Source organism: Oncorhynchus tshawytscha, linkage group LG04, assembly GCF_018296145.1.
Source record: "Oncorhynchus tshawytscha isolate Ot180627B linkage group LG04, Otsh_v2.0, whole genome shotgun sequence".
NCBI classification, from domain to species: Eukaryota; Metazoa; Chordata; class Actinopteri; order Salmoniformes; family Salmonidae; genus Oncorhynchus; species Oncorhynchus tshawytscha.
In genome coordinates, this window is record NC_056432.1 from 34,614,983 (window position 1) to 34,675,930 (window position 60,948).

The following is a 60,948-nucleotide window of genomic DNA, read 5'->3' on the forward strand; positions in this document are numbered from 1 at the left end:
TTGATCCATCGCCGATCCGATCCGATGAAGGACGGTGGTGTGGTGGAGAACCTGTTCCTCCATCGATGGGAGAGGGTTGGCTGCTGCTCCTGTTGACTCCATTTAATACGGGTGCGGGATTCTGTAACGCTCCGGGTGTCATGGGTGAGGAGTCAGACGCAGGAAACAGAGAGTGCAATGCTGTGGTCTTTAATGCACAAACGCAACACAGGGTGCTCACAACCAAACTGTCCCAAACACGGGGAACGAAAATAGTACAACCGAAATACACGACCAGGAACAAACACGTTCCTCTACTACAGAACCGAAGGTCACAATAATTAATCCTGCACAAAGAATACATCTAATAAAGCCCAACTAATCATTCACGAACAGGTGCTAACAATAAACATACAAGGAGGGGGAGGAAAGACAATCAGTGGCAGCTAATAGGCCGGTGACGACGACCGCCGAGCGCCACCCGACCGGGAAGGGAAGCCACCCTCGGTCGGACTCGTGACAGCAGTCAAGATATTTTAGGTGGCCTTTAAGTTAGAGAAGTATATCAGGTAGTTGTCTTCATGATGCTCTTAGGCTTGGTCAGAAAGATGTCTTTCTTTTAACATTAGATTACATTGACGGAGGAGACCTGATCCCCCAGAGCACCTGGTGTCACAGGAAGGCCAAGAAGATCATCAAGGACCCTAGCCACCCGAGCGCCGGCCTTTTCACTCCACTACCATCTAGAAGGAGGAGACAGTACAGGTGCATCAAAGTTGAGACTGATAAACCGCTTCTATCGCCAGGCCATCAGACTGTTAAATAGTCATCACTATCCGGCCTCAGCTCAGTACCTTGCCCTGAACCTCAGACACTGTCACTAGCCGGCTACTACCCGGTACTCTACCCTGCACCTTATAGACCGCTGCCCTATGTATAGGACCTTCATAATGTATTCGTACCCCTTGACTTATTCCACATGTTGCTGTGTTACAATCTGTATTCAAAATGGAGGATTTTTTTTCCCCACCCATCAACACACAATTAATGATGAAGTGAAAACATGCTTTTTAACATTTTCGCAAATGTATTAAATATGAAATGGAGAAATATCTCACAAGTATTCACACACCCTGAGTCTTTCTGGGTAAGTCTAAGAGCTCTTCAAACCTGGATTGTGCAACGTTTGCCCATTTTTATTATTTTCAAAAGGCTTCAAGCTCTGTCATTGGTTGTTGACAATTGCTAGACTACCATTTTCAGGTCTAGCCATGGTAACTTGGCCACTCAGGAACATTCCTTGACTTCTTGGTAAGCAACTCCAGTGTAGATCTGACCTTCTGTTTTACAGTATTAGGTTAGTGCCTTGTTGCAAACAGGATGTATGATTTGGAATATTTTGTCTGTACAGGGTTCATTCTTTTCACTGTGATTTTATATTGAACCTTTATTTAACTAGGCCAGTTAATTACAAACAAATTCTTATTTACAATGATGGCCTACCGGGGAATAGTGGGTTAACTGCCTTGTTCAGGGGTAGAACAACAGATTTTACCTTGTCAGCTCAGGGATTTGATCCAACAACCTTTCAATTACTGGCCCAATGCTCTAACCACTGGGCTACCTACCACCCCAGGTTAGTATTGTGGTACTAATTAGTACTAATTAGGTTAGTATTGTGGAGTAACTACACTGTTGTTGATCCATCCTCAGTTTTCTCCTATCACAGCCAATTAAACTCTGTAACTGTTTTAAAGTCACCATTGGCCTCATGGTGAAATCCCTGAGCAGTTTCCTTCCTCTCCCCCAACTGAGTTGTGACTTGTGAAGCACATTTTTACTCCTTAGGCTTTGCCATAACAAAGGCGTTGAATACTTACTGTCTCAAGACATTTCAGCTTTTAATTTTTAATTAAAAAAATATATAAAACATAATTCCACTTTGACATTATGGCATATTGTACTTGTATTTATTAGGGATCCCCACTGTGTGTAGGCCAGTGACTTGAAGGGTGTGAATACTTTCTGAAGACACTGTAGGTATAGATGGCATTTGAATTACTGTTAAGGTGCTATTTGGGTTGTTCATTGGATTTCTTGATTTCTTGTTTTTTAATTTGATCATTTGTGTAGCCTACCTGTTTGACAATAAACTTTAATTTGATTGTCAATCAGCAATGCTAGTCACTCGATGAATAAGTCCCAAGGGTTAAAATCCCCAGTCTGCCATTTCTTGTCCTCATGCCATGCTTAACTTCTCAGATCTCCCCCTCTCTATTTCCTACTTTCTAAATAAATGTCAAAAAGGAACGATGGAATGATTCATCTCCTTAAGAGTTAAGACTGATTTAAGGAAGGACTGGTCCTAGAGTGCCATCCACTGTATATCTAAATATTATGGGAATAACACTAAACCTTGGTGTTCTTCAAAGCTATCACTAGAGGACGCTGTTACATCAAAAATCAGTTATTCACACAGGCAGGCGATCACCGTGCCTGATATGAAGAGAAATTATAGATAAAACATATCAGTGCTCATCGGCCATTGGACATAAACATTACACAATAAGTTGGAAATCGCAAATTCAACATTTTGTGGTTTGGAAGGAATCAGTGGCTAACCTGCTATTCAGTGGAGTGGGTGTGTGGTCCAAGTCTGGGTTTAAGGGTCTATTTTCCAAGCTTAAAAGAATAAACATTCAAACATAAACAAGGGACATAAAAGGTTGAATACATTGGCTATGCTGTTAATCCAGTAAAGGTACGATACATGGATAAGAGAGTAGCAGCAGAGTAAAAATGGGGGTGGGGACAATGCAAATAGTCTGGGTAGCCATTTGATTAGGTGTTCAGGAGTCTTATGGCTTGGGGGTAGAAGCTGTTAAGAAGCCCCTTGAACCTAGACTTGGCGTTCCGGTACTGCTTGCCGTGCGGTAGCAGACAGAACAGTCTATGACTAGGGTGGCTGGAGTCTTTGGCAATTGTATGTGCCTTCCTCTGACACAGCCTGGTATAGAGGTCCTGGATGGCAGGAAGCTTGGTCCCAGTGATGTACTTGGCAGTACGCAATACCCTCTGTAGTGTCTTGCGGTTGGAGGCCAAGCAGTTTCCATACCAGGCAGTGATGCAACCAGTCAAAATGCTCTCGATGGTGTAGCTGTATAACTTTTTGAGGATCTGAGGACCCATGACCAAATATTTTCAGTCTCCTGAGGGGGAAAAGGCATTGTCGTGCCCTCTTCACGACTGTCTTGGTGTGTTCGGATCATAACAGTTTGGAATTTGAAGCTCTTGACCTGCTCCACTACAGCCCTGTCGACGTGAATGGGGGCGTGTTCAGCCCTCCTTTTCCTGTAGTCCACGATCTGCTCCTTTTGTCTTGTTTATGTTGAGGGAGAGGTGGTTGTCCTGGCACCACACTGCCAGGTCTCTGATCTCCTCCGTATAGGCTGTCTCATCTCTGTCTGTGATCAGGCCTACCACTGTTGTGTCGTCAGCAAACGTAATGATGGTGTTGGAGTCGTGCCTGGCCAATCAGTCGTGGGGGAACAGGTAGTACAGGAGGGGACTAAGCAAGCACCCCTTAGGGGCCCCAGTTTTGAGGATCAGCGTGGCAGATGTGTTGTTCCCTACTCTTACCACCTGTTCTTTAAAAGTGCTTTCCTCACCATCTTAAATAAGCATGCCCCTTTCAAAAAATGTAGAACTAAGAACAGATATAGCCCTTGGTTCACTCCAGACTTGACTGCCTTTGACCAGCACAAAAACACCCTGTGGCGTACTGCACAAGCTTCGAATAGTCCCCGCGATAGGCAACTTTTCAGGGAAGTCAGGAACCAATATACACAGTCAGTTAGGAAAGCAAAGGCTAGCTTTTTCATACAGAAAGTTGCATCCTGCAGCACTAATTCCAAAAGGTTTTGAGATACTGTAAAGTCCATGGATAATAAGAGTACCTCCTCCCAGCTGCCCACTGCACTGTGACTAGGAAACCCTGTCACCACTGATAAATCCATGATAATCGAGAATTTCCACAATAATTTCTCTATGGCTGGCCATGCTTTCCACCTGGCTACCCCAACCCTGGTCAACAGCTCTGCACCCCCCGCAGCAAGTGGCCTAAGCCCCCCTGCTTCTCCTTCACTCTAAATCCAGACAGCTGATGTCCTGAAAGAGCCGCAAAATCTGGATACCTACAAATCAGCTGGGCTAGACCATCTGGACCCTCTCTTCCTAAAATTTTACAACGCCATAGGTGCTACATCTATTACTAGTCTGTTCAAACTCTCTTTCGTATCGTCTGAGATTCCTAAAGATTGGAAAGCGGCCGCGGTCATCCCCCTCTTCAAAGGGGGAGACACTCTTGACCCAAACTGTTACAGACCTATAACCATACTGCCCTGCCTTTCTAAAGTCTCTCGAAAGCCAAGTGAACAAACAGATCACCGACCATTTCGAATCCCACCGTACCTTCTCCACTATGCAATCTGGTTTCCGAGCTGGTCACAGGTGCACCTCAGCCACGCTCAAGGTCCTAAACAATATCATAACCGCCATTGATAAAAGACAGTACAGTTCAGCCGTCTTCATAGACCTGGCCAATGCTTTCGACTCTGTCAATCACCGTATTCTTATTGGCAGACTTAACAGCCTTGGTTTCTCTAATGACTGCCTTGCGTGGTTCAATAATTACTTCTCAGATAGAGTTCAGTGTGTCAAATCGGAGGGCCTGTTGTCCCGACTAGTGTCACTATTCTGGACGGTTCTGACTTAGAATATGTGGTCAACTATAAATACCTAGGTGTCTGGCTAGACTATAAACTCTCCTTCCAGACACACATTAAGATTCTCCAATCCAAAGTTAAATCTAGAATTGGCTTCCTATTTCGCAACAAAGCCTCCTTCACTCATGCTGCCAAACATACCCTCGTAAAACTGACTATCTTGCCGATCCTTGACTTCGGCGATGTCATTTACAAAATAGCCTTTAACACTCTACTCAGCAAATTGGATGCAATCTATCACAGTGCCATCCATTTTGTGTTTTGTGCCCCGTATACTACCCACCACTGCGACCTGTATGCTCTCGATGGCTGGTCCTCGCTACATATTCGTAGCAAAACCCACTGGCTCCAGGTCATCTATAAGTCTTTGCTAGGTAAAGCTCCGCCTTATCTCAGCTCAGTGGTCACCATAGCAACAACCACCCATAGCACGCGCTCCAGCAGGTATATTTCACTTGTCATCCCCAAAGCCAACACCTCATTTGGCCGCCTTTCCTTCCAGTTCTCTGCTGCCAATGACTGGAACGAATTGCAAAAATCACTGAAGTTGGAGACTTATATCTCTCTCACTAACTTTAAGAGTCAGCTGTCAGAGCAGCTTACCGATCGCTGCAGCTGTACACAGCCCATCTGTAAATAGCCCATCCAACCAACTACCTAATCTCATCCCCATATCTGTTTTTGTTTTTTGCTCTTTTGCATACCAGTTTTTCTACTTGCACATCCTCATCTGCACATAACACTCCAGTGTAAATTGCTAAATTGTAATTACTTTGCCACTATTTGCCTATTTGTTGCCTTACCTCCTTACTTACTTTGCACAAACTCTATACAGATTTTTCTATTGTGTTATTGACTGTATGTTTTTTTTAACCCTGTGTTGTTTTGTCGCACTGCTTTGCTTTATCTTGGCTAGGTCGCAGTTGTAAATGAGAACTTGCTGTCAAATGGCCTACCTGGTTAAATAAAGGTGAAATAAAAAATATTTAAAAATTGTTTAAATCAAATCAAATCAAATCATATTTATTTATATAGCCCTTCATACATCAGCTGATATCTCAAAGTGCTGTACAGAAACCCAGCCTAAAACCCCAAACAGCAAGCAATGCAGGTGTAGAAGCATGGTGGCTAGGAAAAACTCCCTAGAAAGGCCAAAACCTAGGAAGAAACCTAGAGAGGAACCAGGCTATGTGGGGTGGCCAGTCCTCTTCTGGCTGTGCCGGGTGGAGATTATAACAGAACATGGCCAAGATGTTCAAATGTTCATAAATGATCAGCATGTTCGAATAATAAGAAGGCAGAACAGTTGAAACTGGAGCAGCAGCACGGCCAGGTGGACTGGGGACAGCAAGGAGTCATCATGTCAGGTAATCCTGGGGCATGGTCCTAGGGCTCAGGTCCTCCGAGAGAGAGAAGGAGAGAATTAGAGAACGCACACTTAGATTCACACAGGACACCGAATAGGACAGGAGAAGTACTCCAGATATAGCAAACTGACCCTAGCCCCCCGACACATAAACTACTGCAGCATAAATACTGGAGGCTGAGACAGGAGGGGTCAGGAGACACTGTGGCCCCATCCGAGGACACCCCGGACAGGGCCAAACAGGAAGGATATAACCCCACCCACTTTGCCAAAGCACAGCCCCCACACCACTAGAGGGATATCTTCAACCACCAACTTACCATCCTGAGACAGGGCCGAGTATAGCCCACAAAGATCTCCGCCATGGCACAACCCAAGGGGGCGCCAACCCAGACAGGATGACCACATCAGTGAATCAACCCACTCAGGTGACGCACCCCTTCCAGGGACGGCATGAGAGAGCCCCAGTAGGCCAGTGACTCAGCCCCTGTAATAGGGTTAGAGGCAGAGAATCCCAGTGGAAAGAGGGGAACCGGCCAGGCAGAGACAGCAAGGGCGGTTCGTTGCTCCAGAGCCTTTCCGTTCACCTTCCCACTCCTGGGCCAGACTACACTCATTCATATGACCCACTGAAGAGATGAGTCTTCAGTAAAGACTTAAAGGTTGAGACCGAGTTTGCGTCTCTGACATGGGTAGGCAGACCGTTCCATAAAAATGGAGCTCTATAGGAGAAAGCCCTGCCTCCAGCTGTTTGCTTAGAAATTCTAGGGACAATTAGGAGGCCTGCGTCTTGTGACCGTAGCGTACGTGTAGGTATGTACGGCAGGACCAAATCAGAGAGATAGGTAGGAGCAAGCCCATGTAATGCTTTGTAGGTTAGCAGTAAAACCTTGAAATCAGCCCTTGCTTTGACAGGAAGCCAGTATAGAGAGGCTAGCACTGGAGTAATATGATCAAATTTTTTGGTTCTAGTCAGGATTCTAGGAGCCGTATTTAGCACCAACTGAAGTTTATTTAGTGCTTTATCCGGGTAGCCGGAAAGTAGAGCATTGCAGTAGTCTAACCTAGAAGTGACAAAAGCATGGGTTAATTTTTCTGCATCATTTTTGGACAGAAAGTTTCTGATTTTTGCAATGTTACGTAGATGGAAAAAAGCTGTCCTTGAAATGGTCTTGATATGTTCTTCAAAAGAGAGATCAGGGTCCAGAGTAATGTCGAGGTCCTTCACAGTTTTATTTGAGACGACTGTACAACCATTAAGATTAATTGTCAGATTCAACAGAAGATCTCTTTGTTTCTTGGGACCTAGAACAAGCATCTCTGTTTTGTCCGAGTTTAAAAGTAGAAAGTTTGCAGCCATCCACTTCCTTATGTCTGAAACACATGCTTCTAGCAAGGGCAATTTTGGGGCTTCACCATGTTTCATTGAAATGTACAGCTGTGTGTCATCCGCATAGCAGTGAAAGTTAACATTATGTTTTCGAATAACATCCCCAAGAGGTAAAATATATAGTGAAAACAATAGTGGTCCTAAAACGGAACCTTGAGGAACACCGAAATTTACAGTTGATTTGTCAGAGGACAAACCATTCACAGAGACAAACTGATATCTTTCCGACAGATAAGATCTAAACCAGGCCAGAACTTGTCCGTGTAGACCAATTTGGGTTTCCAATCTCTCCAAAAGAATGTGGTGATCGATGGTATCAAAAGCAGCACTAAGGTCTAGGAGCACGAGGACAGATGCAGAGCCTCGGTCCGATGCCATTAAAATGTCATTTATCACCTTCACAAGTGCCGTCTCAGTGCTATGATGGGGTCTAAAACCAGACTGAAGCATTTCGTATACATTGTTTGTCTTCAGGAAGGCAGTAAATTGCTGCGCAACAGCCTTTTCTAAAATTTTTGAGAGGAATGGAAGATTCGATATAGGCCGATAGTTTTTTATATTTTCTGGATCAAGGTTTGGCTTTTTCAAGAGAGGCTTTATTACTGCCACTTTTAGTGAGTTTGGTACACATCCGGTGGATAGAGAGCCGTTTATTATGTTCAACATAGGAGGGCCAAGCACAGGAAGCAGCTCTTTCAGTAGTTTAGTTGGAATAGGGTCCAGTATGCAGCTTGAAGGTTTAGAGGCCATGATTATTTTCATCATTGTGTCAAGAGATATAGTACTAAAACACTTGAGTGTCTCCCTTGATCCTAGGTCCTGGCAGAGTTGTGCAGACTCAGGACAACTGAGCTTCGAAGGAATACGCAGATTTAAAGAGGAGTCCGTAATTTGCTTTCTAATAATCATAATCTTTTCCTCAAAGAAGTTCATGAATTTATCACTGCTAAAGTGAAAGTCATCCTCTCTTGGGGAATGCTGCTTTTTAGTTAGCTTTGCGACAGTATCAAAAAGGAATTAGTTTAGTTATACAGGTCTTTGGCTTTTATGAATACAAAAACAATTAACATGATTCATACATTTGATAGGTAGCTTTGAGCTATGTGGTGGTCTGGTGTATCACTGTTTTGTTGCTAAACCTGAGAGGGCGTGTGTATCGGACCGGACTGCCTTAGTTTCTATTTAATGTGCCAATTGAAAAGCTTCAGTAACTACCGTTATTATTCCTCATGTATTTGGATGTCGTTATCTAGGTATAATATCGTAACCCAGAACCAATCCGCTACTTTATTAAGGCTGTCATGACAGGTTGATCTAGGTGTGGAGTCTGTAACCTTAGGGGTGTGTCACCCCTCAGATGGGCCTGCAGTGAAACATGGAAAAATGTACCATCACACCTCAAACACCCGTCCACACTCTTTGATTACATGCATTAAAAATAACTGTAGCCCTGTCCTATCCTTACAACACGATTGTTTCTATAAGATAAGCAATGACTCAATCTGTATTGTCATCTCTTAAGGGTAATGTTGACTTTTTTTCTTCAAGATAGCCATCTGTTCTGATTTAATTATTGTATCTTCAATTATACATATGACACTGTGATTCATTTTATACTTTTGTTGATTCATTTCTAAAGGGGATAAAATTGGGTTTCCTTTTTTTTAACAGAAGGATGTGGTTTAATCTTTTTCATGATCTTGATTGGATTCTCCCTCAGTTACCCCATAAGTGACCCTTTCTTCACATTTAACGTTCAAAATCACAAGGACGCAACCGCTCATATCATCATATCAACACGTAAAGAAATTTGAAACAGCAGAAAACCTCATCCGCTATGACAGATGCACAGATTACCCTTGTCAAGACCCTTGGATCTCCAGGGACAGGGACTATGACTCCTTCACTCCCACCTTTTACTTTGAGGACCCTCCATTGCCCCCTCGCCACATCCCCAAACCTGTCCCTCCTTCACTGCTTTGAACCACACCATCACCTCCACAAGAGAAACCAGACAGACACAACAACTCCCCTCTATCCCTCCTATCAAGGGCACTGTTCTACCTATCACTGGAATTGCATACCTTCCCTGTTTCCTTAGCGGAAATTGTGATACCTTATTTGGCACTCTGACTCCCTCCAGCCTGAGCCAACTTCCCCCAACCCTCAGACTCTATACGTGGGGATGGGGACACAGACCAAAGTGGAGGCCTGCCCTGTGTGCCCACACAAGAAAATGGCATCCCTCCGGTCTATGTTTTCACAGCCTCTAAGGAGCAGCCCAGAGTTTTCATTCTGCCCTCTGCCTCCGGTGGCCAACCACACAGTTCAGCCTCCATCCCGCCCTGTATGCCCATTTTTCTACTTCCTCCCGGACAGAACCCAGACTTGGGGGAGGAGGCAGCAGAGGGACTTCCTGGACCCATCTGTGTATTCCCATATAAGGTGGCCACTGGGATGGGCAACAGTGGGTTAAAGGGGAGGTAGATGACACTGATTCAAGTAATACAACTTCAGATGTCAACATGCCATCTCCTCCCCAATGACCTGACTCTGTTTTTCCTCCCATCCTCATTCACCCTGGTGTTTTCATTCACATCCCTGGAGAGAACATCTGAGATGTAAAAATGGCTTCTGAGGTTCCGACTGCACTGATTCAAGGTAGTTTTCCCCAGTTCATCCCACAGATAGTGAAGATGACGTCGGAAGGGATGGCTGCCGTTCTATTGGCTCTTAACCAACGGTGCTATTTTTTATTGCATTGTTCGTAACTTATTTTGTACATAATGTTGCTGCTACCGTCTCTTATGACGAAAAAGAGCTTCTGGACATCAGAACAGCAATTACTCACCTCGAAATGGACAAATAATTTTTCTTTAATGAGTCCAACGGGAAGGATATACTCCAAACACCCGTACAGGCCCTCATCCCCGTCATTCGCTGGAGAAAGAAACAGAGATTTTGCGGAAAGCGATCAGGGTGCCTTGTTAGGATCAGGTGACGAGTGGCTAATCTGCCTTTTGCCATCCATACTGTTAGCTAACGTTCAATCACTGGAAAATAAATGGGATGAACTGTAAGCACGTTTATCCTACCAACAGGACATAAAAACTGTTTAAAAAACTGTAATATCTTATGTTTCATGGCTTTCGTGGCTGAATGATGACATTAATACCGTACAGCTGGTGGGTTATACACTCTATCAGCAGGATAGAACAGCAGCCTCTGGTAAGACACAGAGCGGGGGCCTATGCATATTTGTAAACAACAGCTGGTGCACAATATCTAAGGAAGTATCAAAGTTTTGCTCGCCTAAAATAGAGTATCTCAAGATAATCTGTAGACCACACTGTCTACCTAGAGAGTTTTCATCTGTACTTTTCGTAGCTGTCTACATACCACCACAGACCGATGCTGGCACTAAAACCGCACTCAATGAGCTGTATACAGCCATAAGCAAACAGGAAAACGCTCCTCCAGAGGTGGTGCTCCTAGTGGCCGGGGACTTAAATGCAGGGAAACTTAAATCAGTTTTCATAATTTCTATCTGCATGTTAAATGTGCAACCAAAAGGAAAAAAACTCTAGACCACCTATACTCCGCACACAGAGACGCGTACAAAGCTCTCCCTCACCCTCCATTTGGCAAATCTGACCATAATTCTATCCTCCTGATTCCTGCCTACAAACTCAAATTAAAGCAGGAAGCACCAGTGACTCTGTCAATAAAAAAGTGGTCAGATGAAGCAGATGCTAAACTACAGGACTGTTTTGCTAGCACAGACTGGAATATGTTCCAGGATTCTTCCGATGGCATTGAGGAGTACACCACATCAGTCACTGGCATAATCAATAAATGCATCAATGACGTCATCTCAACAGTGACTGTACGTACATACCCCAATCAGAAGCCATGGATTACAGGAAACATTTGTACTGAGCTAAAGGGTAGAGCTGCCGCTTTCAAGGACTCTAACCTGGAAGCCTATAATAAATTCCGCTATGCCGTCAGACAAACCATCAAACAGGCAAAGTGTCAATACAGGATTAAGAATGAAACATACTACACCGGCTCCAATGCTCGGCAGATTTGGCAGGGCTTGCAAACTATTACAGACTACAAAGGGAAGCACAGCCAAGAGCTGCCTAGTAACATGAGCCTACCAGACAAGCAAAATAACTTCTATGCTCGCTTCACAGCAAATAACACTGAAACATGCATGAGAGCATCAGCTGTTCCGGATGACTGTGTGATCCTGCACGCTGCAGCCGAGGTGAGTAAGACTTTCAAACAGGTCAACATTCACAAGGCCACAGGGCCAGATGGATTACCAGGACGTGTACTCTGAGCATGAACTAACCAACTGGCAAGTATCTTCACTGACATTTTCAACCTCTCCCTGTCCGAGTCTGTAACACCAACATGTTTCAAGCAGACCACCATAGTCCCTGTGCCCAAGAACACTAAGATAACCTGCCTAAATGACTACTGCCCTGTAGCACTCATTACTGTAGCCATGAAATGCTTTGAAAGGCTGGTCATGTCTCACACCAACACCATTATCCCATAAACCGTAGACCCACTCCAATTTGCATATCACCCCAACAGATCCACAAATGATGCAATCTCTATTGCACTCCACACATGGACAAAAGGAACACCTATGTGAGAATGCTATTCATTGACTACAGCTCAGCGTTCAACACCATAGTGTCCTCAAAGCTCATCACTAAGCTAAGGATCCTGGGATTAAACACCTCCCTCTGCAACTAGATCCTGGACTTCATGACGGGCCATCCTCAGGTGGAAAGGGTAGGTAACAACACAGCCGCCACCCTGAGCCTCAACACAGGGGCCCCTCAGGGGTGCGTGCTCAGCCCCCTCCTGTACTCCCTGTTCACTCATGACTGCACGGCCAGGCATGACTCCAACACCATCATTAAGTTTGCCGACGACACAACAGTGGTAGGCCTGATCACCGACAATGAGGAGATAGCCTATAAGGAGGAGGTCCGAGACCTGACTGTGTGGTGGAAGGACAACAACCTCACCCTCAACATGATCAAGACAATGGAGATGATTGTGGACTACAGGAAACGGAGTACCGAGCACTACCCCATTCTCAACAATGGGGCTGTAGTGGAGCAGTTTGAGAGCTTCAAGTTCCTTGGCTTCCACATCACCAACAAACTAACATGGTCCAACCACACCAAGACAGTAGGGAAGAGGGCACGACAAAACCTATTTGACCTCAGGAGACTGAAAAGATTTGGCATGTGTCCTCAAATTATCAAAAGGTTTTATAGCTGCACCATCGAGAGCATCCTGATGGGTTGCATCACTGCCTGGTATGGCAACTGCTCGGCCTCCAACCGCAAGACACTACAGAGGGTAGTGCGTACGGCCCAGTACATCACCGGGTCCAAGCTTCCTGCCATCCAGGACCTCTATACCAGCTGGTGTCAGAGGAAGGCCCTAAAAATTGTCAAAGACTCCAGCCACCCTAGTGATAGACCGTTCTCTCTGCTACTGCATGTCAAGCGGTACTGGATCACCAAGTCTAGGTCCAAGAGGCTTCTAAACAGCTTCTACCCCCAAGCCAAAAGCCCCCTGAACATCTAATCAAATGGCTACCCAGACTATTTGCATTGCCCCCCCTCTTCTACGCTGCTGCTACTCTCTGTTATTATCTATGCAAAGTCACTTTAATAACTCTACCTAGATGTACATATTACCTCAATTGCCTCAACACCGGTGCCCCCGCACATTGACTCTGTACCGGTACCCCCTGTATATAGCCCTGCTATTGTTATTTACTGCTTCTCTTTAATTGTTAGTTTTTCTTATCTCTTACTTTTTTTTAGGTATGTTCTTAAAACTGCATTGTTGGTTAAGGGCTTGTAGGTAAACATTTCACTGTAAGGTCTGTTGTATTTGGCGCATGTGAAAAATTTGATAGCCACAGATCCTCACACAACTCGATCAGACACAACTTGATTGATTATAATGTCAGTTTTTTTTGCTTGTGTTTTGTATTGAACATAGCTGGAGGTTAAACTAAATTACTGTGTCACAGGAGGTTGGTGGCATCTTAATTGGGGAGGATGGGCTTTTGGGAAATGTTTTATGTTATTATGACTATTAAATAAACATCCACATTGTCAATTATTGGGTCTTATTATACTTTCTGCATATTTCTGTTTACTATTGGATGTAGAGCAATTATCTGCAATAGATTAGTCAAACTCATATGAAATTGTGTTTGTGAAATTGTGTGATTTTACAGTGTATCTGTACATACTTTGGGGGAAAATACCACAATTTTATTTATATCATAAAGATTATACATTTTGCCTTCTCTGCTTCAAGCGAAATGTGTATTGGTCTATTTGCTTTTGTGGTCACTCAAATAAATTGAGTCCCGTCCCCCTCAGGAATGAGGGTGCTCCTTTGGTTTGGTGGTTTGCTTTAATAACTAGAATCCTGACAGAATATTGCCCTGCGTCATGAAGGAAGCTTTTCTAAAAGTATACAATTGTTTTTCGTTGTTTACACTGGAATTATGGAACCACAACAACATGTTTACCAGGCTTATACTGTAGCTTTGTCTTCAAATGACATTGGTTCATCTGTCTGTGTGTTATTTCTGCTTCTCTCTAATTTAACACTTTGAAGGATTTAATGTTGAGCTTTCCATTCTTAAAATATAGACAAGACTAAAGGGTATACCAGTATTGCCATGGAAATAAGTCAGCAAAGGAAATAAATTATCATAGTGACACTTGGTTGATCCCACGCACCACATCATGCATATAAGCATGCCCCATTCAAATAACGTCTATTGTTCATTCATACATCCTATCAGCATTGGATGTACTGCAGGAACATTATCTTTAAATTTGTATTCATTGGGACTGTAAAACCCTTCCCTTTTCATGCTGAAGACAAGGGGATACTCAACCTAATCAAGGTAATTCTTAGAATAACATACATGTCTTTGTCATTTAGTGTTGAAATAATGATGTTAAATTATAATGTATTCCATAAACCTTTGTTTCTCACCAATACTTGTGAAGTTTACTATGTAAAATATAGAACAACGTTGACATTTATTTCACTCTTTCAGAAATGATGGAAATTAAAAAGGAGATTCTGAGGACCGCCCTTTGTGTTTTCTTTGTGGTGACAGTATCTTATTCAAAACCAGTAAGAATGCCCATGTTGTTTTTCCATAATATTTCTTCTTATAAATCTGTCACTATTACACTATAATGTGCACAATGACACAAAGTCAGTAAAAACATACTGTGTAAAAAAAAAGTGTGCTATGCTATGTTTCTACACTAAAATATGTATTTATATTTCTGAAAACAGGTCAGTCTGCATGGATTCCAGTTCAGAAACCTGATGGCTGACAGCCTGGAATCTTCTGAGTCTTCTGAGTCCAACGAGTCTTCTGAGAACATTGGCGGAGCACCACAGACAGCCAATGGTCAGCCAATGGTCACTGGCGCTGAGACTGCAATACCAGACACAGAGGAGGAGACCGATCCACAAGAAAGCGATGCTATAGCCTCTGAAACAGCCTCAGAGGTTGATGATGCTTTGATCGCGTCACAAACTGCACTTGGAACTGAAGCCTCATCGGCAGACTCACTAAATGGGACAGAAACTGAGACTACCTCACAACATCCAGCCATAATCACAGTGACTGATTCTCCCAGTCTGACTTCTGATGTCATAACCCATATAAGGTCTATGCTCACGACGGCTCTTCCATCAATCATTGACACAGCTACAATCCAAGAATTCCATGTGGGCACAACTCTTCCCCCGAGCCCATACCCCATACCCATTATGGAGCAGCCAACAACTCCACCCGTCTCCTCAGTACTAGGCCTAACTCCCCAGCAGCCAGTTCCATTGGAAACCACTGATGACATATCTGCTGTGCCAGGTTGTTTTACTGTAGTATACATAACTAGCCCTCAGCCAGTTCCTGCTAGAGGCGATAACATTTAAAGCTGAGAGGAAACTAGAATATCTTTGATTAAAGCTGGAATCCGAAGTAGAGGGAAACAGCGCCACTGGCCACGGTTGTTATTGTTTTTGTTGCCAAGCTTAGGAGCGTCGTCGCGCAGGATGGTAGAAATGTTTGCATGTATTGCCGTGTAATGATGTCCAAGGTGGAATTTTTTTAATTCTTTGTTTGCAGTAACTTCTTTGTTGTTGTAATGTTGCAACGGACATGTCTGGTTCACCATTAAGGATTCTAGCTTTAAAGGTCAAATGCAGCCATTTTTATCTCAATATCAAATCATTTCTGGGTAACAATAAAGTACTTTACTGTCATTGCTATGAATTAAAATGGTCAAAATGGAAAAGTCACTTGCACATCCTTGTTGCAGTTTAATAAGATGAAAAAGCTCTGACGAAGGCCTTGAGGCCGATACGTAAACCTTAATAAAGAGCAGTGATACTAGCAAGAGCAGTGTGCGGGTTTCTTATTTTTTCTCCACTTAAAATGGTCAAAAAGAAACAAAAATAAATTCTTAGTAAAGAGCAATTTCTCAATCAAAAATGTTGCTAGGACTGTCTGGTAGTGGTCTGGGTGGGGAGGTGAAAACTGAACATTTGCTGTTATTGGCAAGAGAGGTTTGGAACTTTCTTTCTTATTGGTCTATTAACTAATTTACTAAAACTCCATCCCATCAAAACAGGCGAAGATTTCAGGCAGTCTTTTCAAACAGCTCTTAAGCTAAAAGGGCATTATCATAATTTTCACAATTTTACACAATTTAAATTTGTCTTAGTGAGCTGCACATTACTGACACCTACATTAGTGCTTTGTGAGCTGGAGGGCCTGCAACTGGCTAGAACACTCATGAAAAGGATTCACTAGTATCTTCTGCACGATATCAGTAATAATGATTCAGATATACTGTACCTCATATTGCTCAGTCTTTCATAAGACAATCTTCAAGATATTTGGTGGTAGGTAGTGGTTAGAGCGTTGGACTAGTAACAGGAAGGTTGCAAGATCAAATCCCCGAGCTGACAAGGTAAAATCTGTTGTTCTGCCCCTGAACAAGGCAGTTAACCCACTGTTCCTAGTTCTTAACTGACTTGCCTAGTTAAATAAAGGTAAAATACACTTTTGTCTGATTTGTTTTGAAACGTGGCACATATTGCTGCCATTAACATTGTCAACAACCTGTTTGTGTACCTGCAAAAGAGGATCCACCATCTGTAAATAAATGCTCTTTAAACATTTAGAAAAAGGACAGAGATCAGAAAGAGTACTTCCTTTTCGTGTGCTGCTGGATGTGTTTGGGATTTTGATTATACTACAAAACTTACTACAGGGGATTTGCAGACTTTTGCCAGCTGTTGTGCAGTCTTCGTGACTCTCATTGTGTCCTCAATTATCATTGAATGATGATACATTCTTAGATTAGTTAGCAGCTTGATCTACACTTGCAATGTAAAGCTTGTGATGCGTACAATCGAATGTCGGACCTAGAATGACACAGAGACCCTGGAGCAGATGGTGTTTAACTTCTGATATGAATGCAATGCAGTGAGTGAGCAAGTGGGTGTTGTTTTTTTTTCCAGTATTTACAGCAGCACTTTTGTTGAGAGATACCACAGCTCATGTCAAATATGTTTTCCACCATGCAACACACATTGATCATTTACTGGTGACACACAGATACAGAATTGTTTTTCTCTCCAATAGCTCCACTACTTTAAAAATAAATGTTTTAATGTTTAAGTTTACTTTTTAATGCTCCTATTTGGAACGTATAGAGAGCATAGACCAATCTGGGCCATTACTGTTCAGTCTACCCTGCGAAAGGAACCAGAAGGTCAATGCATCTACTGCGTTGTGTAGATAAAAACCTGCAAACAGGTTAGCCCCCTTTTGTCCTGAGATGATAACAGTCTGTAATCTGATGCATTGGGATTGTTCAACTCTTAAACCGCTCAAAGCCACTTGTGGGGTAAAATGCATACTCATTGGATGATGTGGATAGAGCAGCATATTAACATTAATAGCCTGCTCAGAAACACCCTCTATTTTGTACATCTTCTTATCTATTGTCCACTTTTTGAATCCCCACAGGAAGCACCTATTAGGCACTGTTTTTCCAAAACGTCCAACTGAAAGAAATAAGTTGTTGTTGTCTGCATTGGGAATTGTATTCATTACAATATATAAAATGTTGATTGAGATTTTAAAGCCTCTTATTCAAGTACCTGTGTGAGGATGTGTAATATTCATCATTTTTAATCTATCCTGCGAAGATTGAACATGCTTGGCAATCCATTTCGAAGTTCTATTTCAGGATTGGTGTCCCATCCACGGGGAGGTTGAGTTAACATAGGCGAATGTGATTAGCATGAGGTTGTAAGAAACAGAAAAAATCCCTGGACAGAGACATATCTGATAGGGCAGAAAGCTTAAATTCTTGTTAGTCTAACTGCACTGTCCAATTTACAGTAGCTATTAGAGTGAAAGAATACCATGCTATTGTTTGAGGAGAGTGCACAATTATGAACATGAAAATGTATGAATAAACCAATTAGCCACATTTGGGCAGTCTTGATACAACATTTTGAATAGATATGCAAGATTTCTCTGGATCACTCTAAAACTTTGCACATACAGGGCTGCCATCTAGTGGCCAACGTCTATATTGCACCTGGGATCAAATAATTCATTATGCCATTTCATTTCAAAGATGACGGTACAAAAATATACAAAAAAAACACTAGATTTTTTCTTTCTATTATCTTTTACCAGATCTAATGTGTTATATTCTCCTACATTCCTTTCACATTTCCACTTCAAAGTGTTTCCTTTCAAATGGTATCAAGAATATGCATATCCATGCTTCAGGGCCTAAGCTACTAGCAGTTAGATTTGGGTATGTCATTTTAGGCAAAAATTGAAAGAAAGTGGCAGATCCGCATAAACATATGGTATGATACTGCTTGTGACTACACCCTAATAAGTCTTGATCTGTTCCTGTCAACTTCACTAATTACTGTAATGACCAGCTCTGGCTAGTCAGTAACTGTTACGGTTCTCTTGAGGTGAAGTAGAGGCGGACCAAAACGCAGCGTGGTGGTTATTCATGGTTTTTTAATGAAGACACTATACATGAATAAACTAACGAAACCAATAAACGTGAGAACTCAAAACAGCCCTATCTGGTGCAAACACAAAGACAGGAACAATCACCCAGTGAAACCCAGGCTACCTAAATATGGTTCCCAATCAGAGACAATGACTAACACCTGCCTCTGATTGAGAACCATATCAGGCCAGACATAGAAATAGACAAGACATCCAACATAGAATGCCCACTCAGATCACACCCTGACCAACCAAAACATAGAAACATACAAAGCAAACTATGGTCAGGGTGTGACAGCAACAAACACCATTTCTGCATTTTCTTCACTTAAATACACAAAGTTGTAGTAAAACTATAATAAACAAATGCATGTTCCTAGGGATGAGGTCAATTATAATTTGTCAGGAAACTTGTAATAAAATGTCAACTTAGTTGTACTTAGTATTTTATTAGGATCCGCAATTAGCTGCTTTCAAGGCAGTGGCTATTCTTCCTGGGGTCCAAACAGGAAACAAAACACAACAAATAGAATACATAAAATACATAATATACAGTACATGACACTACATAATACAATAAATCGCAAAATATAATACAAAATATGTAAAAACGTCTGTTTGTTTCTTCACAGTCCCTATCGTGCCATGTTCTTTTATATAAAAAAACATCTGGTTTTATTGCTAGCTTGAGTCACCTTGGGGTGGCAGAGAGTTCCATGTAGTCATGGCTCTATTTATTACTGTGTGTTTCCCAGTCCCTGTTCTTGTCCTGGGGACTGTGCAGAGACCTCTGGTTGCATGTCTTGTGTGCAGTCCTGGTTGCAGTCAAAAGTTTGGACACACCTACTCATTCAAGGGTTTTTCTTTATTTGTACTATTCTCTACATTGTAGAATATTAGTGAAGACATCAAAACTATGAAATAACACATAGAATCATGTAGTAACCAAAAAAGTGTTAAACATATCAAAATATATTTTATATTTGAGATTCTTCAAAATAGCCACCCTTTGCCTTGATGACAGCTTTGCACACTCTTGGCATTCTCTCAACCAGCTTCATGAGGTAGTCAACTGGATGCATTTCAATTAACAGCTGTGCCTTGTTAAAAGATCATATGTGGAATTTCTTTCCCTCTTAATGCATTTGAGCCCATCAGTTGTGTTGTGACAAGGTAGGGGTGGTATGCAGAAGATGGCCCTATTTGGTAAAAGACCAAGTCCATATTATAGCAAGAACATCTCAAATAAGCAAAGAAAAATTACACTCCATCATTACTTTAAGACATGAAGGTCAATCAATCTGGAAAATTTCAAAAACGTTGAAAGTTTCTTCAAGTGCAGTAGCAAAAACCATCAAGCGCTATGATGCAACTGGCTCTCATGAGAACCGCCACAGGAAAGGAAGACCCAGAGTTACCTCTGCTGTGGAGGATAAGTTCATTAGAGTTAACTGCACCTCAGATTGCAGCCCCAATAACTGCTCCACAGAGTTCAAGTAAAAGACACATCTCGACATCAACTGTTCAGAGGAGTGAATCAGCCCTTCATTTTCAAATTGCTGCAAAGAAACCACTACTAAAGGACAGCAATGAGATGAAGAGACTTGCTTGGGCCAAGAAACACGAGCAATGGACATTAGACCGGTGTAAATCTGTTGTTTGGTCTGATGAGTCCAAATTTGGGATTTTTGGTTCTAACCGCTGGTTCTAACTGTGTCTTTGTGAGACACGGAGTAGGTGAACGGATGATCTCTGCATGTGTGGTTCCCACCATGAAGTATGGAGGAGGAGGTGTGATGGTGTGGGTGTGCTTGCTGGTGACACTGTCAGTGATTTATTTAGAATTCAAGGCACATTTAACCAGCATTGCTTACACAGCATTCTGCAGCAATACGCCATTACATCTAGTTTGCGCTTTGTGGGACTATCAATTGTTTTTCAACAGGACAATCACCTAAGATAGAAAGAGGAGTGGGAGGCCCCGGTGCACAACTGAGCAAAACACCAGTCTCAACATCAACCGTGAAGAGGCGACTCTGGGATGCTGGCCTTCTAGGCAGAGTTCCTCTGTTCAGTGTCTGTGTTCTCTTGCCCATCTTAATCTTTTATTTTTATTGGCCAGTCTGAGATATGACAAATACCTTGCAACTCTGCCTAGGCCAGCATCCCGGAGTCGCCTCTTCACTGTTGACGTTGAGACTGGGTACTATTTAATGAAGCTGCCAGTTGAGGACTTGTGAGGCGTCTGTTTCTCAAACTAGACACTCTAATGTACTTGTCCTCTTGCTCAGGTGTTTACCAGGTCCTCCCACCCCTCTTTCCATTCTGGATAAGGGCCAGTTTGCACTGTTCTGTGAAGTGAGTAGTACACAGCGTTGCAGGAGATCTTCAGTTTCTTGGTAATTTCTCGCATGGAATAGCCTTAATTTCTCAGAACAAGAACAAACTGATGAGTTTCAGAAGAAAGTTCTTTGTTTCTGGACATTTTGAGCCTGTAATCAAAGCTACAAATGCTGATGCCCCAGATGCTTTTCTTAGAAAAACAAGGACATTTCTAAGTGGCCCCAAACTTTTGGACAGTAATGTATATTCTCTAGGTATAGCCTGAATAATAACCTACAGCAGTAAACTGTTGCATTGTTATTCCAACACTTAATTGTTTCTGTAAAGAAAGTTGACATCTACTTTTCTCTGCTCTCTCACTACAGCCAGTGAAGAGTCCATTTTGAAATGAGCAGGCACTGGAAGAAGTCACTGTGAAGCTCTTCACACAGCTCCTGAAATGTTCCACTCTCTTCTTCCTGTACATACTTGGTCAAAAACTCTCTGGCGGTTATTTTATTGACGTGTGCGCTCTAACCTATAAACCCTCACTTTGAAACCAGATAGAGTATGTTGTAGTTATTTACATGGCATACAAAATAATGGCTTGCTTTTTGGATTCAGAACTGTAACATCACAAATGCAGTATTGTAAATGAAGTTAAATGTTTTGTACCCTAGTTACACAGCCTCATGACAATGTCATAAATGCTACATGATAAATACATGGTTGTCACGCCCTGGTCAAAGTATTTTGTGTTTATCTTTATGTATTTGGTCAGGCCAGGGTGTGGCATGGGGTTTTTGTAATTGTGGTGTGTTTGTCTTGGGGTTTTGGTGGTGGTATTGGGATTGTAGCTTAGTGGGTTATCTAGCAAAGTCTATGGCTGTCTGGAGTGGTTCTCAATCAGAGGCAGGTGCTTATCGTTGTCTCTGATTGGGAACCATATTTAGGCAGCCATATTCTTTGAGTTTGTCGTGGGTGATTGTCCTTAGTGTCCTATGTGTACTCTCGGTTAGTTTGCACTAGATAGGCTGTTTCGGTTTTGATTACGTTTTGTGTAGTGTTCGTGTTTCTTTATTTGATTAAACATGAATCTCAATCGACACGCTGCAGTTTGGTCCGACTCTCCTTCATCACCACTAGAAAACCGTAACAATGGTAAACATTTCAATTGTTGTTCTTTCTTCATTTACATTGCACTTGCTTCACCTTTTTCCTGACACTTGTTTTGCTATCAAGTCATGATTATACTAAACTGTGTTTATTTTCAGCAAACTTAACATGTATAAATATTTGTATGAACATAAGATTCAACAACTGAGACATAAACTGATCAAGTTCCACAGACATATGACTAACAGAAATGGAATAATGTGTGAACAATGGAATAATGTGTGAACAAATGGGAGGGGGGGAAATCAAAATGAAAAGTAACAGTCAGTATCTGGTGTGGCCACCAGCTGCATTAAGTACTGCAGTGCATCTCCTCCTCATGGACTGCACCAGATTTGCCAGTTCTTGCTGTGAGAGGTCACCCCACTCTTCCACCAAGGCACCTGCAAATTCCCGGGCATTTCTGGGGGGAATGGCCCTAGCCCTCACCCTCCGATCCAGCAGGTCCCAGACGTGCTCAATGGGATTGAGGTCCAGGCTCTTTGCTGGCCATGGCAGAACACTAGCATTCCTGTCTTGCAGGAAATCACCCACAGAACGAGAAGTATGGCTGGTGGCATTGTCATGCTGGAGGGTCATGTCAGGATGAGCCTGCAGGAAGGGTACCACATGAGGGAGGAGGATGTCTTCCCTGTAACTCACAGCGTTGACATTGCCTGCAGTGACAACAAGCTCAGTCCGATGATGCTGTGACACACCGCCCCAGACCATGATGCTGAGTTTATTATAGAACAAGACAGTTACACTTAAGAAATCTTCATCCGCCAACTCAAATATATGTTAGGGTACTTTCTAAACTTTTAGAAACTATGAAACTGATATTACAAAAATGATTCAATATTGATTATAAACAAAGTCTTACTGTCTTCCCTGTCATGACCATGCACGTGAATACGGGGGCTGTGGTCTGTCTGCTGTCATGACTGGAGTGGATCCAACAACTGACTTCAGGTGAAGCAAACATCTGACCTGACACTCACTGTATGTGTTATGTTGGCATGGCTGAAAGGCAAAGGTGCCAAGCCACAGTAATTCAAGCTCATCCCCAATCTAAATATAAGCAGCAACAATGACAGAAGTGGTTAATTATAGCATGAGACAAAAGCTTTATTTGTCAACTATGTATATCATCCTACCTGTTATCAGCTATAGTCCACTATTAAAAATGATTCATGGACGTGTTCCAATGTATTGCCTTCCTCACTGAGAAAATATTCAAATGACAGGGTCATGACACCCATTTAACCTCGTGTTGACAACCATCTTGAAATGCGCTTCAGCAGTCTCCTGCCCGAGAACGTTTTGTCTGGGATTACAGAAGCAAGCTGGTGCAACAGACCATGTGACTTAACCCAGGGGCAGGAACATAAAGTCCCACACAGACCTTGACATTTCATAACACGTGTATTCTTACAACGTGTATTCTTGGGCAAGTTATTATGGACTAGTGATCATGCTCTCATTTCAATGATTAGCATGCAGATTTGCATAACATGATAACATTTGGATAGCATGACATTGATTCAACTTTGAACAATAATATATTCCATGAGATATTATGCACCACAAATATATTGGCTGAAGGTGTATGGTCTCTACACAAAATTGTGTGATTACAACATCTTTATCTCTATGGAATCACTATCTGTATGATTTCTGATGGATGTTCGGGGGGGGGTTCTTTCATGGAAGAATGTATGAATGTCATTTGTGGATATTATATTTTGCTCACTTAACAGGTAAAACAATGGTAGCCCACCCACAGTTGATACAGAGTGTGAGAATATTGTCTTTGAAACAACTTCACCAAGTGGACTGAGGACACATCTGTAGCTTACAGGCACAGTATGGCTACTTTTACACAGGCAGCCCAATTCTGATATTTTTTCCACAAATGGTCTTTTGACCAATCACATCAGATCTTTTTACATCAGATCTTCTTCAGAGCTATTCTGATTGGTCAAAAGACCAATAAGTGACAATAAGACCAGAATTGGGCTCCCTGTGTAAATGGTCGGTTTGATTGGTACTTTTACTTCAGCTGCCCCAACTTGACATCCAGTCCCTCTTTATTTATCCTTCATATTATTCAAATTCAGTTCAAAGGAAGTGATACCAACTGGTGATAAATACATGTGTAATTTATTTCCATTTAATTTGCATGTCAATAAGGAACTATCTAACAATACACTTCTGTAGCCTAAAATACACTAGTATTGCCATTCCCATGGGTAAACAGTACTTTGGCTTGGCTGAGGTGAACTAATTCCCTAGACATGTGCTTTCTTTGAGTTTAGACTATTATACACCACTGATACAATTACATAAAGCCATTTCAGTGCTGCATGGGAAAATTCAACGGCTTACAGGATTTAGTTAACTGGATTAGTGCTAGATTTAGGACCAGAATGTGAAAATAATCAGTGAGCTCGTCTGTTCCTTGGGTATATAAGGATCCTAGACAGAAGACGAACACAGTCGAAGAGAAACACATACCTACAACTTCATTGAAACTTCACCACTTGCTTTGTTCCATTACAGGTAAGTTTTGGAACTTTTCATGGAAATGTTGTTGCTAATATAGATTTATCTGATTATTTGGCTTTGTTAAATATTATAACATTTTTTATAAAATGGTTTGTAAATAGTTTTATCTGGGAGCAATTTGTAGAGAGATTTTGAGAAACTTTGAAACGTTCCACCATAGTCAAGCTTGTCATTTTACCAAGTTATGATTTGGAATTGTTAACAATTGAGAGGAATAGCTTTTGTGCTCTATCAAAATAGACATGCTAATGTCACTTTAATTTGTTCTTACATGTGTATACAATTCTACGACTGGAATTTCTGTCTCCTCTAGAAATGAATTTCCATATGCTCGCCCTGGTGGTCGTGCTCCTGGTGGGTCTGGAGCAGAGCTGGGCTGCCTCCTGTGTGGTGGACAGCTTCACAGTCAAGGAGGACTTTGACCCCAAGAGAGTGAGTACAGATGACAATACACAGGTTGTGTAGTACGTAGTCTATAGCAGACCTACCTGCAAGGTTGCAGTACATCTATCTGTTTCATGTGTGCCTGTACTACCGTACGCAGTTAGACAAATATTGTGCCACTCTCCAGTATGCAGGAAATTATTATTGCTGAGGCTACAACAGCCCTACATGCAAGGCCCTTCAACTAACCTGTTTATGCGTGTGCGCTCCAGTACGCAGGGAAGTGGTACGCTCTGCAGAAGAAGGACCCTGAGGGTCTGTTCCTCCAGGACAACATCTCAGCGGAGTACACCATCGGTGACGACGGCTCCATGGTTGCCTCCTCCAAGGGCCGTGTCACACTGTTCGGGTAAGAGAGCTGGAGATTATTTCTGATGAAATGGTAATAGTTTTAGAAATGTGCCATTCCCTAGTCATTCAGTTTGTTGGAGTGAAAACATAAGGCTTACCTGTACATGTTGCTCGTAATTGTATTCTAGTACTGTATCTGTGATGAGTAACTACACTGAGCAAAAATATAAACGCAACATGTAAAGTGTTGGTCCCATGTTTCATGAGCTGAAATAAAAGGTCCCTGAAATTGTCCATGCACAAAAAAACATATTTATTTCAAATGTTGTGCACACATTTGTTTACATTCCTATTAGTGAGCATTTCTCCTTTGCCAAGATAATCCATCTACCTGACAGGTGTGGCATATCATGAAGCTGATTAAACAGCATGATCATTACACAGGTGCACTTTGTGCTGGGGACAATACAAATGTTCAGTTTTGTCACACAACATAATGCCAAAGATGTCTCAAGTTTTCATGGAGTGTGGAATTGGAATGGTGACTACAGGAAGGTCCACCAGAGCTGTTGCCAAGTAATTGAATGTTAATTTCTCTACCATAAGCCGCGTCCAACATCGTTTTAGAGAATTTGGCAGTGCGTCCAACTGGCCTCACAACCATAGATCATGTGTATGAAAAAGAATAGAAAATCAGAACCTTACAGATAATGCACGGATAATGTTGCAAGGATCCGTACAAAATTCCTGGAAGCTGAAAATGGCCCAGTACTTCCATGGCCTGTATTCTCACCAGACATGTCAGCCATTGAACATGTTTGGGATGCTCTGGATTGACGTGTACGACAGCGTGCTCCAGTTCCCGCCAATATCCAGCAACTTTGCACAGCCATTGAAGAGGAGTGGAACAACATTCCGCGGGCCTCAATCAACAGCCTGATCAACTCTATGCGAGGGAGATGTGTCGTGCTACATGAGGCAAATGGTGGTCACACCAGATACTGACTGATTTCTGATCCACACTCCTACTTTAAGGTATCTGTGACCAACAGATGCATATGTGTATTCCCAGCCATGTGAAATCTGTAGATTAGGGCCTAATTTATTTATTTCAATTGACTGATTTCCTTATATGAACTGAAACTCAGTAAAATCTTTGAAATTGTTGCATGTTGTGTTTATATTTTTGTTCAGTGTATATACTGTACCAGTCAAAGATTAGGACGCACCTACTCAATTCATTTTTTAAAACTATTTTTTAAAACTATTTTTTACAAAACTATGAAGTAACACATATGGAATCATGTAGTAACCATGATTCTTCAAAGTAGCCACCCTTTGCCTTGATGACAGCTTTGTACACTATCTTTGATGACAGCTTTGGCATTCTCTCAACCAGCTTCACCTGGAATGCTTTTCCAACAGTCTTGAAGGAGTTCCTGCATATTCGGAGCACTTGTTGGCTGCTTTCCTTCACTCTGCGGTCCAACTCATCCCAAACCACCTCAATGGGGTTGAGGTCGGGTGATTGTGGAGGCCAGGTCATCTGATTCATCACTCTCCTTCTTGGTCAAATGGCCCTCACACAGCCTGGAGGTGTATTGGGTCATTGTCCTGTTGAAAAACAATTGATAGTCCCACTAAGCGCAAACCAGATAGGATGGTGTATCGCTGCAGAATTCTGTGGTAGCCATGCTGTTTAAGTGTGCCTTGAATTCTAAATAAATAACCGACGAGTCACCAGCAAAGCACCCCAACACCGTTACACCTCCTCCTCCATGCTTCATGATGGGAACCACACATGCAGAGATCATCCGTTAACCTACTCTGCGTCTCACAAAGACACGTTGGTTGGAACCAAAAATCTCAAATTCAGACCAAAGGAAAGATTTTCACCAGTCCAATGTCCCTTGCTCGTGTTTCTTGGCCCAAGCAAGTCTCTTCTTATTACTGGTGTCCTTTAGTAGTGGTTTCTTTGCAGCAATTCAACCATAAAGGCCTGATTCACGCAATCTCCTTTGAACATTTGATGTTGAGACGTGTCTGAGGTGCGGTTATTTGCCTATTTCTGAGGCTGGTAACTCTAATGAACTTATCCTCTTCCGCAGAGGTAACTCTAGGACTTCCTTTCCTGTGACGGTCCTCACCAAATCAAATTTTATTAGTCACATGTGTTGAATACAACCGGTGTAGACCTAACAGTGAAATGCTTACTTACGAGCCCCTAACCAACAATGCAGTTTTAAAAAATATGGATAAGAATAAGAAATAAAAGTAACAAGTAATTAAAGAGCAGCAGTAAGATAACAATAGCGAGACAATATTAAGGGGGTTCCATTACAGAGTCGATGTGCGGGGGCACCGGTTAGTTGAGGTAATATGTACATGTAGGTAGAGTTATTAAATTGACTATGCATAGATTATAACAACAGAGTAGCAGCAGTGTCAAAAGGGGGGCAATGCAAATAATCTGGGTAGCAATTTGATTAGGTGTTCAGGAGTCTTATGGCTTGGGGGTAGAAGCTGTTTAGAAGCCTCTTGGACCTAGACTTGGCGCTCTGGTACCGCTTGCCATGCAGTAGCAGAGAGAACAGTCTATGACTAGGGTGGCTGGAGTCTTTGGCAATTTCTAGGGACTTCCTCTGACACAGCCTAGTATAGAGGTCCTGGATGGCAGGAAGCTTGGCCCCAGTGATATACTGGGCCCTTCGCATTACCCTTTGTAGTGTCTTGCAGTCAGAGGCAGAACAGTAACCATACCAGGCAGTGATGCAACCAGTCAGAATGCTCTCGATGGTGTAGCTGTAGAACCTTTTGAGGATCTGAGGATCCATGGCAAATATTTTCAGTCTCCTGAGGAGGAATAGGTTTTGTAATGCACTCTTCACGACTGTTTTTGGTGTGCTTGGACCATGTTAGTTTGTTGGTGATGTGGACACAAAGGAACTTGAAGCTCTCAACCTGCTCCACCGCAGCCCCATCGATGAGAATGGGGGTGTGCTCGGTCCACATTCTCCTGTGGTCCACAATCATCTCCTTTGTCTTGATCATGTTGAGGGAGAGGTTGTTGTCCTGGCACCACACGGCCAGGTCTCTGACCTCCTCCCTATAGGAGAGCCAGTTTCCTCATAGTGCTTGATGGTTTTTGCAACTGCATTTGAAGAAACTGTCAAAGCTTTTGAAATGTTATGGATTGACTGACCTTCATGTCTTAAAGTAATGATGGTCTGTTGTTTCTCTTTGCTTATTTGAGCTATTCTTGCCATAATATGGACTTGGTCTTTTACCAAATAGGGCTATCTTCTGAAGAAGGAAAGAAATTCCACATATTATCTTTTAACAAGGCACACCTGTTAATTGAAGCTGGTTGAGAGGATGCCAAGAGTGTGCAAAGCTGTCATTGAAGAATCTCAAATATAAAATATATTTTGATTTGTTTAACACTTTTTTGGTTACTACATGATTCCATGTGTGTTATTTCATAGTTTTGATGTCTTCACTGTTATTCTACAATGTAGAAAACAGTAAAAATGAAGAAAAACCCTTGAATGAGTAGGCGTGTCCAAACTTTTGACTGGTACTGTATTTTACAATAGCTTTTTCCACCATTGACATCCATCTTCAGATTCTGGGTTGTGTGCGCTGACATGGCTGCCCAGTACACTGTGCCTGACTCTGCCAACCCTGGAAAGATGTTCATGAACTACCAGGGCCTGGCCAGCTATCTGTCCAGCGGAGGTACATTTTCTGAATAAATATATATATATATATGCCATTTACCCAGCACTTTATCCAAAGCGACTTAGTTATGCGTGCATGCATTTTTATGTGTCGGTGGCCCTAGATGCGAAAACCACAATCCTGGTGTGGCACGCGCCATGCTCTACCAACTGAGCACTACAAGACCACAATATACCCTTATAGACAATATGCCTATACACTTACAGGCACAGACACATCATTAACAACCAACAGTAAGCCACCCTCGAGACTCACAGTATACTCTCCTCTTTTCTCAGGTGACAACTATTGGGTGATTGACACCGACTATGAAAACTATGCCATCACCTATGCCTGCCGTACCCTAAAGGACGATGGAAGCTGTGAGGATGGTTACTCCCTTATCTTCTCTCGTAACCCCCGTGGCCTGCCCCCAACCATCCAGAGGAGCATTCGCGCCAAGCAAGAGGAGATCTGCATGGCCGGACAGTTTGAGCCTGTGCTGCAGTCTGGTAAGTGTCCAATTACATTTTATTAATACAGCCCTTCTTACATCAAGTCATTACAAAGTGCTTTTTTTGGATGGTCTATGTTCTAGAAGTTCATTCCCCACCTGACCCCATTTTTCATACCCTCTCCTCAACAGGAGCTTGCTAAACGTCTACCACAAAGGAACTTGTGCTGCCAAAGGATCCCTACTGGCTTGGACAGAGACACCTACTGACGACTGAAGAGGGAAATTGCATACAAATGATTTTTTTATGAAAGTAATTCCATGTCCCTTTAAATAAAAGGGCATGACGCCTGCACCAACCCAATCACTTAAATTGATTTAGAAAAATGTACTGAATGTGGTGTACTGTACATCACAGAATTACCTAAATCAATATTAACACCACAGTGTTGTTTCACTCATTCACTTTTCATCAGTTTGTGTTGGCGACAATAAAACATTTGAAGGTAACTTTGCGTTGTCAGTGACTTTGTGAATACATTGTCCATGGACATGAGCATTCTAATGTTCACTGTCTGATGAGCTTAAAAAAAGATTCAAGGTGGTTAAAAAAAATCACAAAGCTTTTACTTATTGAATGTGACATTTCTAAATATTTCTTATATAATTATTTTCCACCATAATTTGCAAATAAATTAATTAGAAATCCTCCAATGTGATTTTCTGGATTTTTTTTCTCATTTTGTCGGTCATGAAGTGAAGTGTACCTATGATGAAAATTACAGGCCTCTCTCATCTTTATAAGTGGGAGAACTTGCAGAATTGGTGGCCGACTTTTTTGCCCCACTATACATGCATATGAAGAAAGACAAAGTCCTGATTTGGAGACAGATTCAGTAAAAATTCTCCACATACAGAGAAACAAGGAAGAAGGCTACAGGAAAGGGGATAGAGGAAAAGAAACAGAAAACGTCAATGAGCAGCGCACTGGTCTCACTGGAGATGCAAGGCAACACGGGTTGGCAACCACACTACTCCTCTTCCCATCATACCAGTGCAGGTGAAGGTATCCAATTCAAACGAAGCCCTTTCCTATATCCAGGAAGCAGTGCAAGCTTCTGCACTAAAGCTTTAAAAAGAAAGTTGCATGTGAAGGAGGATAAAAAACAGAATCTTTCTGCGTACTATGGGACAAGAAAAAAGTCAACAGCTCCATTGTGACTGGCTACGAAGTATGCAGTCTAGAAGGTAAAGAATTAATTGAACTACCAGAGTTGTACACCCAAGGCGAAATCCTGGTCATGAAAGAGCATATCCCCACTCAAGAAGCAGTAAAGTGGAGTTATCTGAAATAGTTTCAGTAATCTCAAATCTCACATCGACATTGAACTGCTAATTGGGATAATTGCACCAAAATGTATGGAACTGTGGAAGGTGATTAACAGGTGTTAAGGAAGTGATGTCAGTCAGAGTCTTACTGAGTACAGGATGACAGTGCATATGTTTTGGGGACTCATCCAGTTGTGATAGTTATGCTCTGAAGAAGACTGCACAGGATAACAAGAGCAGCTTCTCAGTTGAAGCAGTTGACACCATCAAAGACAACTTCCATGTAGATGACTGCTTGAAGTCGGTACCAACTGAAGGGCAAGCCATAGTACTGTGCAAACAATTCAAGACTGTCGCTTGATGAAATGGATCAGCAAACAAACCACTCTGTGTTGGCCTTGATTCAAGAGGCAGAGAGAGTCAAGGAGGTGAAGAACCTCGACTCAGACAAAGAACACCTCCCTTTAGAATGAGCCCTGAGGGTTCAGTGGTGTGTAGAAGAGGAAACATTCAAGTTTGAAGTGGCCATGAATAATCAATCCTTTACCAGGAGAGGTATTCTGTGTACTGTTAGTTCTGTGTACGATCTGCTTGGATTTCTAGCTCTGTTCATATTCACCACAAAGCACATCCTGCAGGAGTTATGTAAGCTTAACTATGGATGGGATGATGAAATTCCAGAGGCCTACATCCAATCATGGCAAAGATGGCTGGTAGACCTACAGCAGAGTGAGGTCTTCAGCAACAACAGGTGCATCAAGCCAAATAACATTTGACAGATCAAGTCAGCCCAACTGTACCACTTCTGTGATGCAAGTGAATCAGGGTACTGCAACGTAAACTACCCGAGACTGACCAATTCTGAAGATCACGTGCATTTAGCTTTCATAATGGGAAAGGCAAGAGCAGCACCGTTGAAACAGATGACAATCCCAAGAATGGAACTTGCTGCAGCAGTACTAACAGTGCGTGTTGAAAGAATACTAACTACAGAGCTACAGCTTACACAGGAGCAGTGGAGGCTCCTCAGAGGAGGAAGGGGAGGACCATCCTATACATTGTAAAACATTTAAAAAGTTATCCTTTTTTAGGTAAATCTATACTAAATATAATCACGTCACCAAATAATTTATTAAAACACACTATTATGCAATGAAGGTCTGCAGTAGCCTCAACAGCACTCGGTAGGGTAGCATCATGGTGTAGCCGGAGGACAGCTATCTTCCGTCCTCCTCTGGGTCAATTGACTTCAATACAAAACCTAGGAGGCTCATGGTTCTCACCCCCTTCCATAAACTTACACGTTAATTATGACAGATTCCAGAGGACGTCCTCCAAACTTTCAGAGCTACTGCAGCATGAATCAACATCTTGTCCACCCAATCAAAGGATCAGAGATCATTAGCTTAAGCATAAGCTACAGCTAGCTAGTACTGCAGTGCATACAATCTGGTGTTTAGTTGACTCAGAGAGAGAAAGACAACAGTTGAACACTTTTTAACAAATACATTCTTTCCAAAATGAAGAAAAGATAGAGACTGTCATTTTTTTCACATTCAGTTTCACTTACTTAGCTCGCAAATGGAGCTAGCTAGTTTAGCTTACTCAAACACTCTGCTCAAACAGAGGGATGCTATGTTAGCTAGCTGGCTATGACTATCCAACACAGCACTGGAACTCTTCCAGGTCAAGGTAAGCTTTTGGTTTTATTAATTTGTTGCCACGGGGACCGCTGGTGTAAGTGCTAAACTTCTTACTGACTGGACCCTAACTTTACGTATAGCGTACAATGGGGTAAAAAAGTATTTAGTCAGCCACCAATTGTGCAAGTACTCCCACTTAAAAAGATGAGAGAGGCCTGTAATTTTCATCATAGGTACACTTCAACTATGACAGACAAAATGAGAAAAAGAAAAAACATCCAGAAAATCACATTGTAGGATTTTTAATGAATTTATTTGCAAATTATGGTGGAAAATAAGTATTTTGGTCACCTACCAACAAGCAAGATTTCTGGCTCTCACAGACCTTTAACTTCTTCTTTAAGAGGCTCCGCTGTCCTCCACTCGTTGCCTGTATTAATGGCACGTCTCGTTTTTTTCAAAGGTAAAGCTATGTTGATGAGGCCTTCTCTCATCAGTTTTCACTTAAGATTTTATGACATGATTTATTCATGGAATGCTTGATTTTCCTTTGAAATTGGAAATGCTCAAGCTAAGTTAGCAAAACTAGTCATATCTGTCAATAAACAATCATTGTCTCACAGGTGAAGGTCCAGTATGAACACCTTAATTTTGCTGTTTGGTTCATTATATCTTTGTCTGGCAGCTCCAGTAAGTCAAAATACACAATAACCCTTTGAATGTCTTTATCATATTCATCTGTCTCAAAGTCTCCTTTAAAACTTGTTTCGTTAGAAAAACTTGTCAGGAAGGCCAGAGGTTTGAGCTATGAGGTAAGCTGTGTGTTATTGCACTAGCCAGACCATAGTGGTTGGGGTTGAAAGATGTACATTTCATTTTCATGGCATGATATTGTTTTACATTCTCATCACTGACCCCATCCCCTTACGTGATCTAGGTACCATACTGACAAAGATTGGTCAGCAGAGGAAACATCGGAAACAAACCTGGACTCCCCGTGCTACAGAATACTCTTCCCCAGGTCACATATAGATTGACCCCTCATACCCTAACCCCTGTAACCAGTTTCCAAATAGCTTGAATCCCTATTCCCGAATACCTTTTCCACAAATGTCTTTGCCATGAATCCATACTAGGCAAACAGGTTCCTTTTATCTCCAACTATTGGAGTACAGTCTCCTATCATAATCCTAGAGAACAGCTAGTACCCCGACTCTAGTCCCTACTCCAGTGCCAGAGACTCAAGAAGACGTTAACCCTTCACCAGCCACGAGGACACTCGACAAAGATCCAGAAACTCATTGGAGAAAACCCTTGTAGCTACTGTTTAGTAATGGAACTAGCTTTAAAACATTCCGACTTGCTTCTTATTAAATCATGACTTTTGTATTATCTATGGCGCTGTAATAACTAATCAGGTGTTGAACTGCTCAAGCTGTTGGGATTTGTTTAAGGTATCCATGCCTCAAGTATCTTTAAACCTTTGTGCTTTTAAGGGTCATCCATCAGCTCTGTGTAATTACTTTTCTCTACAACTAAAACTAACACTAAAACACAACTTCTGCCATCATGAGCAAATATTTGTTGATATGAGTTTTGTATCAAATGTTTTTCTAAAGTAACTGAATACTATTTTACTAACAGTAGAGAATAATCAGCCAACATGTGAATAAAGTCTTGGCAAACTGCTCTTACGTGGATAATGTTTATTCAAAAAGTAGAGCAAATCAAGACCAGAACAGAATTTAGACTTAATTTACAATAAAACTCAAATTACATAGTTAAAACATCAAGTTATACACATCCATTTACACAACCTGTACATACATTTCCCCCCCCCCCCATAACATTTGCAATTAATTTCAAATAACTTAAATAGTTCTCTACTTAAAAGTGCAAATCCTTACACATGGATTTGAATAAGACCATGGCAATCCGGGATGTGGAGTTCACATCTTTTCTTGTGCAATGAACAATAATAATAATAATAATGTGTGAGTAGATAATTGTTCTCTTCCCATTAAACGTGTGTACTGGTAGAAGTATGTGGACACCCCTTCAAATTAGTGGATTTGGCCATTTCAGCCATACCCGTTGCTGACAGGTGTACAAAATCGAGCACACCGCCATGCAATCTCCATAGACAAACACTAACTAGTTCCAAAAAGCCTCTGGAAGCAACGTCAGCACAAGAACTGTTCATTGGGAGCTTCATGACATGGATTTCCATGGCCGAGCAGCCGCACGCACACAAGCCTAAAATTACCATGCGCATTGCCAAGCATCGGCTGGAGTGGTGTAAAGCTTGCCGCCATTGGACTCTGGAGCAGTAGAAATGCGTTCTCTGGATTGATGAATCAGGCTTCACCATTTGTCAGTCCGACGGACTAATCTGGGTTCGGCAGATGCCAGGAGAACACTACCTGCCCGAATGCATAGTGCCAACTGTAAAGTTTGGTGGAGGGGGAAAATGGGATGTTCGATGAGCAGGTGTCCACATACCTTTGGTCATGTATAGTATGTACATATGCATGTAAGGATGGCTGGGGCAGGCCAGTATTACAGGGGTTACATACTCTGGTTGAAAACAACAGGGTTGAAGAGAGGGGATTCTCCAAGTCACAAGGCATGATAAGGTGAGAATGGTAGCGAATTGTTAATATTCTGACACTATAGGGCAGACGAGAGGGTGAATCTCTACAACCCTCTCCAGGGGTAGCTAGTGGGGAACCCACGCACGCTATTGGGCTATACATGCGTCTGTCTATGCATGCAGCCAATGCAAAGGAAACCGAAAAACTATCACCACAAGCAGATAATATTTTACAGTATTCCTCATATGTCGCCTGAGCAGTCTACTGTTAACTCTACTGGACAAGAAGAATTGAACTGGAACTCAGGCTGTGAAGAACATTTTAAAAAGGTTTAGACATTACAATAAAACAAAAAGGCACAGAGACAAAACACTAAAAAGCCTCAGTCTTGTGGGTCAGGAGGACTGTGTGAGATTGGTCTGGTGGTGCAGGACTAAGACTTCTGCTCCGCTCCTGCAGAAGACGCGGCCGTACTCTCCGGCTTAAGGATCTGATAGGTGATGAGATACTCTGGGTAGGCCTGCAAACACACATGGGACAGAAGCCAATGAGAAGAGCAAATACACTGAGCTAAAATATTAAACGCAACATGCAACAATTTTATAGATTTACAGTTCATATAAAGAATTCAGTCAATTGAAATAAATGAATTCGGCCCTAATCTATGGATTTCACATGACTGGAGAATATAGATATGCCTGTTGGTCACAGATGCCTTTAAAAAAAATAAAAAATAAGGAAGTAGATCAGAAAACCAGTCAGTTTCTGGCATGACCACCATTTGCCTCGTGCAGCGCAAAATCTCCTTCACATCGAGTTGATCAGGCTGTTAATTGTGGCCTGTGGAATGTTGTCCCACTTCAATGGCTGTGCAAAGTTGCTGGATATTGGCAGGAACTGGAACACATTGTCTTACATACTGTCGTACACATCGATCAAGAGCATCCGAAACATGCTCATTGGGTGACATGTCTGGCGAGTATGCATGAACTGGGACATTTTCAGCTTCTAGGAATTGTGTACAGATCCATGCGACCGTGCATTATCATGCAGAAACATGAGGTGATGGTGGCAGATGAATGGCATGACAACGGGCCTCAGGATCTCATCAAGGTGTCTCTGTTCATTCAAATTGCCATCAATAAAATGCAATTGTGTTTGTTGTCCATAGCTTATGCCTTGACATACCATAACCCCACCGCCACCACGGGGCACTCCACGGGTTCACAACGTTGACATCAGCAAACCGCTAGCCCACAGAATGCCATACAAGCCGTTTGCATCTGCCCGGTACAGTTGAAACCAGGATTAATCTGTGAAGAGCACAGTTCTCCACGGTGCCTGTGGCCATCAAAGGTGAGTATTTGCCCACCGAAGTAGGTTACAACACCAAACTGCAGTCAGATCAAGACCCTGATGAGGACGACGCACACGCAGATGAGCTTCCCGAGACGGTTTCTGACAGTTTGTGCAAAATTTCTTCAGTTGCACAAACCCACAGTCTCATCAGCTCTCCAGGTGACTGGTCTCAGACGATTCCACAGGTGAAGAAGCAGGATGTGGAGGTCCTGGGCTGGCGTGTTTACATGTGGTCTGCGGTTTTGAGGCCTGTTAGACGTACTGACAATTTTTTTACCATAAGCTGCCTCCAACATTGATTTAGAGAAATGAACATACAGCTCTGGTGGCCATTCCTGCATTAAGCATGCCAATTGCACACACCCTCAAATCTTTAGACATCTGTGGCATTGGGCTGTGACACAAAACTGCACATTGTAGAGTGGCCTTGTATTATCCCCAACACAAGGTGCACCTGTGTAATGATCATGCAGTTTAATCAGATCTTGATATGCCACACCTGTGAAGTGGATGGATATCTTGGCAAAGGAGAAACACTCACTAACAGGGATGTAAACAAATGTGCACAAAATATGTGAAACACCTTTTTGTTCTTATGGAACATTTCAGGGAGATCTTATTTCAGCTCCTGAAACATGGGACCAACACTTTACGTGTTGCGTTTATATTTTTGTTCAGTGTAATGGAGTACAAATTATTTTCCATTGTGGATGCTTTTTAGTCTAGGTCGAGGCTTAATCTGTGTCCATAATGTCTGGAATTGCCTTCGGGTATAATTAAAGTTGTATTGAATGGAGTTGAAATCTCACCTGCTCTCCTCTGTAGATGACATACTCTGCGTAGGCCAGGCCGTTGACGCTGGGCCGGCCAATCACAGAGTGATGTCCAGGGGGGGCGTGGGCCATCTTCATGGCACTGAACTGGAGGAAGGACTTCCCCAGGGTTACACGGCAGAATAACATCTGCCTGAAGGTCACAAAGAACAGGGAGAAGAGGCGTCAAATTATGTTTCACTAATGATGTTTCACAATTAACAAATCTCTGATGAAGGCCGGAATTGATTGGTTAATTGATTGAGGGGCACTAGTTTGGCAACAGTTGTATAGAATGCTCTCGAGTCATCAAGTGCTCTCTTTTCATGAGTTAGAGTAGTAAAGCCTTAAATGCACCTAAATGTGTTATTTCTATAGATCATGTCTCACCTGTGGCACAGGTAACAGGAGCGGTCTTTGTGAGTGGGGCATCCGGTGCCGCCCCCGATGCCATAAACATACTGGTTACTCTTAGAGGAGTTCTCAGCAAAGTAGATCCCTGCTCCAAACATTCCTCCGATGTACGCATGCCGCTCGTCAAAACCTTTGTGGATGATGGCATTTATGAACGGAGAACCTGGAGAACCAAAAAACATGAAACAAGAACAATGTCAAATACGATTGAAATTGACATCGCTAAAAATAAATAAATGATAAACAGGGTTAACATTTATCCAGTGATGATCAGTTAAGACATTATTGGCATTAAGAAATAACAAGGAGCGTGGTAAAAAAATAAATAAAACCGGTTATAATATATGTCTTGTTACCATGGAAGAGCATGCGCTCATTGTGGTGGTTGTGGTTCTCGTCCGATATCTCCTTCTGGCGGTGTGTGTATCGCTCCCGCAGCTTCTTGTTGACCACCTTCTGGATCTGCATGGACACACAGACAGGAATCAACTAGAGAAGCAATAGTGAGGACTTTAAAATTACTTCCTTTTCAGAAGATGGGATTGTTAACACTGCCCGAGTTCCTGAAACCATAGTGGATTCTTACCAACCAATAACTGTGATCAAGGGTAGTACCAAAGTAAAGATGGATCTCTTTGAGATAGAAATACACATCATATGAGCAAATGTAGATAGTAGAGTGTGTAGTACTGTAATTAAATGTAAAGCTGACCTTGATGACGTTGTATCTGCTGAACACCCCTCCTGCGTTCCCTCCATCCCTGTGTTCTCTGATGCTACTTTGCATCTTGAGCAGAGAGAAGAAAAAATAAAGTTAGTCTTAAAAAGCACAGGATTTCATTACATTTCTCCAAACATGGCACTCTTTCACCCTTGAGTAGAGTTGCAAAGGGAGGGTATATGATCAGAAACTATTAGAATATATATATATTTTCTCCGACGACATCTAGTGGCGTTTCCGGGTACTTTAGATAAGAGGAGTCTTATCTCTGGCCCCCTGTTTAACATGTTTTTTTTTTATACATTTAAATAAAGGAAAAACTGAATAACAAAGCAGTAAAACATCCTAAATATAAAACAATCAACTTAATGAATACCATTGCTGTTAAATATGAGGGTTTCAGCATGAAATTGTAAAATAAATAAAACGTTTTATAAAAATGTCAATATGACCTTGTTGTAAATGTTTTGGGGCAAAACTGGTTGCAATTGGGGGACAAAAAGTCAATAGTTGGAAGGAAATAATGCAATTGTTGATTAGATGCTTTAATTTTTGGGGGGCTATTTTCTAGGCTACACATATTAAACATTAATACTTTGACAGTACCAGTCAAAGGTTTGGACACCTAATTATTCCAGGAATTTATTTTCAACAAATGTTCTAACTTGTAGAATCATAGTGAAAACATCAAAACTATAAATAACACATATTGAATCATGTAATAACCCCTCTTCCCCAAAAAGTGTTAAAAAAATCTGAATATATTTTCTAATTGAGATACTTCAAAGTACCCACCCTTTGCCTTGATGACAGCTTTGCACACTCTTGGCATTCTCTCAACCAGCTTCATGGGGCAGTCATCGGGAATGCATTTCACTTAACAGGTGTGCCTTGTTACAAATTTGTGGAATTTCTTGCCTTCTTAATGCATTTGAGCCAAGCCTCAGAAATTGCAGCCCATATAAATGCTTCAGAGTTCAAGTAAAAGACATCTCAACATCAACTGTTCAAATTTGAGATTTTCAGTTCCAACCGCCTTGTCTTTGTGAGACACAGAGTAGGTGAATGGATGATCTCCGCATATGTGGTTCCCACTGTGAAGCATGGAGGAGCAGGTGTGATGGTGCTTTGCTAGTGACACTCATTGATTTATTTAGAATTCAAGGCACACTTAACCAGCATGGCTTCAACAGCATTCTGCAGCAATACGCCATCCTATCTGGTTTGCGCTTAGTGGGACTATCATTTGTTTTTCAACAGCAGAATGACCCAACACACCTCCAGGCTGTGTAAGGGCTATTTGACCCAGAAGGAGAGTGATGGAGTGCTGCATCAGATGACCTGGCCTCCACAATCACCCGATCTCAACCCAATTGAGATGGTTTGGTATAAGTTGGAGTGCAGAGTGAAGGAAAAGCAGCAAACAAGCGCTCAGCATATGTGGGAACCCCTTCAAGACAAGGTGTAGCTGGTTGAGAATGCAAAGCTGTCAAAGGCAAAGAGCTGCTACTTTGAAGAATCTCAACTATAAAATATATTTTGATTTGTTTAACACTTATTTAGTTACTACATGATTCCATATGTGTTATTTCATAGTTTTGATCTCTTTATTTTTATTTTGTAGAATAATAATGAAGAAAAAAAACCTGGAATGAGAAGGTGTCCAAACTTTTGACTGGTACTGTGTGTGTGTGTGTGTGTGTGTGTGTGTGTGTGTGCTAAATAACACACAGTCAAAGGTTTGGACACACCTACTCATTCCAGGTTTTTTTTCTTCATTATTATTCTACAAAATGCCAGGAGTAGGCTACCTGCCCCAATGCAGAACTGTAAAGTTTGGTGGCAGATGAATAAACGGTCTGGGGCTGTTTTTCATGATTCGGGCCAGGCCCCTTAGTTCCAGTGAAGGGAACGTATAACTCAATGCTACAGCATACAATGACATTCTAGATGATTCTGTGCTTCCAACTTTGTGGCAACAGTTTGGGGAAGGCCCTTTCCTGTTTCAGCATGGTAATGCCCCTTACACAAAGCAAGGTCCATACAGAAATGGTTTGTCGATCAGTGTGGAAGAACTTGACTGTCCTGCACAGAGCCCTGATCTCAACCCCATCGAACACCTTTGAGATTAATTGGAACACCGACTGCGAGCCAGGCCTAATCGCCCAACATCAGTACCCAACTTCACTAATGCTCTTATGGCTGAATGGAAGCAATGCAGCAATGTTTCAACATCTAGTGGAAAGCCTTCCCAGAAGAGTGGAGGCTGTTATAGCAGCAAAGGGGGGTGAAAATCCATATTAATGCCAAGGATTTTGGAATGAGATGTTCAACGAGCAGGTGTCCACATAATTTGTCAATCACATTCCACACTGCCCTTTCCCACCTGGACAAAAAGAACACCTCTGTGAGTTCAACACCATAGTGCTCTCAAAGCTCATCACTAAGCTACGGACCCTGGGACTAAACACCTCCCTCTGGAACTGGATCCTTGACTTTCTGATGGGTTGCCCCCAAAGGGTAGGCTGATCCTCAACACTGGGGCCCCTCAGGGGTGAGTGCTTATTCCCCTCCTGTACTCCCCCGTTCACCCACGACTGCAAGGCCAAGCACAACTCCAACACCATCATTAAGTTTGCTGACGACACAACAGTGGTAGGCCTGATCACCGACAACGATGTCACAGTGTATAGGGAGGAGGTCAGAGACCTGGCAGTGTGGTGCCAAGACAACAACCTCTCCCTCATTGTGAGCAAGACAATGGAGATGCTAGTGGACAACAGGATAAGGAGGGCCGATTAACATCAAAGGGGCTGTAGTGGAGAGTTTCAAGTTCCTTGGTGTCCATATCACCAACAAACTATCACAGTCGTGAAGAGGGCACAACGCCACCTGTTCTCCCTCAGGAGACTGAAAAGATTTGGCATGGGTCCCCAGATCATCAAAAGGTTCTAGAGCTGCACCATCGAGAACATCCTGACCGGTTGCATAACCGCCTGGTATGGCAACTGCTTGGCATCTGACCATAAGGCACTACAGAGGGTAGTGCGTACAGCCCAATACATCACTCCTGCCATCCAGGACCTATATACTAGGCGGTTTCAGAGGAAGGCCCTAAAAATGGTCAAAGTCCCCAGCACCCAAGTCATAGACTGTTCTCTCTGCTACCAAACTGCAAGTGGAACCGGAGCGCCAAGTCTAGGTCCAAAAGTCTCCTTAACAGCTTCTATCACCAAGCTATAAGACTGCTGAACAATTAATCAAATGGCCACCCAGACTTTTTACATTGACCCCCCCCTTTTGTTTTTACACTGCTGCTACTCGCTGTGTATTATCTATGCATAGTCACTTTACACCTACCTACATGTACAAATTACCTCGACTAACCTGTACCCCCACAAATTGACTCGGTAACATTTCACAGTAAATAAGCATTTCACAGTAAGAATTTTCAGCACGTGACAAATAACATTTGATTTGACACACACACACACACATATCTGTCTGTACCCACCTCCTCCTCCACTGATTGGCCCTCTTTGTCGTCAGGGGCTAGATCGATGAGGACCGTGCCCTGGTTGGCACAGTGGAATGTCAGGTAAGGGTTGGCACCTGGAGAACAAACAAAGCACCTGTTACGCACTCATACTTGGTTATATATTGGGGTGGTTTTCCACCTATACTTTAAGGGCAAGTATACCAGACACATATTGGTCCTAATCCTGAACTACAAATAACTTTCAATAGAGAATCTCCATTCTAGGAATAGGAAGAAAAGTCTGGGAAGTATTTGATGCAACAATAAATGGGAAACATCACATCAGCGCCTCAGAGATTTCTCTGGGAATGTCCTGACCTTGTTGTCCCCCCAGCAGCCTCTCCACTCCCTTGATGAGTTTGTGTCGGTGGCCGTAAGCGTTGATCCCAATCTCCTTCAGTTCCTCGTGACCCATGTCAGCCAGCACATCCAGAGAGATCTGGGAAAGAACAGGACATTTCGTACAGAGCAGGGATCCTGAACTGTGACATGACAACAGCTACTCCAAGAGGGGCAAAGATAGATAAAATATTAGACTAATTAGAAGCCCTATTAAATTTAAAATTATAACATGAAACCCAAATCAATGAACACTCACCTGTTCTCTCTCAAAGATTTCCCTTATATGCTCCAGACCCAAGCTCTTCAGGAACTGACCGATGTTCATGTCCAACATCGCCACTGAAATACAAACACCACAAGAGCAAATTCAGCATGTGAGTAAAATGACTGATTCATCTGTACTGACTAAGATCTCAACCATATTCTACCAAAACTAGTAGAATATCAGCTGCTTGCCAAAACCCAGCTCCGTTTCGATCCAGGCTCTTCATCTATACTCACATTCCCCCTCCTTCCTGTCGGAGCCTGCGGCCCCGTCGGCCACTCCGGAGGTCCCTGCGGCCCCGAGTTCGTTGAGGGGCCCAGCCAGGTTGTCGATGCTGCTGGCTGCAGACAGGCAAGAGGGCGTGGAGGCTGGGGAGATGACAGAGCCTGCACTGACCACCGTGGCCTGGGGCTTGAAGCAGCTGGGCAGGGCATCCGGGGGCATGGCATCCATCAGCAGGGCACGGATGTCATCAGCCTGAAAGAGGGGGACATAATTAGAGAGAGAAGTCACGGGTGAGAAGGGGCTCGAATTGTTGGCATAATCCCTAAAATAGAATAGGAGATATATAGATATATATATATATATATATATCTATCCATCTATCTTCGGAAAGTATTCAGACTCCTTGACTTTTTCCACATCTTGTTACGTTACAGCCTTATTATAAAAAGGATTTATAAAAAAATATATATTATTTTTTTAAATCACACCCATAATACCACACCCATAATACCCCATAATGACAAAGCAAAAACAGGTTTAGAAATGTTTGCTATTACAAATATTTATTACATTATTTATTATTTACAAATATAAAACAGAAATAACTTATTTACATAAGTATTCAGAGCCTTCGCTATGATACTCGAAATTGAGCTCATGTGCATCCTGTTTCCATTGATCATCCTTGAGATGTTTATACAACTTGATGATTCCACCTGTGATAAATTCAATTGATTGCCTTTCCAAATAATGTCCACATCTGTCTATATAAGGTCCCACAGTTGAAATTGCATGTCAGAGCAAAAACCAAGCCATGAGGTCGAAGGAATTGACCGTAGAGATCCGAGACAGGATTGTGTCGAGTCACAGATCTGGAGAAGAGTACCAAAACATTTCTGCAGCATTGAAGGTCCCCAAGAACACAGTGGCCTCCATAATTCTTAAATGAAAGAAGTTTGGAACCACCAAGACTCTTCCTAGAGCTGGCCATACTGAGCAATCGGGGGAGAAGGGACTTGGTCAGGGAGGTGACCAAGAACCCGATGGTCACTCTGACAGAGCTCCTCTGTGGAGATCGGAGAATCTTCCAGAAGGACAACCATCTTGCAGCACTCCACCAATCAGGCCTTTATGATAGAGTGGTCAGACGGAAGCCACTCCTCAGTAAAAGGCAGTACAGAGAGATCATTGATGAAAACCTGCTCCAGAGCACTCAGGACCTCAGACCTGGGCGAAGGTTCACATTCCAACAGGACAATGACCCTAAACACACATGCAAGACAATGCAGGAGTGGCTTTGGGACAAGTCTCAATGTCCTTGAGTGGCCCAGCCAGAGCCTGGACTTAAACCTGATCAAACATCTATGGAGAGACCTGAAAATAGCTGTGCAGCAACACTCCCCAACCAACCTGACCTTGAGAGGAGCTGCAGAGGAGAATGGTAGAAACTCCCCAAATACAGGTGTACCAAGCTTGTAGCGTCATACCCAAGAAGACGAGGCTGTAAATCACTGCCAAAGGTGCTTCAACAAAGTACTGAGTAAAGGGTCTTTCTAAAAAAACAGTTTTTGCTTTGTCATTATGGGGGTAGTGTGTGTAGATTGATGAGAAAAAAAAACTACTTAATCAATAAAACATTTTTAAAAAGGCTGTAACCTAACAAAATGTGGAAAAAGTCAAGGGGTTTAAATTCCAAATGCACTGTAGATGGGGAGAAAATGGTAAGCATATCATAATTCAAGAAAAATGCCTGCCATTTACAGCAAAAAAACACTTGATTTTGTGGCATTGCTAACTGCTTTAACAGTAGGGGAGCAAGGCGTTTTACCGTAGCCAGGTCCAATGCGGTCTGTCCCTCCTGGTTCTTCATGGTGGGGTCTGCTCCGTGGGCCAGCAGCAGAGCACACAGCTGGGTACGGCCCTTCTGAGCTGCTTCGTGGAGCGGGGTGAAGGCCCATTTATCTGTAGCGTTCACACATGTGTTGAACTTTATCAGAAGGGCAGCAATGTCCACGTGCTATAAGAGAGAAGGAGAGAAAGAGGAAAGAGAGGAGTAGATGAGAGACAGCGGAGAGGAGCAGAGAAGATAGAAGTAGCAGATGAGACACGAGAGGAGATCAGCAACACAATTTAATCATGACATGCCCAAAAACTGATGACAGCCAAGCTCTTACATATCTAAGCTTTCCACAAGGTCACTTTCACAGTGTGGGTGTTTTCTCTTGTCCTGTATGGTTTTCTAGAAGGTTTTGTAACCTAAACAATGCATACAATACCTTCTAAGAAATCCTCCAAGCTGTTACATATTTTAGGCCACAAGGTCACAGGGTAGGTGTTTTGTATGCTAAAATGTACAGCATGTACAATGGGCTCCAAGGCCTGATGTAGACTTGGTGCGAACTCACCCCATAGGAGGCAGCGTTGTGCAGGGGGATGAGGCCTCCTTTGTCCTGCGCATTGACGTCAGCCCCGTGCTCCAGGAGATACTCCGCCACCTCCAGGTTGTTGTAGCCAGCTACAGGAGGGGAGAAACATGAAGGATGACAACATGAAAGATATTTCTGTAATGTGTCTAAGTAATAATATAGCTCCAAATGATCTAAATTCCCAGGGTTTGATGATCTGCCTGTCATAATTGTATGTAAGGAGATAAGCGTCTGTGTGTGGGTTCCACATTTGCTATTAAATGAATTGATTCCACTGCTTTGCTTGCTATTACGGGATTAGGCTGGGTAACTGTAAAGCACTGACAATTGCTAATGTAGTGTGCTTTATAAAAATATAAAATGGATTTGATTCCATGAATAGATTCTGAGGGCTGGTACGTCCAGTACCTGCGAGGTGCAGGGGGGTGGAGTTACGTCCCTGTGTGTCTCTACAGTTGATGTTCTCTGGGCTGCAGAGTTTCTGGACGCGGGCCAGACAGCCCTTCTTAGCAGCGTCCAGCAGCGCAGCGTCTCCTCTCAGCAGGTCCTGGATGTCCGTGTCGCCATCCTTCACCATGTCCAGAGGCATGTTACCATCACGGTTCTTCTTGGTGGGGTCCGCTCCATGCTGGAGAAACATCATAAATATACACTGAACAAAAATATAAAAACACAACAAGCAACAATAAAAAATTCATTGAGTTACAGTTCAAATAAGGAAATCAGTCAACTGAAATAAATTCATTAGGCCCTAACCTATGGTTTTCACATGACTGGGAATACAGATATGCATATGTTGGTAACAAATAGCTTAACAAAGGTAGGGGTGTGGATGTCTGGTTTGACCACCATTTTATTGTGGCCTGTGGAATGTTGGCTCACCCTTCAATGACTGAAGTGGTTGGGAACTGGAACACGCCATTGTACACATTGATCCAGAGCATCCCAAACATGCTCAATGGGTGAAATGTCTGGTGAGATGCAGGCCATGGAAGAACTGGGACATTTTCAGCAATCAGGAATTGTGCACAGATCCTTGCAACATGGTGCATTGTTCATGCTGAATCATGAGGTGATGGCGGTGGATGAAAGGCACGACAATGGGCCTTAGGACCATTGTCATGGTATGTCTGTGCATTCAAATTTCCAATCAATAAAATCAATTGTGTTCGTTGTCCGTAGATTATGCCATACCATAACCCGACCACCACCATTGGGCACTCTGTTCACAACAATGAAATCAGCAAACCAGTCACCCACACGACACCACATCTATCATCTGCCAGGTACAGTTGAAACTGGGATTCATTTGTGAAGAGCACAATTCTTCAGCATGCCAGTGGCCATCGAAGGTGAGTATTTGCCCACTGAAGTCGGTTACGATGCCCAACTGCAGTCAAAAACAAATTGACACCTGTGGCATTGTGTTGTGTGAAAACTGCACATTTTAGAGTGGTCTTTGATTGTCTCCAGCACAAGGGACACCTGTGTAATGATCATGCTGTTTAATCACCTTCTTGATATGCCACACCTGTCTGGTGGATGGACTGTCTTGGCAAAGGAGAAATGCTCCCTAACAGGGATGCAAACAAATGTGTACCAAACATTTGAGCGAAATACGTTTTTTGTACGCATGGAACATTTCTGGCATCTTTTTTCAGCTCATGACACATGACACCAACACTTTACATATTGTTAAGTATACATACAAACATCTCATAGTTTAATAGTTTGTTCTATTGTAGAAAATCTCTTATAGCTATACATATTTCCCTGTTTTGACTATATAATTGCCTCCTTGTAGCCTCAGGCCATTTGGTCCTGATCCTTTCAGAAGAGGCACGGGAAGACTAACCTTGAGCAGCAGTTTGCAGATCTCGTATTTGCCCTTGGCGGCAGCCTCGTGGAGCGGGGTGAACTTCCAGAGGTCAGCTACGTTCACCGATGCCCCGTGTCTCACCAGCAGCTCAGCCACCTCATAGTGACCGTAGGAGCAGGCATTGTGGAGGGGCACCAGACCACTGCAGGACATACAGAAGAGGCTAACTAGTTACAACACCGAAGGAACAGAGATCCTATAAATGATGTGTTTCAAATCATTGAAAGTTTCAAGTACCATGTGTATTTAATTCAAAATAAAATCCAATGATCGTCCATAAAAAGGCTTTCATTCTGTTTTGAATAAGTCTGATGCAAAAGCCACAGTCTTGTAAAAACAGACAGACCAAGATAATACATTAACATTTTAACCATTTAGCAGACGCTCTTATCCAGAGTGACTTACAGGAGGAATTAGGGTTAAATGCCTTGCTCAGGGAACGAGACAAGACCAGACATAATTTTCTTTGCTTGCCGGGCTCAGGGTTTCGAACCAGCAACCTTTCAGTTACTCGCCCAACACTTTAACCGCTAGGCTACATTGTCCTCCTAGGGTAGACTAGGAGGACGACACGTACCCTTTGTCTTTAGCATGTACGTCAGCTCCGTGATGTAGCAGGTACTCCACCACAGCCACACGGTTGTAGCCTGCAGCAAAGTGCAGAGGGGTAGAGTGACGACCCTCCAGGTCCCGACAGTTCACGTTCTGAGGAGTGCAGAGTTGCTACAACACACAGACAGAATATCAAGCGTGAGAGGATTGAGGGAGACATCTTGGATTCGTGGTGGTATGTAGAGCATCGTTGATGCATGTAACGGGATTGAACTCACAAACCGGAGACAATGTAGCTGATCAGCTTACCTGTACAGTGTCCAAATCTCCAGCCTTGGCGGCTTCCAGAAACCGGTAGTCGACATCAGAGTTACGAGTTGGAATATTTTCTGTATGAAAGAGACCAACATTGTTAAATAGAGAGATAAAACGTTAAAAAACACTAAGATGTATGAGCAACATAAATCAATAGTTTCTCTATTATACATTATACATTGCTAACTTTCCAACATTGATTGGCATAGCCTAGAATTTACAGCCATGCATCTTACATCCACACAAGCAACACTGTCAATCACAATGTAGATAGAAGAATATGAAAAATAATCTTTGTATTTAACCAAGACGCTCTACTGCTGTACCATTGAGGATCTGCTGCACGGCCTCGTTGCCCATTTGTGAGGCAGTAAAGCCCTGCAGGGAGACGATGGCCGGGTCGGCCCCGTAGCTCAGCAGTAGCTTGCATGTCTGGATGTGGCCCGCCAGGGCTGCCCTGTGGAGGGCTGTCTGCCCCAGGGTGTCCACCGCATTTACCTGGAGGGAGGGAGGGAGACGGACAGAGGGAAGAGCCAGTCACTCAAACAGCAACATACTCACAGCCAAATATGATACATTTATTTCATTAAATATTTTGAGTCACGTTATCAGATAGAGGCTAGGAACAAGTGAGAGAGAGAAAGGAGAGAAGAGAGCTAGATGAAAAGGTACATTAAATTATATGGTAATAGTGAGACCCTGCAGTGTTCACCTTGGCTCCATGTTTCTGCAGCACGTCCAGGATGTCGTTGTGTGCTCTCTCAGCCGCTACATGCAGAGTCGTCATGAAGCTACAGACAGGACGAGAGAGAGACAGAGACAACCATTCGTACCTCACTCAGGTGCTATATGAATGCATATGGCAGTGTTTCCAGACGGTGTGCAAAGGTCCCAAAAACACCAACACTCTCAATTGAAACCAATAGGTACCAAAGTATTTTGGGTGGGGGGAGGGGCGTCTTATACAGTGGTAGGAGAAACACTGATACATGGTCTCTGAGTTTTAATGGTGTCTTACTCTTTGTTCTTCTCATTGACGTTGGCACCTTTACGCAGTAGCAGCTCGGTCACCTGCTTCCGTTTGGGGTGAGGGGAAGCAACGGCACAGTGCTGAAACAGAGGGACAACTCCTTCTATGAATCCATCACATGGTTTATGCAAAATCCTTCAGGTTTTGTACTCGTTTTATAGTGGTCATCCTAGGTTATGCATGTCACACAAACGCATTCTGATAGAGACATAATATTATGGCACCCCTGTCCCCTATATAGTGCTCAACTTTTGACCGCGGACCACTTTTCAAAAGTAGTGCACTAAAGGGAATAGTTTGCCATTTGTGACACATCCATAGCTGTATATTATGAGATAATGTTAGGTGTCAGCACTGTGACATTGAGCATTAGCCAGAAGGAGAATGGATCTCACCAGGGCTGTCTCATTGGTCTGTGGGTGTTTGAAGCTAATGATCTCCAGAGCCAGAGTCTTCTTCACCTTGGCCATGTCTGCCTCCCGAGCAGCCTGGAGCAGCGAATGACCTTTAAACTCATCTGGATGGTAGAAAGAGGATATTGACATTAATGTGAGAAGATCTGAGTGCTCAGGCAGGCATTATCTTCAGTTTAGAAGGCGTGTGAGTGTGTGGTGTGCCGTCTATAGTCTTTGTGAATAGGGAGCGTGTGTGTGAGCGTGTGTGTGTGTGTGTATATAACTATGTTTTTCTTATTTGTTAACATGTATAAGGGGTGTGTGTGTGTGTATGCATGTCTCCCAGCAGAACTCACAGGTGAGCCGCTCTTTGAGTTCAGGGGTGGGGGCCAAGTCCACGGCACTCTTGCTGTGGCAATTGAGCAGGTTGGGGTCGGCCCCGTGGCTCAGCAGCAGAGAACACACCTCCACACGGTTCTTCGATGCGGCCTCGTGGAGAGGGGTGAACTGCCACAGGTCCATGGCATTCACACATGCTCCATGCTGTAAACACACAGATGAGTTAATCAGTCATTCTCCATCAATAAAAGCATTCGACATTCTAAAAGTCAAATTAAAGTGGGGTTTCAATAACAGGTCTATAGAACCCTTACCTTGAGAAGAAGCTCTGTGACCTCAAAGTGTCCATAGGAGCAGGCGTTGTGAAGAGGGACCAGGCCACTGTATGACAAATATACAGCCTTTTAATTGAAAGATCATCATTCATTTCAAGTTCTACAAATTAACATATTCTATCACCATGACAATATGGTTGACTTTCTCAGCTGTGAAAATGTCTGAGAATGGGTCTTAGACGAGGAAACAGGGTAATGGCGCCTAATATAATTCACTACTTTTAACCAGGGCCTATATGGCATTTTTGCGATGCAGTCTATTTCAGAATTGTCTTACCCTTTGTCCTTGGCATGGACGTCTGCCCCGTGCTGCAGCAGTAGCTGGACGATGCGTACGCGGTTGTAACCAGCCGCCAGGTGCAGTGGGGTGGACTGGAAGAGGACATGTTATTAGACACACAGAGCTCAGAGTCAATGCACCTCAGAACACACTGCCTTTAGGGAGCCAGAGTGAGTGAGTGGATGATTATGCTTGGAAGCAAACTCTGTATAAACTAGGTGGTCTGTGTGTTTTCATTGCAGTCAAGGTAAATGGTGGAAGGATGCAAGCTCAGAAAGGCTATAGTCCACCCCAAAACAACAACTAGTGCTTTTTGAAGTCAGATCGGTTTAATTATTAAAAAATAAATCTATTTATACATTAAATGCATTAATGGAAATTCCAAAGGCAAAAAAATAGTGAACATTCAATTGCCAGGTTCACTATGAGTATACATCAAGGGAATTACCATGAAATATTAAAATATCAGTTGTGTATGTTACTTAGTTATTTGATTACTTGATTTTTAATTCCTTAAAGTCATCGTCTCTGCTCAGGCAGTAGCAGCCAGACAATATTATTTCTGCGTTCTCCATACCGTACTGTCATTAGTCATCCTATTTAGCTCGGTTAGTCTGCCTAAGTAGGCTGCAGAGCAGTCTGACATTTAATTTTTATTAGTTCTTCAAAGTAGATAAGGCATACTTCCACAAACTGTCTCTAACACTCTCTCATTCTGTTGTGTACATTCCACCCTCATGCGGTCTGTGTGTATTTAATCTAACGTAGCAGGCATAAAAGTGTATCTATCGCCGTCCAAGATGGAAAGAACAGGCGCAATGGGTTATGGTCATTACCACATTCCTGAGCAGAACTAGGTTGAATATTTGCTTAATAAAAACTACAACTCCCTTCAGCCCAGCTTCCCACAGTTCTTGACTTGATTTCTCTCGTGAATTATTTGATTTCTCTCTAGAGAAACGGCAAGTTCGTCTCGCAAAAAACCTTAACTAAATGGAATTCAAGGAGTTTAACAGACGTTGGTCAATTAGTTGTTTAATAGCCCCCCCCACCAAACAAAAAAGTGGTTCATCGCTTAGCACTAACAACTGCCCTATCTATGCAAGTCACACACTGACACAAGCTTAACTCTGAAAATAAAGGACAAAAGGGAAATCTGACTTCCAACATACATCAAATTAATGTGAAATGTAAACATTGAGCTAGTCAAAACAGAGTTTGTCCCTCAACTACACCCCTTACAAAACATAATACAGGTTGCTAAAAGGCTGGCTAAGGAAGGCTTGAATCTACTGTGTATTCATAAAAATGTGTTTGTGTATGCCCATTCCAAATCACATGATGCCTATGTGAACCAAGCAATACAACGTTAGTGTACACAAAGCTGTGTCATAGATAACAGTTATCCACCCATGAGTCTACCAACAGTTGACCTTGCAGACAGAGAGGAAGAAACAGCAGCATTCATGCACTGGTATTAAGAAACAATAAGACCACTGCACAACTCAGACATAGTGAGGATGATCACTGAATAACTAGAACACGACAGATTAACCAAATCAAATCAGGGCCCGGTTTCCCAAAAGCATCTTAAGGCAATGAATGGTCTTCAGTTCTTTTGGGAAACCAGGCCCTGACTAATAATAGGATCATTCAGTGTTCGATGAAGGCAATCACAAGGAAAGAAATGCATTAATACAAAAAGCATGAGCAGCGACGACGGCACAGCACTTAAAGATGAGGAATTATTTGTTTCGTTTTTAACCAAGGAATGTGACCTAGTCAAGACTACAAGAAGTGAGAAGTGGACAGTGACCAAATCACAAACAGTACAAGAACTGATTGACAAAATGCAGGTGGAGGCTTCCAGACATGCGCATATGATTATCAAAAAAAGGAAAGTCACAGGCCTACAATAAATAGAATGATTGAAGAGCAAGAAGTGATTGAAACTTGGCAGAGGTGAAAGGGTGTAAAGCAGTTAGATAGAGGGGTGCAGAAAGGAGGAGGGAGCACTCTGGAAAAGCAGGCAATGTGGAATTTGAGCTCCTTTCCAAATCCAACGAGCTGAGCGGCAGTGGCCTTAGAACCACCTTCCAACCTCCACCACATGCACTAACACACACGACACCTGGGTTCAAATAGTAGGCACATCTGATTTCTTTCAAATACTTTCAGAATTTGATTGAGACTGCCTGGAGTGTCAAATGGGCGTAGTTTACACTTTGGGGACTAGTCCTACTCCATCATTACTATTGCACCAGACAAGCTCAATCACACACAGCTAAAGTATTTGAAAGAGAACAAAATCGTATTTCAACCCAGGTCTGGCGCGCACACACACACACACACACACGCACGAGCATTAGGGTGGGAAATATGAAAGTGACCAGTAGACCCAGGTCCATGATGTGCAATTATGAGTGAGAGCCAGCGTATTGGTCAAATAAAACACGGATTAAAGAAAAAATGTACATCACAAAAGTGCAACAATCAGGTGGCTGTTATCGAGAAACTTACCAGCATTTTTTGGGATGTTGACTGATCGACAATGTTGCCAGATTCACACAAAAAAAACAAAAAACAAAAAATTACAAAATTGTAGCATTTTTCTTTCACAGCAAGAGAGGATACTTCTAGCCTATCACCCTTTTAAAGTAATTGAAAAACACACCAGAATTATCACTTTATATAAATTCATAGTGACACCAGGTACAATGAGTACACAGCTTAAGGGAAATGTGACTTCTCTCATGGCTTCTCAGAGGTATTCTTAATAAGGCAGCCAGGCTCCCTGGTCATCCCCTAAGGACAAGTGGCCCAGTCATAAACCCAAATTATGTTCCACCAACAAATCAGAGATGGAGGAGGAAAAGCTGCTATGATTAGATTTTTTTTTATAGGATTTCCTAAATGTCAGTTGAGAACAAGGTAATGTGCTTGGAAAACCTATATCAAAGAATATTGATTTTAATGTATCCACTTCAGGGACCTGGTTAGCCAGAGTGAAATATGATGGCAGAAAAATACTGCTCATCCTAGTCAATAGCCTCAAGAGTACACATTACTCATGATTACAAAAAGGAGACCAAGATATGGTTTCTTGCCAACTAGGAGATTTTTGACGAGGACTTCCCTATTTATGAGAATGCACTGGGGGTGAAAAACAGAATATTTAAAAACTGGTGCCAAACAGGAAAAGGTGTAAACAAAAAACATAAAAATCAAAAACAACCCAGTCCTACTCCACAATTACCAATGCAAAGTAGAGCCTTCTGACTTTAAGTACACACTTTCCTCAGACTGAAGTTAATTGTCTAGTCATGACCCCCGAGTAGAGAAAGGAAGGCTCTGGTGAAGCACAATGCTCTTTGATCTAAACACTCACGCATCAACAGCTAAAAACAATAACGCAAAGATTTTTATAATCCTAAACAGGCACCCCATCTACAGTATGCCGACAAAGCCTGGCATGAGTCATGACAGCAAGCCAATGACAGTGACACAGTGTGCTAAAGGAGGCAGAATGCAATGATCTAAAATTAATAACATATACACTACATGATAGAATAGGAATGGACGTGGTTAACCATGACCTAATATTAAACAGATTTTTAGGCCTACATAAAGAAAAAGAGCTGAAAGCTTAGAGCTATTATATTCAATTAGAGCTCAAGATAACAGTTTTGTTAGGAATTAGGAAAATTCTATGGATATAGGGACAGCTAGGTTATAGAAAACATTGGGTGTGCAGAAGACAGAAGATCAGTGTTTCTAGGGTTAGGGGTAATTGAGGGACCAAAATAAAAGTGAAAATATTTTTTGCCAATAAGATAAGAGCCTTAGTCTTATGCACAGCAAAACATGTTTTACTTAACTTCTACACACAAGGGGTGGTTGAACAGGGTGAGCCATGTTAATATACAATGAAACAAACAGATTACATTTCAACTCTAATCACAGGAGCTAAAAAATATTTTAGACAGATGGGCATCTTTTAGGTCAAATATCAGAGAAATCCATGTTGATAGATAACCGTTAAAGGGACACTGAAGGATTTTGTCCATTTATCTTCTCCCCCAGAGTCAGATGAACACGTGGATACCATTACCATTTTTATGTCTCTGTGCAGTGTGAAAGACGTTGCTAACTAGCATTAGTGCAATTGATAACTAGTTTTAGCGCAATGGCTGGAAGTCTATAGTAATTGCTAGCATGCTAATAGATACCATAGACACAGATAGAACAATGAGACGGATATTTCACCAGATGTATAAATATGAAGGATCCACTTGGTGTTTCCACTTAATACAAAACATAGTAGTGAGAGGAAGCCCAGTGGCCGGCAGAAGATGAAAGGAGATGGAGTTTGGCCAACATTTAGCAAATGGTCTCATCGATGAAATATTTGATCTCAATACAGTTTTCTGTTGCCAAAACTACAATCTGTTATGAACAGAGTGGACTAAGTTTTGTAGACTTTACCCTTTGCCAAAGCTTAAAAAATGGCATTGTTTCAAAGGAATGCAAAGGTGAATTGAGTTATTACTCAGTGCACTTCACTGACTAGGCGTTACCTAAAGGAAATATGCAGACGCTTGCTAGAACGGGCCAGTAGGATCTCGCTAGCTCTTGCTTGGCTCTGCCCACCTCCTTGCTTGTTCTGCCCACTATGACTCATTTGGTCCTATTGGAAAGGACAGGCTGTGGTCTATCTTGGTTTGGATATATAAAAATCTTTCCCACTGACTTCCAGACATAGCGCTAACGCTAGTTAGCATCTGCTCACAAAACTACATCTAACTTCCTTCATACTGGATGCAGAGACATAAAAATGGTATCCATTAGTGCATATGACTCTGGGGAAGTAGATAAATGGCTTCCTTGCCAAAATCCCAAGTATCCCTTTAAGTCAATACAGTAAATTGAGTCAAGCTTCCCCTGCTTAAATCCAATCCAATGACAAATCCTTTTCATATTATGCAGACTAGGATGAGATGGTGTTTTTAATCCCCACACAACAGTGACATTGTTTTGGTAATTAGGCTGACAGAGTTACTCCATACTTTTGTTGCTGTTGGTCACGCAAATCTTATGAACAAGTCAAGTATCTGCTACAATAGTATACGACATTAACAGAATGGGTGGGGATGGAAGGTTGCGATGGTGATATTTTACCTTGCGGCCATCACTGGCATGGCAGTTGACATTTAACGGGGTCAGTAGTGCCATCAGTTTCTCCTCGTTGCCACTCCTGTAGCACACAGATAACAGAGGAGAGACATTACATATGTTGTATTAGAAAATGTGTAAAGATGTGACGGGTAACATAAAAATAGCACTGACCTTGCTGCTTCCAGGAGTTCATCCTTCTTGTACTCACCTGAATACAAAATAACAGGTTAAAACAGTACAAAGTCAAGACAAGCCATGATTCACATAAAAGGTTACAGTCCAGGTGGTTAAAGTTGCAGTCAAGTTAAAACAGAAAGACAACCTGGAACATACCCAACATAATGGAGGAGATAACTGACTGAAAGGGGACAGTTGTATGAAACTCACCAGTGAGCACAGCCTTGGCAGAGGGGTCTGCCAGATCCAGAGCAGACTTGCCGTCCGTATTACGGATGTTGGGATCGGCGCCATGCTGGAGGAGCACTTTGTGAAGGAGACAGGAAACATTTTCAATATTTTAATTCAATTATAGTCTTTGAGTTTAGAGTACTTTAATTTAAGTATAGTCATGCACCGAAGTACCCTTGTAGATGACAAATTCAATATAGTCAACATAAACCTTGTTAATTTTGGAAAAGTTAACAGTGTTGAAAGAAACAAAATAGTATATTTGGGTGGAGGAATAAAGCACTGGGAGCAGCAATATTGTGTGGACCTCTCATTCATTTATCACAAAAAAAAGGGCCCAGCACAGGTTTAGGATGTGCATGTCACCCTAATTATATTCAAAGACAAAACAAAACAGACCATCATCATGCTAATCCATCCTTACCGATGCACACATCAATCTTGCCTTTGATGGCTGCCTCGTGCAGAGGTGTGTAGTTCCAGTTGTCCCGTGCATTAGGGTCTGCACCTTGGCACAGCAGGAGACTGACCACCTCGGCATGGCCAAAGGAGCAGGCGTTGTGAAGGGGAATGAGACCACCGTCGTCTCTAGCATGCACATTAGCTCCAGTCTGTAAAAGGTGCTCAACCACATCCTTTCGTCCAAAACCTGACATGGCAAGACAAAACCTGGTCAGTGAATACAAGTTAAGTTTCATTAGGTGTATGTAAAGGAGACACGTGGTATGCACGTCCAACTAAATGCTTACTTGCAGGTTCCTTCGACATTGCAACAACAATAAGAAATAAAGATAAGAATATCAACATAAAGTAAATGGCTCAGTCGAACAGAATAAACATTTTAGCATAAGTACAATACAGGAAGGCACAATTTATAAGGCAGCAGGTAGCCTAGGGGTTAAGAGGTTGGGCCAGTAACCGAAAGGTTGCTGTGTAGAATCACCGAGCTGACTGTGGAAATCTGTCTATGTGCACGTCAGCAAGGCACTTAACCGTGATTCCTCCTGTAAGTCATTTTGGGTAAAAGCATCAAAATGTATAGGAGGGGGTGACCTTTTGCCTAAATGGTAAAGTAATGTCACTTTTACAAAAGAAAACGAACAAAAAATACAGAGAGCAAAATATCAACAACCTAAACTACTCTTTTTTGCAGCTCCGCTAGAATGTCAAAACGGGGTGTGCACAATTTTGTCCAAGCCCTGCACTAAACAGTCCGGATTCCATAAATCAGCTGGTAACCAACCATTGCGTTGCTGAACAGGGGTGTGTTAGTACTGGGTAAGAACAAAACAAGTTAAAACACTGGGGGTCGCCAATGATTAAATGTATTAACACCCATGGAACAACACATCCGTGAATTTTTGATCACACTTAGTAAGTAGTTAACAGCTACGAGGGATGAGTTAGATTTGAGGCCTTCTGTCCCCATCGGTCGGTGTGCCAAACTGTTTTTAGCGTTATAGTTTGCTAGCCGTTTTCGATGGGCCTTGATCTTGGCAAACTAGCCAGATAGTTAACGTTAGCGAATAAAAATATGAACATGTATTCTTAACTAATAACTAGAGAGCCATTCCCGTCGTGACAACTACAGATTGTGATATTTTAGCACGCACAAGTAAGGCGATGTGCGAAAACACGTCAACGATCCAGCTCCCGCTGACAACAAAAATAATGCTTGCTAGCGCTTAGCTAACCTGCAGCGAAATGTAGAGGGGTAGATTTTCGCCCGGCCATGTCCTTCGCATTAACATTCACCGAGTCTACAAGTCTCTTCACACGGGATACATCTCCATTCCGACAGGCCTCAAATAGATCCCTGAAAGCTCCACCGATCCCGCTACTGCCGTCGCCGGGGCTCGTGCCTCCTGATCCGGGGCTCGAGACAATACTACTCTCCCCGCCGGAGGTTGTTGTGGTCGGGCTTGTGCTGCTCCCAGTGCTGAGGGCCGGGGCTGGAAGATCCGGAGAGCCCGAAGGATTCTCCATGCCTGCGCTGCATCCACGCTCACCATCCGGAGGCACTGACGTCGCTGCCACAATATCAATTGGCAGAGAGTCCGGAGGACTTACAGAAAGAGAACTGTTTCGTGGCGGAGATTGCAGGTTACCCAGCTGTTGTTGCTGCGATGAGCGACGAGACACCGCCATTTTCGCAGCAGCTCACTGGAAACAAAAACAGCCTTTTTCTTATTTTTCTTCAGTGGGATTTATCGGCGGATGGCATCCAACGTTATGGTGCATTACCGCCACCTACTGTACTGGAGTGTGGGCCAGCGACAGGGAGAAACTAAATCCTACCGGTCAGCCCCGTTGCTCTTAATAAAACATATACAATATTTGAGACTATATCTAATGACGTTCAACTCAATATACCCTTTAAACTAATTTCCTGTATCCCCTTCTCTCTCATACTAGGGCTCAACCTCTCTCTTCCCCCCTGATACTGCCCACACTGTAACAATACATGCTCCACGGTTTCTGTTTCCTGGCAATAATCACACTTTCCTGTTTGATACTTTCCTATCACATTTAAGGTCTTATTCAACTGGCTGTATACCACCCTTAATCTTGTCAAATTAGCCCCCTCTCTTGTCCCTTCCTGCCGTCCTCCCCTTCCTCTGTACATGAAATAAATGCCTGCCTATCAATCTCCTGCCATCTCTGCAACATCACTGTCCATATGTCTTTTTTCCTCTGCCTTGGTCATTAAAACTACAACCTCAACATCCCCATTACTAAGTGCTTGTTTAGCCAGTACATTAACTGCCACGTATCTTTCCACCCCCACATGGGCTGGAACTGAAGTAAATCTTATCTGTACTCATTTGTCTAATCCTGCAATGGGTTTGTAGCACCTCATACAGCAGGTATTGTATGCTACGTGAGCTAAACGACTGGAGACTCACTGTACATTAATCAGAGCAAATAACTACCCTGTCTGGTTTGACTTCCTCCACCCACTGCAAGGCCAACAGTATGGCCATCAGCTCTGCTGTATATACAACCAGATGGTCTGTAATATGTTTCCTGACTGCCACACCACATTCCTGCACTACAAATTCTGACCAAGTGTTTCCCGTCCTTCAACCTTTTGAAACATCTGTGAAAATAGCCACAAAATTCTGATACACAGTATCCAGACGTCTCTTAAACAAATCAGATGGATCAACACCCTATCTTTCTGTAGTCTCTCCAACACTTCTAGATCAACTACTGGAGGTGGAAGTAGCCATGGTGGACTTACAGGAATAGCTACAATTGAACTAAACTCCCTTCCACACAACCCCATCTCCTTTGCCTGGGTATTACCCACCCACCCAAAGCTTGTATTCTGTCTTCGCTCATGTTCCCAGCATGCCTGTAAAATCCCTTTTGCAGGCTGAGACACCCCATGTCCCTGTAGGTTGACCCAATAATTCATTACCAGCTGCTGTCTCCTAATCTGCAATGGCATATCCCCCATCTCCACCGGGAGTGCAGATACTGGGGAGGTCCGAAACGCCCCACTACATATTTTAAGTCCTTGCCCCGGTATGACATCTAGTCTTTCCAATGAAGTCCGGGCTGCCGAACCATATGCTGTACTGCCATCGTCTCTATATTACCTCAAGCATACCTCAACTCCCACCTTCCTCCTGCTAAAGAACACTGAGTTTACGCGACAGAGAACCTGAATTCCCACATTAATTCCCACCGCTCTACCTACATCACTTGTTTCCTTTACCTTCCTGACTATGGCCATTTCTTCCCCTCTTCCATAAGGCCCCATCTTCTGCAAATAACCTCCCAATATCCGTCCTTAACTGAAAGTAAACATAATTGATTATGATTGAGAACAGAGGACTAATCACGCTCCCTGTGGTGTACCGTTATCCACCAGGTAGATGCCTGATAGAGACTTCCCCACCCTCACCTGGATAGACCTTCAAACAGGAAATCCTTTATCCAGGTGTACATTCTTCCTCCTACCCTCATAATATCAAGCTTGGTTAAAACTCCTCCTTCCACATATCATATGCCTTTTCCACATCAAAATAGACAGCTTACAACAGTCTCCTAGTTCACCTGAGCCTTCCTGACCTCGGATTCTAAGCAAAGAACTGGGTCCATAGTTCCCCCACTCTGATGTGATATTAGCTCTCCAGAAAGTAAGTTAACCTCTTCGTAATCATACGATCCATAATCTTACATACATGTGATGTTAAAGCTACTGGCAGATAGCCTGTTAGCCTTGTTAGGTCCTTCCCTGGCTTCCGGATTGGTACCACTACTGTCTCCTTCCAACTGCCTGGTAGTTTCCCCTTCTCCCATACTCTGTTGTACAACACCAATACCTTATCCAGTGCATCATCACCAAGATGGGAAAACATAACATAGCACATCTCATCTCTCCCAGGTGAAGTTAACCCAACCTTACCTATTGCCCTTTTTACCTCTGCCATTGTAAATGGTGCATTCAACACATCATTTACATCCTCCCTCCTATCCAGCACTCCAGGATGCTCCTCTCTCGTTCTCTCTCTCCCCCTCTGACAAATTTGCCTAGCTATGCACAAGTGCCTTCTCATCTGTTACTGCCACATCCTTCCCACTCGTCAACACTGGACAATCCCACTCCCTTCTGACCCCACTCATCCTCTTAATCATTTTAATCATCCCCCACAGGTGTCACACTTCAAACGAAGCCAACATGACCTCTTTGTCTGACGAATAGTTCTCTTCACCAGAGACTGCTTATACTGAATCAGATGTTGGAAGTTATGTCCTTTTCAGTACTCTAAATGCCCTGTTCCTACTCCTCACCATTGCCCCACACTCCTCTGTCCACCACGGGACTGCTTTTCTCCTCCCTGAACTCTTAGGTATAGCTTCAGGAGCTTCCCCCACTAACGCGGTTCTCACCCAGTTATTCATACTATCCACATCCCCTCTCATATCCACCCGAGCCATCACCTT

General features: G+C 42.7%; 2 protein-coding genes and 1 long non-coding RNA gene across 7 annotated transcripts; 2 read left to right on the forward strand and 1 right to left on the reverse strand.

Moving 5' to 3' along the window:
- The first annotated feature begins 14,376 nt into the window (after positions 1 to 14,376).
- Positions 14,377 to 16,005, forward strand: LOC112249696. The gene is made up of 3 exons (XR_002953387.2): positions 14,377 to 14,489; positions 14,646 to 14,725; positions 14,894 to 16,005. It is a non-coding gene; the product is annotated as an uncharacterized LOC112249696 (long non-coding RNA).
- Positions 16,006 to 24,544: 8,539 nt separating this feature from the next.
- LOC112248623 (purpurin) lies at positions 24,545 to 30,126 on the forward strand. Its single transcript, XM_024417794.2, has 6 exons — positions 24,545 to 24,701; positions 25,021 to 25,139; positions 25,364 to 25,500; positions 29,068 to 29,180; positions 29,462 to 29,674; positions 29,809 to 30,126. The coding sequence occupies exons 2-6, from the start codon at positions 25,023 to 25,025 to the stop codon at positions 29,817 to 29,819; spliced, it is 591 nt and encodes a 196-aa protein (XP_024273562.1). The 5' UTR covers positions 24,545 to 24,701; positions 25,021 to 25,022; the 3' UTR covers positions 29,820 to 30,126.
- A 4,859-nt stretch (positions 30,127 to 34,985) lies between these two features.
- Positions 34,986 to 60,520, reverse strand: LOC112248624 (poly [ADP-ribose] polymerase tankyrase-1). Of its 5 annotated transcripts, none has more exons than XM_024417800.2 (28): positions 60,410 to 60,520; positions 56,417 to 56,641; positions 55,972 to 56,067; positions 55,756 to 55,792; positions 55,588 to 55,663; positions 52,930 to 52,950; positions 50,407 to 50,501; positions 50,109 to 50,175; positions 49,812 to 49,998; positions 49,456 to 49,577; positions 49,049 to 49,140; positions 48,743 to 48,821; positions 48,357 to 48,528; positions 48,025 to 48,104; positions 47,741 to 47,886; positions 47,140 to 47,305; positions 45,693 to 45,912; positions 45,264 to 45,373; positions 44,687 to 44,875; positions 42,870 to 43,110; positions 42,625 to 42,707; positions 42,345 to 42,465; positions 42,003 to 42,100; positions 38,480 to 38,554; positions 38,124 to 38,229; positions 37,744 to 37,939; positions 37,351 to 37,507; positions 34,986 to 35,702 (listed from the first exon to the last, which is right to left on the reverse strand). In XM_024417800.2, exons 1-28 carry the CDS (start codon positions 60,432 to 60,434, stop codon positions 35,616 to 35,618), a joined length of 3,369 nt encoding a protein of 1,122 aa, XP_024273568.1. In that variant the 5' UTR covers positions 60,435 to 60,520; the 3' UTR covers positions 34,986 to 35,615. The 5 variants fall into 5 exon arrangements, with proteins under 5 accessions (XP_024273568.1, XP_024273564.1, XP_024273566.1 ...); XM_024417796.2 differs by lacking the exon at positions 60,410 to 60,520 and adding an exon at positions 57,687 to 58,188; XM_024417797.2 differs by lacking the exon at positions 60,410 to 60,520 and adding an exon at positions 57,687 to 58,187 and having other exon boundaries at positions 34,987 to 35,702; positions 37,744 to 37,930.
- Between the last annotated feature and the right edge of the window lie 428 nt (positions 60,521 to 60,948).

Bases quoted from the DNA above. Each gene is read 5' to 3' on its own strand.
- LOC112248624 (XM_024417796.2), bottom strand. From the start codon at position 58,140: ATGGCGGTGTCTCGTCGCTCATCGCAGCAACAACAGCTGGGTAACCTG. The intron at 42,466-42,624 runs GTGAGTGTTCAT...GTTCTTTCCCAG, and splicing joins AAATCTTTGAGAGAGAACAG to ATCTCTCTGGATGTGCTGGC. The intron at 38,230-38,479 runs GTCAGCTTTACA...GTGTCCATGCAG, and splicing joins GCAGATACAACGTCATCAAG to ATCCAGAAGGTGGTCAACAA.
- LOC112248623 (XM_024417794.2), top strand. From the start codon at position 25,023: ATGAATTTCCATATGCTCGCCCTGGTGGTCGTGCTCCTGGTGGGTCTG. The intron at 25,140-25,363 runs GTGAGTACAGAT...TGTGCGCTCCAG, and splicing joins AGGACTTTGACCCCAAGAGA to TACGCAGGGAAGTGGTACGC. The intron at 29,181-29,461 runs GTACATTTTCTG...CTCTTTTCTCAG, and splicing joins CAGCTATCTGTCCAGCGGAG to GTGACAACTATTGGGTGATT.